Consider the following 72,089-nt stretch of genomic DNA (forward strand, 5'->3'; position numbering starts at 1 on the left):
TCCGTATCTTTCTCTCTGGGCCTTCAGTGGGATAGCTACACTTTATAAGCATTCTTAACCTAATGAAGCCTCAAATGCATGGAAATTCTGGTTGCATGGAAACAGGATTATGAGCAGATGCTCTCAGCCCACTGCCTGAGAAGGAGGGACACCTCATCTTAAAAGTCAGGCCTAGGCTAAGCATCCTGATGCTTCAGAGGGACCTGCTCTCACCTAGTCTTTGTTCACCAAACCTAATTCTAAAAATTCTTCTTCATTATTATTAATTTCCCGGCTTGGCACCCAATTCTGGCTTTAATTATTGATCATATGAGGGATCTACATATAACACGTCAGTCATTCTCACACATCACCTATGGGGCACACAGCACTGACCTGTGTGTATGTACCAGGCCCTTAACAAGCAGCCTCTCATTTAGTCCCTCCTAGCAAGCCCGTACAAGCCCCACTTATGAAAACAGGCTCACTTTGCCCAGGGGGCTCACTTTGCCCAGGGTCATACAGTACCATGGATTTAAACTTAGGTTTATTCATTCATTTAAATATTAGGCCAAGAGAAAAAGGGAAGGGGGAGGGAGGAGATGGTGATGATAAAAGAAGTAAGACGTGTTATGTGCGTGTACCAACTCCCCACGATGAATGTAAACATTATGTACAAGCATGTAATAATAAAAATTAAAATTTTAAAACAGAAAAGTTTTAATAAGCAGTAGAGTATTCCAAGATTCTGAGTTAGATACTGAGAAGGACCAAGGAGACAGAACTCTGCTCTCAGAGATCCTATAGTCTAGTGAGGAATAAATTTTAAACTCGCAAGTACAATAAAGTCAATATCTCTTCTATCCTTCTCTGGGAATTACTGGCCTAGGGTTCAGGGAGAAAGGATGTATAATGACAAGAACATGACCTCTAAACTTAAGGGCTCTAAACAAAACAGGCTTGATTTCAAATCATGGCCCTGCCACTTACTCTGACCTGGGGCAAGCTACCTAGTCTACCTAAGCTCCCATTCCTCAAGATTTGAGAAACTCTTTCCCAGGCTTGTCCCCTCCCTCTCAGTTTTGAGGTCCCAGGTCAAACATTACCTCCTCAGAAGAGCCTTTCTTGACCATTCAATCTAAAGTGTACTCCTTCTAACCCACTGCTCCCTCTTGTTACCTATCACACTCTCTACTATTTTACACACAACTTGAAATCTCATTTATTTATTGAGTTACCTGTTTACTGTTTCCACAGTTAAGGGATTTTGTCTTGTTCGGGGCTATATTCCTAGGACTGGGAAATTGGTGCCATAGTAATCTCACAGTATTTATTAAATAAATGAATGTGTCAAACAGGCCATCTGGAACTGGAATAAATCATTTTGTAAACTTAGCCCAAGGTATATATCCAAACTATAAGGCCTGTTAGTTTGCTCAACTTACCTAATTGATCTGATCTAAGTCCAGCCCATGGGTATTTTCTCCCTCCTGAGGAATTACAGGACTCTGACAAATAGGACTTTTTCCACAGAAAGTTTCTCTGGTATTCACTCAGCCCCTGTAATGCAAAGTGCAGTTTAAGAATAGTGCATGCTCAAGCGCAAGGACCTGAGTTCGATCCCCGGTACCAAAAAAAAGAATAGTGCAATGAACGTAAGTGTTGTTATAAAGCACCCATCAGTAAAAATAACTTCTGAACCTCCAAAGCCCGTTGAAACTGATAATTAAACAGACAAGCTCCTTAATAATAGCTAATATGTAACCAGCCCTGTGCTAAGAGGTTCATGTGTTACATCCTTTAATCCTCATAACCACTTGAGGCAGATGCTAGCAGGCATCTGAAGCTCAGAGAGGCTACCTTTTTGAAAATTCTTGGATTCCAAAGTGTGAGCTCATCTTGTGACAACCGAAGTCTTCACTATAGATTTTTCCTAAGTTCCCACTCAGCACACAATATTGGTATGCCTAGCACCTTTTGATATGTAAGTAGTCAACCAAAGAAGACAAATTCCTCTCCCATTGTAGGCAGAATTAGGATTTGAGGAACGCTGTGGCCACCTGTTATGATGAAGGGTGCGAGTCCTGACAGCTACCGGACACTACTCTTTCTTTTCTGAGAACCCATTTCTCACACAAAGTTTTAAAGGGAAGAGAAAATAAACACTAAACTGTGTGACGGGCCACAGATGTCACTTTTCGTCCGCATTACAAAGTGCCTTCCTCTCGATTTCGCTCCTGAGTCCCCCCAAATAAATCTGTCTCAACACCATGTAACTGTCCAACACAGGGCAACTCGGAAATGTGAGGGAGCAGAGAGGAGCCCAGCCAAGAAGAGCAGCATCCCCGGGGCCGCAGCAGGAGCTCGGGGCCCGCAGCTCTGCCACGCCGAGGTGCGCGGCGCAGAAACCCGCACGGCCCCCGCGCCCCACCCCGGCTCGCGCCGGCAGCCCTCGGGCTCCGAGACCCCAGCCCCACCTTGAAGCGCACTGGCATGTCTCCGGACGCCGGAGCCCCCCGCCACTCCGACAGTTAACTGGACACAAAACCCGGAGGGGGCGGGACGACAACAGGCGGTTCCCTAGCAAGGGCCCGGGCCTGGCGTCCCCGACTACGCGCCGGCGCACTCTGCGTCTCTCGCCTAGAGCCCTGTAGCTCTGCTTTTCCCCTCCCATTTTGAAGCCTGAGGCCCAATAGAGACTCGAATAATATCTTGGCGTCATTACTATTAGACCAATCACTGCCCGTGCCAACTCCTGCAGGCTAAAAGAGATGGCGGGCCGAATGCTGACCAATGAGGCTCCTGGAAGCGGGATGGGCGGGGCCCCGCGGGAGCTTCGTTTTGAGAGGATCGAGGGTTCCTGAGTCGCAGCTCTACGCATCAATAAGTTTGCGTGCTGGTGAGGTTCGGGTGTGTCCTGCCCAGGTTTTTGACATCATAAAGCATGGAAGTGTTTTCTTCATCCCAAAAGGTATGACAGAATCAAATGTTTCTTTTTTCTGAAAGGAAAATGTTCGGGTCTATTCGGCTGAAAATCAGTTCCTGGAACCGACAGCCACGTGACACTATTTATTATCAAATCAAAAGGGATAATGTCGAAAAATAGATATAACTTAGGCAGGTTGGAATAATTAAATTTTATTGAAACGCGAAAGAAACATTGCTGTCTTCCCCCACAAATCTTTGTCTGCCTCCTCCACCCGCCTTGCCCCAAACAAGATATACACGCAGCGCTTAGATTAGAAAACATTTATTACAGGTGCCTGTGAGTCTCAGCTTCCAAACCGTCAGCCTTGTCCCCCACTACCACCACCACCGTTTAAAAAAGAAAAAAATGACACCTGATTTTAATGACGTATAGCCATCATCAACAACTATTCTTGGTAGAACACCTGCTGTCTCACGAATGAGAAAGAAATTGCCCAGACAGCCATCTAATACACTTGAAAAGGATGTGGATATGTTTATTCAATAATAGTACAATGCATTGTGTGCTCGATTTCCAATTGGGAAGTGTAAATGAAAAGGGCTACAGGAGTTTGGAACAGGGAGTCATCCCTGAGGGTGGAGATGACCTGAAAAGGGTCAGGAAGAAATAAAACATCCTCAGACTGAAGTCTAGAAGGGCTGCAAAAAATAGAGGGAATCGAACGATCAGATGGTAAATGCTTGGTTGGAATGCTGCCAGGTGTCTTCCAGGAACAAGGACTATGGTGCCTTCAATGTTTGTCATTTGCTCATGATAAAAGTATACCTCCTTCAAAGGTTCAAATATTAAACCAGCCCTTGATGTTCCCCTTTAAGCATTTTCTGCAAAGGCTTGTCCTCCTGATTTCTGTTCTTCATCATCTCTGAAATACCTAAAAATTCATTTGAAGGAGACACCTGACATGTGAAACAAAGAGAATATTAAATTAGTCCCTATGCAGCCATGCAGCCAGGGGGCTCTTGATTATTGTTAATTAGTGATGACAGCATCTCTGTAGTGTAAATTAAGAATGGCACAAACAAGACACAGTGGAGCATAAAACAAAAACCCTCTGCAGGAAAGCAGCCCAGATCTTACAGGGTAAGAAAAACATTGCTCTGGTTGTACACACAGCTTTGTTTACCACATAATGCTAAGGTGAAAATCAGCAAAAGCAAGCATATAGAATGTAGCCTGTCTGCTAAACAAAGATAATGATAAACACAGTAGAGCTCTGCTGAGCAGGGAATAAATGACAGGAAAACCAAACAGCAGGGGGTAAATATAATGTTGTCACAGCCTAGATTTGCTAGAGAGGTGTTATAAGGATCAAGAAGGAAGAATATTTTACTTTTTTATTGGTAAGAAAAACCTACCCCTAGCTTATGAGACAAAGTTATAGAATGAAAAAAGGCACAACCTCAGTTAATGAGTTTTGTAGCCTGTATTTCACCAGTTCCTTTCTTCTCTCCTACTACATAAACAGACCCAGTGCCCTTCCAAGTTCCACCCAAGAGTTTCTCAGGTGTCCCTAGGAGAGGTTTCACATGTGCTACATGTGTTTGCCCAGCAACATGCAGCATGCAGTGTGCCCAGGAGCACTGCCACTTGTTTCAGTGGCCACACATCTGTAGGTGTCATTGTTGCTGCTGGCCATCAAAACCACGTTAGCTTAGTACTAGTAGCTATGCCTCACACTGCCCAACTGTAGGGTAGGTAATCCATAACAAAGTGCCTGTCTCCCCTTTTATGTGGTCCTCTTTTAAGTGAGTACCAAAGCATCTTAGAGCTTTTTTCCATTTGTGTTTTAGCCTTCCTTATCTCCAAAGGGCTCAAAGTGAAGTCTATGGAGCCTAGGCCAGTGATTCCTCAAATGATAGATACTATGCTATGCTTCTCTCTTCCACTAGAAAGCCTTCTTACTGGGACTGGCTCATCCTCCCCTTGTTGATTTCTTAGATTGCTGTCTATTGCCTGTAGGAGACTAAATTAGCACAACCAACCTCAAGAAGGGCAATTTAGCAATCTTTTTGACCCAGTAATTCCTCTTCTATACATTTATCTTACAAATAGACTCATATTTGTTTAAAATTATTTAATGCACTGTTTTTAGTCACATAAGGTAGAAATAACCTAACTGTCCATCTAGAGGGGACTAGTTAAATAAATTATGGTTCATTTAAGGTCCAGAGCAAGAACAGGCTGTGCAGCAGATGCCAAGCACAGTGTAGGCTGCTCTGCCACTCAGGATCTTCTGACCAGCAGCCCCAGGTGGGCTGGGCCCCCTTAAAGTTCAGGTCTAGCCAGGCAAACAGAAATTACCTAGACCTTCCACAAAGACAACTTATAAGCTATTGGTACCACAGAACTTTAAAAAGCTGAAAAGAGAAAGAGGGGATGGTAACTCCAGGAAGCAACTCACATCAGAAACTGAAAGAATAAAAGGAAAACGTAGAGGTTACTAGAAGGCAGGCTGGTGGAAGAGGCCTTGTGGAATTGGTTGGACCTCTGAGAAAGGGTCCCTGCACAGCTGGAGTGAGGGCCTCTGAGTGAACAAAATGAGGCTGCCTCCTGAAGGCCAAAAATGGTAAAAAAGGAAAAGGAAAGCTAGAGGCCAGGACCAGCTATGGGGTAAGAGGTTACTGTTTAGGTCCTACTGAGAGGAACAAGAGTGAGAGAACATTCCAGTCCCCCTCTTGGCAAACCTGACAGGGAGCTGGCCTTGTGGTTTGCAGTCTGAAGGCTGAGACAGGAACCAATAGACAACAACTTGTTAACTTGCACCAATATAACCCTAGAAGAGAAAGAGGACTCTATGAGCCGATTAAGACACAAAGGAAAAAGCAAGACTAGGGGGTGTATATGGAAGACCATCAGTTGCATAAAAGGATGAATGAAGAAAAGAGAAAAATTGTCAGGACCAATCTAAAGACCACTTTCTTTTGCCTTTGTCCATAGGTATTGATCAATTTTTCCTCATATAAATGAATTTCTCATTGTATAACCAAAGAAATGGCAGTTAAATCATTGTATTCTGTCTCAGAAGGAAAATTGCTGGTATTTCACTTTAATGTCAGTAAGAATCAAATAAATAAGGTCTGGGATTAAGACTTACCAATGAGCCAAGTGCAAATTGTCCTCCACACTTTTAGTCATAGAACAGCTTTGTTGACAAGGGAGTGTCTCTCTGGCTTTTGAATCAGTGGGGCACCTTTGGAAAGGCTTTGGAGGGACTCCAGGTTCTCTTGACAACAAGGACTTTTTTCTTTTGGTGAGCCAGAGGGACTCTGTGCCATACAAGGCCATGCTGAGTAAAGTAATTCTCGGTAAGGCATAAACCACTGCAAGCCTTACATACCATAATAATGCTGCTGAGCCTCGACTGAATAAGACATAAGGACCAAAATTTGGGGGCACAAAATTCTTTTCATTTTAACGCCTTCACTGTCGATGATTCTGCTATCTTAAGAATTGCCTTCCCTTTTCTTTGCTGATTATTCATTGTCTTAAATCACCATCCTTTACAAAGCACCCACAGGAACACAGATTTTTCTGGAATTGCTAAGTGCAGATTTAGAACCATTCATTCTAACCACATAAAATCAGATGCCATATCTTAATGCCAGATCAGAGGGCAATGGCCAACGGCCTTTCTAAAAACCTTGTAAATCTCTACCCTTACACCAAAATAAATTTTGAAATATTCTTTGCCACATGGTTAATATATATGCACCTTAATAACTGCAGATCAAGACCAGATAATGGTTATTATTTCTTCTGAAATCACTGTTCTTTCCATCAGAAATACTCTGTCAAATATAAATGAGGATTCAAGAATTTTTCAGGACATACAGTCAGTTTCTTCTCCTTTGTGCTTTTAATTGTTGGTTACCATAAAAGATCTTATATGAGTTTTGCTAGAGCAATGAGCTCATGAAATCTTAGTATTATGTTGTTTACCCCCCAGTCTCTGAACGTCTAATAATTGAATTAATAATGTTTGATGGTGTAGAGAGTGCTATGCCCAGTTGTAAAATACTGCACATATTAAATTTAAGAAATTGTTTCCATATTATTGAGCACTCTCAGTGGAATAGGTTTTAGGAATCAGGTTCACTTTACCTAATCATAGCTGTGGCAAGCACCAAGACTAACTCAGTCCAAATCCATTCCAATATCCTTCTAATCCTGCAGAAACTGGAAAGCTAAAATATCTCTTTGACTTTAAACCCCTATACAGAAAAAAATGCAGGTAAAACTTACATTCTTCCACTCAGAAGCACTTGTATGAACTAAGCTATGGAGAAGAGCAGAGCACCGGTGTCCATTGTGATGCTGTAAATTACAGCAGCAGCAGCAACAGTACACTCTGTAGTTGAAGGTGCTATCAGCAGCTTCCTGACCATGGTAGAGGTAGAGTCAGGGCTTGTAGCAGTGGCTTCTCAATTAGCAGCAGCTTTTTGATTCTACAACTTCCTGACTGTCGGTTCCTTTCATGAGTCTGTTCTATGATGTGGCCCTCGAGCAGTGGTGGTGAACTTAATGGCATGCATGCCACACTGGGCACAGAGAGCCCTCTCTGTTAGCATGTGAGCCAAGTTGTCCCAGCCAAGTTTTGACAAATTCTCAGCATACATATTACAGCAAAGATCACATTAATTGTGCAAAAGCATGCCAAATGCAAATTTTTACTTTTCAGTAAAAAATTGTATCATTGAAAGCTCTGTTAATTGCATTTTTCTTTTAAGACAGAAGATGTTAATGTATGAGTTTTTTGATCACACAATCACCACAAACTCAATTTATACAACACCAAACTCTTCACTGGTTTCCTTCCCCTTTCATCAATCTTCTTCCCATTTTTCCACCGTGTCTCCAGTGGTCTGATGCACAAATGTGAGAGATTTGTAGTAACTTTTACTTGCCCTCTACTTTAATTCCTTTGTGATATCAGTTGGTAGGCAGGTCTGTCTAATTTTTCTACTAATTTTTTCTTTGCAATGACACTTAAAATGTTTTATTTCATTTTTATTCCTCTGCTATCCCCAGTGTGACTACCAACTCCTCAGACTGGGACAGCCAAAGCAACGTTCCTTAGTCTCTCAGTCTCCGTGAGCACAGCCCTCTGCCCCAACAATGGAAATCTTTAGACCCAAATTATTGTTCTTTTCTTCACTTAAAAACCTTCAGTATTCCTTGTTTCATTGCCATCAAGTGAAGAATCCTCCAGGTAGAAAGGCTTTCTAGAACTTCCATAAAGCAGCTCCACTCTGAGCAATCATCCTTCCCTCCCATTTTGCCAACTCTGTCTCTGCACTGTCCCAGGGCCATCTTGTGCTCTCTGGCCTCTCGTTTTCTTGCATGCTGTTGTCATCTGAATCACCGTCCTCGCTTTTCCCTCTGCCTGTCTCTATCTACCTATTCTTCGGCCAAATCAATCTCAGCTTTCTCCCCAGGTATACAAATCCATCTGACCTCGTTCTTCCTATTACTACAGCACCTTAAACCAACACTTGATCTTGATGACATATCATAGTATATTATTCCAGGTAGTTTCGATATATAAATAATTTTTGTGCACATTAGATTATAAGATCCTAAAAGTCTGTAATATTTCCTAAACTTCAGGGCCTTGCTCAACCTTTCCCTATACTACACCTAGAAAAGCCATGAATTTATGAAGAAGACTTTCAAAACTTTGGTGATAATATAGACCATACTATATGCTGATCACTCTTCTGGGAAATTTTACATATATTAATTTGCTTAATCCTCACAATAATTCTACAACACAGAAATATTTCCCACATTTTCCAGTTCAGGCACAAAAGGAACAAGTAACTTGTCCATAATTGACCCAGAGTAATCACATATGCAGTCATGTGAAATAATGTAAAATATAATCAAGAAAGACTGTGCTGTAAATAAAATGCATCGACTCCTTTTCCAAGGGAAAAAATCCAAGGACTCACCCTCACTTCTATGATATAAAATAACTGTATTTCTGGGTTGTGAGGGGAAAGGATTAGAGTATCACATATTTTAAAAGAAGTTACCTATCATTTCTTTATTTCTCTAATTCTAAATGAATCATAGAAGAAACCTAAAAAAAGGAAAAATCTAGTTCCCCTGCCCTCTCCATTTTATAGGTGAGGTTACTAGGACTGCTTGGAGAGTTCACCCAGCCACAACCATCAGTCTGTTATGAAATAAGCAACCCTATACATTGGCAATCACCAGCCCTTGAAGGAAACACGTGTGACATGGTACGCTCTGAAAATCACATGCTTCTCTTCATTGCCTTGGCTATCCACAAATAATGAAGTAACATATGAATATATACCTGCTTTAAAATCATTTAGATATTCCACACAAATGGCAGCTTGTCCGCACCTACCTGAGCTCTGCGTCCTCACTCTTCTGAAAGGAATGTGAGAGGACTGAGCTGCCTGCACTTTTAACACCCAGAGTAACAGGCCCAAAGCTGGGCTACTGTCCCAGCACTCATCACTGCCTTGTGTGGAGAGACTACAGCCAGGCTCCAGCAAGAGCCTGAGGTAATGAGTCACAGAATTGAACAAATCCGTCATTTTCTCGTGACCTAAGTAGGAATGTGTACCTCCTGGCTTAGAGAAGGAGGCTGCAAAACTGGCTGTTACCTCAGAAAACTCTGCCCAGTAAGAGGCCAGCCCTCCAGGGTGCCTGTCCTCAGTTGCCTTGTGGAGGTTTTGCAAAACTAGTTTAAAAGTTCTTGAAGTGATTATCTTTGCTTACAGTAGTGACGTTTTTGAAAATGAAATGGAAATTATGAAACATTACATAATTAACATTTCCCCAGCTCACTGGTATTCAAATACATTTTTTCTATGCTCAGATGCTATCCATATGGGTGGAAGGCTTCAGATTTGATTATATTAACAACAACATGGCTCTAAAACAGTAGTTATCTGTGTCATTCTACCTCCAGCAAAACGTCTGTGGGATGTTTCGACTGACACACACTTTCTTGCCTGACATTCGACTAGATTATTAGCTGTGCTGCCCCCAGCATCTATTCTGCCTTAATGACTTCGGTTCTCCAGTGGTGCCAAGCAAGACTTGGGGCACTACAGAGTCCAAAGACAGCCTGCCAGATTAAGCAGAGAAGCCACAGGAAGCACACATACATTGTGAGAAGAAAAAAAAAAAAAAAAAAAAAAAAAAAAAAATCGGTCAATTCCCCTGAGACCAGGTGTGCACTAATGTAACCATGGTTTTTAATCTCCTCAGATCCACCCCCACCCCCCACCCCCGCGCCTTGTACATTATGTTCAAAAGAAACATGATAACAGCTAACAGCTGGGCTCTTTCTAGCACTTTCTTATCAAGAACCTTCTAGTTTGCAGCTTCCCAGAACTTGCCTCTGACTCCTAAACCCAGAAGCTTGATTTATAAACTTCATATAATGAACCCTGTCAAAATTGTATTACCAATTGCCCTATACCACAATACATGTACAGCATGACGACTGTATCCAAGGATGACTTATTTTAACACACTATAACTTTCTGTGTGTTCTCTTTCTCTTAGCCTTGGGAATTGTTATTTCACCTTTGTTTTTATTTCAATAGCTACCATTTAGCCATCTGTCATAAGAATACCCATCACCAATCTGATTTCTTTTGGGCTACAAGTCACATAGTAAAGTGGAATCCATATATTTTATTTAAATTTATCTTAGCGAAAGAACCAGGGGAAAAAAACCTATCACTGGCCTAACACCTATGTGTTCCGTCTCATAAAAGCCAATACCCAACTCCTGGTATATGTATAATCATTACAGTCCTTTTTGGAATCCACAAATTTGGTCCAGAAGACATCCTGGAACCAAGGTGTAATCAAGACTTTCACTGGTCCCTTAGGACTGGACTGTGAGTCATCTTTCTTCTTCAACTGGCAGAGGTAAAAAGCAACTGAACAGCATTTTGTCTCTTAAAGAGTATAATTTCTTTAACTTCTTTAAGGCACTAGTTGTATTCATTTACAGATTTTATCAGACCAGGCATATTTCGGGAAGACCAAACAAGTCTCAAAAAGCAACTCATATGTGGAGAAACCCTGTTGCAAAGTTCAAAATCTTTTAAGGAAACAGAGTAGGCAGAATCATCCTCATAGGTCACCTGCCTGGGTAATTTGAGCTGAAAGCACCTAAACAGCACTATGGCTACAAGCAGTGACACTATCTTTTGTTCTCAGGTTCATTTTCCTGTCTAAATCCTTCTGTCTGTCACCTGCTTCTTCCCTAGGGGCTTAGCTAATAAAAGATTGTTACCTCTCTCAGCAAGTCCATCTGGCTCACTGAAATTTATCTCACAAATAGCGAGTCAAAGATGGGAGGAACAACACAAAGTGGTCTAATTTTTATAGTCTACCCCAACTTTGTGTAAAAAAGCAATAGCTTCCCTTTTACTGCAGCAGCAACCCATAAGGTGATGGAGCCTTCCAGAGCATTCAGATATGGTTTAAACAGGGCCGATGTTTATCCAGTGTGTTTAATCAGGTTAAATTCACAAGGCTTCAACCTTCTACCAAAAGTGACTTCCTGTTTTAATCGTCATAAACTAGAGAGAGTGCAGATCATTTGGGCATTCATACAGGGTAATGATGCAGTCAGGGAAATCTTTATTTTCCCTGTAAACCCCTGCTGGATATTTCAAGAAACATTGGAAGTTGTGGCACTTCTTCATTTTTTAACCATGTGTCAGATTTGCACCATCCACTCCCCCTGCCCCGAATCTGTGGCTAGAATAGTGTTTCCCAAACTGTGTGCCACAGTAGCGAAGAAGCACAATCTGGATCCACCTGCCTGGGTTTGAATCCTGGCTCTACTGCACTAGTTGTGTGAGCTTAGACAAGTTATTTAATCTCCATGTGCTTCAATTTCCTCATGTGTAACATGGGAATAAAAATAGTTCAAATCTTATGAGATGGTTTTCACATGATCATTTAGCTAATACAGATGAAACGGTTAAATAGTGGCTGGCTAATTGTATATTCTATATATCATCATTGTTATATTCTATAGAACAATAGTGCTAGAAGATGTTTCTGGAGAAAAAAGTCTGTGGTAAGTAATATTGAAAATACTTTATATTTTATCATATCCAAAGCTATCAATTATATACCATCAAGAACAAAAAAACCATTGGGAATTAAACTAGGATACAGTGTTTTCCCAGGGAATTGGCAATTTTCCTGACTTTAGTTTCATTACCCCCTTAGCATGTGGTAGGCAATCCTTCTGCATCTACTTCAGGAATAAAATATAACCTCAGTTACTGAATGTCCTTTTTTTCTCATATTCTACTGTGCACCTGGCTACTGTTTTGCAAGAAAATATGAAATTGTAGTGCTATGATCTGAATATTGCGTCTCCCTAAGAGTCATATGTTGAAATACTAACCTTTAAGGTGTTGGTATTGGGAGGTGGAGCCTTTGGGAGGTAATTATGTCATAAGGGCATAGCCCTCATAAGTGAAATTAGTTCCCCTAAAAGAGACCTGAGACCCCTCACTCTTTCTTCATGTAAGAACAAAGCAAGAAAGCACTATCTGTGACTCAGAAAATATGCGACATTGCCAGTCATCAAATTCCAGTGCCCTCATCTTGAACTTCCCAGTCCCTAAAATTGTGAGAAATAAATTTCTGTTGTGTATAAGATGTCCTATTTATGGTATTTTCTTATAACAAACAGCCTGAACAGACTAAAACATGTCACTAACCCTACAAAGATGAATTTTTGTGGCTCTAACATCAAACACACATACCCCACCACTCTGTTTCCATACCTTCTGGCATATTTCAGTCATGAACCAAATTGTGGTTTAATCATTATAAATACATTTTAAAGAGCAATTAAACATAATTGTATGTTGTGCTAGGCATGTCCCTAACTCAGTTAATATGATGGCAATAGAAACTTGTATGACCAGGTTCACAGGTGCCAATGCAGTGACCACCACAACACAACAGCTGCCTGACCCAAAGGCTCTGTAAGAGCCCATCAGCTATAAGAACCACCCTAGCTTCAGAAATGATAAAAGATGAGGGGAAAGTGCTGCTTAGAACTGATGAAATATTTATGGCCCCCTTTTGGGGATTCCCAGTGCATATTAGCATATTAAAGATGCAAGAAAGCCTTGCAGTAAAGAAACCACCCTCCCTTATTTAAGTCAATGTTTTGGGCCAGACAGCCTCGGTACAAGTTATACTTACCAGCATGATGGGGTGTGGTGAAACAGAACCTGTGAAATCTGAGCATAACAGAGTCATCCTGAGGAATTTGTCCAGCCACTGTATAATCAAGCAGCAGCAAAGGGGAGGAACATGGGCCTCCTGTGGGATCAAAGACAGAAGTAGTTGCAGTAAGTCAATAACTCCATATTCTTAAAGAAAACACTTCGATCCCGGCTCAGAGTTTCTACCATGGTGAGGTTAACTCTTCAGAACTAGCAAATTCCAGTTTAGTAACTATCATTGAGCCAACAATCATATATATCAAGCCCTCAGCTCAGCACCAGTGCTACAAAATAATTATAGGACTATGTTGAATCATCTGCAAAAAAAAATTCAGTGATAACACAATAATAACAGTATTATTGATTGGATGTACTTGAGTAATGCATGTACAGCACTGAAAGTAGTGCCTGGCTGGGGAATGAGGGGTGCGAGACCCATGTCAGTGAGGGAGGTGGAAGGAAAATGTAGGAACTGCTGAAGGAGCCTGGACCACTGAGGTCTGGGGACTGCAGCCACTCCCCGTCCCTTATTCTAAAGGGAGATTACCACAGAGGCCACCAAGAAAATGGCATACAAATCTCTGGCTTACGTTTAACTTTAGACTCGACACATTCTAGTTCTTTTGTGTCTACAAAACCATAAGAAGTAAACTAGGCTTTGGCTGCTTGGCATTGGTCTTCTGCCACCCACAGATGCTGGAGCAGAGCCAAGCACAGTGACTTGTTCCATTTCCAGCTTGACTACTTGGATGAGACCTAACAGTGAGAAAGAGATCATTTGGCAGGGGTAGAGAGAGGGTGCATACAGACTTGAGCTTACCTAGAGACAGCTGTTAGCTCCAGGCCCTTCACCCCAAGCCCCAGATGAGCCAGTAGGACAAAGATTAGCACCCTAGAATTTGCTGCCAGCCCCCACACGTCCTTGAACTGGGGACCATCTAGACTCTCCCAAGGGATCCAGGCTCACTTGCATTGGGGCTGAAACTCCACTTAGAACCACACAAGATACAGAAATACTAAAGACAAGGATGGTCGTTGCTTGTCCCCAGGACACCCACTTCACAACCAAACTTCCAGTTCCTTTTTCCTGTCAAAGATGCTTACCAGACACTCCTACAGTTCTGTAGTGCTTCTCACACACTGACAGCCACTCCATGGCAGGGAAATGTCAGATCCTTAAGTGCTTAGCTTCCTACTGGGGAAGGGGGGTAAAAGAGTTTCTTTGGAGGATGAGAAAACCATTAAGTCAATATACTTCCCCCCTGTTTTTCACCTTAAGTAACTCAAAAGGAGAGCGGAAAGGGAAAGATAATTCAACACCAAAAATAAATAAAATAAAATATCTGCAGACAAACACTGCCAAAGAATCAGTTTTGAATGTATTCTTCAATGCAAGGCATTATTTTCCATTACAGTAAGGATAGTTCTTACTCTAATAGTTGATAACTGAACACTACTTGGTGACATGGAAAAACCTATTTAAAATATGCATCCGGGAATTAATATGCTTCATTGCTCCAGATTTAGTGTTGTAATCAAGACGTCTTGTGCCAAATATCTCTCGAGAGACAAAGAATATCACATTTTTTAAAAATGTAATTGAATTCATTTGCAAAATGTTTACTGGTAGAGGCAACCTGGTATAATATCCACCTGATACCCTGTAGATGGGAAACTAGTGCCATTGATTTGATGTCACTTGTCTTCAGAAATTATAGTTAAAGCAGTCTACTGTGTTGACTTGAGTGAAGCAAAACACTGCACAGACTTTGAAACTTCAGTAATTAGCAGCAGGGAAGTCAAGAACATTAAGATGGCTTGACTCCTCCATGCAGACATTAATAGGGATAAGGGACAACTTGTTGAAACAAAAAAGATTGTTCCCACATGCAAGGAGGAAAGGAAGAACAAGGTAGGAGAGAACAAAGGGATGGAAAGTTGTGCTGTCCAGAGCCACAGCTGTGGAAACAAGTGGAGGATAATGTAGTGAGAAAGACAGGGACACATTCATAGAAAAGACCAGTAGTGAAAACATATGCAAACTAGTGAAGGAACTTAAAGATGGTAAGAACAGGGAGCTAATCACTTTTGTGACAGCCTTTGGAACTCTCTGGAGGATGGAGGGAAGCCCCAAAGAAAGAGGTGGCACATATCATTGGTTTCCATGGTGATGAGTATAGTGTCATCATCGGAACATTAGGATTTGGTACTAGGAATGAGACTATAATGGTAGTATATATTAATATCTCCCTTTTAAATCCTCCCAGAATTAATTTCCACCCTGCGAAGTATAGAATATTACACATTTTATTTGCGAGATTATGAAACTAAAATGGGGGTAATCTAAATGGACACAATGACCAAAAAGGTGTTTTTCCTTCTACACTATAAATTTGTGGACTATTTGACTCTATAAGTATATTCAATATACCTTACTGTACTATAATACCTTACTATATTATATACTTTATACTGTGCTATAATCAAGTAAAGTATAGACTATTTCATTCACATGAAAAATAATGAGTATTTTGAGCTAATCATATTTGGAAAATATACTAGCATTATACGTTGGACCACTAGAGGAAAAAACTGTTGCTAAAAAAGTCTTATGTTTCTCCTCTGCTTACAAAATAAGAAAAAACAAAATTTCAATCTTTTCAATAATTCAGCATTGCTTTCCAGACTTTTTTCATCAAAGACTGCTGGTCCATCTTCTCCATGGGTTGTTTTTATTGCAAATGGCAAACTTTCAGAATTTTTTCTAGGCTTTGTTTCTTGTCATTTACCCTCCCTTCCTTTATTCATCTGCTCCATAAGACCCCCTTTCAAACACTCCCTCAAAACTAGGGTGAGTCCTGTCACGTGTTACTATAAAATTCTTAATAGTTCACTAGTGCCATGGAGAGGAAGTTTATAGAGAGTTGAGGAGGTATAGGAATCAGATAAACTAGGTTTTAATCCTACCTCTGTCACCTACCAGCAGGGTGACTGTCCTTGGACCAACTACTTCTCTAACCTTGATTTTCTCCATTTGTAATATGAGGCGATATTAGCCTGTACTTACCAGTGTTGGTGTGAGGATACGATTGGATAATGTATACAAAGCACTTAGCAAAAGTTATTCCTGGGGCTGTGAGAACCCAGGACCCCTCTCTAGGCTGCTGTCCTCCCACTTTTCATACACTGTTTCCCAATCTCTGCCTGGACCCCGAAGCCCTCTGACACAGAACAAGCCTCTTCGGGGGGGCTTCTCTGTGTTCCTATTTTAAGGCCAGAGAGAAAAAGAATGTTCAGGAACGCTGAGTTCATGTCTGCCTACCTGTTAGGACTTCAAGCAGTGGCTGTGGTTCTGTAGATCCAAAAACCAACATTTTCATTTGCTGTTTCTCCTCTAGAAACTGTGTAGTTTGGGGCAAGTTATTTAGCAGCTCAGACCTTGACTTTTCTATTCTGTAAAATGGCATCACAAATACATACTCCCTAGGAACCTTGTGAATGTTAAAGTTGGCTGCACCTATGAAAACTGCCTTGTACAGGAGCAGAGCGCACAATAGATACTCAATAAAGTAGAATATGACTCAATTAAAAATATTTCCTGACATTCTTATTTTCATAGAATTTAACAATAACTAAATTACTGGTATTTCTATGCAGTTACTAAAATCATGGAATAAAATAACACTTATTGCATGAGAAAATATTCATGATCTATTACTAAGTGAAAAATGTATCATTTTTGCTTAAAAAGAAAACTATACACAAATTCAACAGGAAAAAGGGCTGTATTTTTACCAAAATGAGATATGTGTGTGTGTGTGTTTTCCTGAATCCTTTTCTGTTTAGAAAAGACAATAAATATAAAAATTTTAAAGGTAACGATAGCAGTAAAAAAAAAAGTATTATCTGCTGACTTTTAGGTACTTAAAGCCAGACAGTGGAAACTGAGCGCTAAACTCAGCAGGGAATGTAGTGAAAGTAAGGATTGGCCAGGAGGGGGGTTGAGTAGAAAGGGGAAAAAGAGGTCAGAGAGAGGACAAGCATTAAGTCAGGGCTAGGACTCAGAAGGAGTCTTGTCTTCTTGCAGGCATTTGTTGCTGAGATTGCTGCCCCCCATGGAGGTAGAGGGCCATGTCTAGGCCAGGCAGGCCACAGACATTCAAAGTTCACCGGGGAGCCAGTGGCCTTCTGAGCCTAGGAGGTGTTGAGCTGTCCTGTCTGGGGCCACAGAAAGGGTGATTTATTTGCTTGCTTACGTAAAAGCTAGCGGATGACCTAGATGGCCTCTCCTGTGACTTTCAAGCCTAAGAGACTTTGATTTACTCGGGTTTGAGTCACTCTTCCAGGGAGCAATAATAAACCAAAAGCTATCACCACTAGGTGGCATGCCCCAAATACAATTTAACTTTGAACGGGCAGAAAAGTTTGGATCTCAGGGAACTTCAGACACCCTATAAGTCAAAAGCACTATTAGAGACAACAAGATGAAGATCACTGAAGGTTTACAGTTTCTCCCTGCTAAATACAAAAAACTAATCAAGCAAAACCACCACCTCCACGATACCACTCCTCTCCAAAATAATAAATTCAGTGTATTTCTCATGGACATATCCTTGAGAGACGTCGCCCCAACCTCTATCAATGCCTGTAATGAACAACCTCTTTTGCCAACCAGATTAAATAAGTGCCCTCTGTAATTCTCCAAAAGAGGAAGTAGGTCTTCAGTGTTAGCAAAGAATAATGACCAGCCATAGACATAAGATTACCATTAGCTGAGATAGGACAAATGTTCCTGGGTAGGATCTGTTATAGTTGAGAAGAACAAGAATGGCACCCAGGCCAAAAAGAATGTACTCCTCCTAACCTAATATTTCTCTTCTAATATTTATCAGTCCTGTAGTCAGGACCTCTATGTTAATCTAGAGTCCTTTATAACTTAATAACATAACTAGTTTTCCCCACTGTCTCGGCTCCTAAAGCTTACATACTATTTGTTACTCATGAAAATAGGACTTTAGTTAAGTGTCTAAAGAAACAGATAATTCTGGAGCACATGAAAGAAGAACTCAGAAAGAATAGGACAGAGTGGGACCTTGAACTTTAAGAGTTTGCATATGGCCATGGAGGATTCCTGAAGTTTTGGCACTTTTAAATGAGGACAGGTAGGGGCCGGGGATTTAGCTCAGTGGTTCCAACGCCTGCCTTGTAAGCACAAGGTCTCAAGTTCGATCCCTGGTACCAAAAAAAAAAGTTGAAACGTAAATGAGGACAGGTAGAGTAGATGGAGAAATAACTAAAGGGAAGTGCTGAAAAAAAAAGATGTGGCAAGACACATTTTGCATAATTCATAGATTTATCTTTGATTATAAAGCCTAGTGATGAAATGTGAAGAAATAGAAGCAATTTCCTATTTCTGACCATATAATGCTAATGGGATATTCTCCAGATACTCCATCATTTAAATTTAAATGTATGTGATGTGACCATATATACAAAAGCATATTTTTTAAAGCAAGTACACACGTATACACACAACAGGGTATTTTCATTTCTGAACTCACGTAGGAAGCTGATTACTGCTTTTGATACTGCAAACCATTTAAGGAACTCCTCTTTTTTAAATTAATTTTATTGGTACATTTTAGGTTTACAGTATAATGACATTCATCATTGGAAATTTGCACCTTTACATAAACTCTCTTGGTTCTTATTTTTCCCCCATCCCCCTGCCCTCCCTTCAATCCCTCCATCCCTCCTTATTTACAAAGACTTTGTTTCCATTTTTTTCATTTTCTCATATTAATTCCATTCCTTCTTTCCTTTCCCCTACCCGTCCCACTTCCCCTTCCCCTTTGCCCCTTTTCTTCCTATTTCACATTATCTATTATACCTTTTGTTCCTTATTTACACTTTCAGTTTCTCAAAATATTCGGTACTTACACCTGTGTGTCCTATTTATTTCACTTAAAGAGTATTGCCTCACTGTGCATCCATTTAGCTATAAATGTCTCGAATTTCTCACTTTTTATGGCTGAGTAGTACTCCATTCTATTAAAAAAACAAACCACATTTTCTTTATCCAGTCTCCAGTTGGTGGGCATTTGGGCTGCTTCCAAGTTTTAGCTGTTACACACTGTGCTGCTATGAACATGGGTGCACATATATCACTGTGGTATGATCCTTTTAATTCTTTGGGGAAGATACCCAGCAGGGGAATAGCTGGGTCAAATGGGACTTCCAGTCCTACTTTTTTGAGGTATCTCCATACTGATTTCCACAGTGGTTGCACCTATCTACACTCCCACCAGCAGTGGAGCAGTGTTCCTCTTTCCCCACACCCCTGCCAGCATTTGTTATTGGCTGATTTCATGATAGCACCCATTTTTTCTGGAGTGAGGTGGAATCTCAGTGTTGTTTTCATTTGCATCTCTCAAATGACCAGTGATGTGGAACATTTTTTCATGTATTTATTTGCTATTTCTACTTCTTTGTCTGAGAACTGTCTGTTCATTTCAGATGCCCATGTTTGGATTGGATCTTTAAATTTGGGAGGTCAGATTTTTTTAAGTTCTTTATAGATTTTAGATAGTAGACCTTTGTCTCAGGAAAAGCAGGTGAAAATTTTTCCCACATTGTGGGTTTTCTCTTCACACTGCTGGTGGTTTCTCTTGCTGTGCAGAAGCCTTTTAATAAGAAGAGATCCCACTTCTTGATTGTGTGTGCTAGTTCATGGGCAACTGAGGTTTTGTTCATAAAATCTTTTCCCACACCAATGTCTTCAAGAGCTCTACCTAACCTCTGTTCCAGCCGGTTCAGCGTTTCTGTTTTAATATTTAGATCTTTAATCCATTTTGATTTTAGTTTAGTGCATGGTGAGAGATATAAGTCTACTTTTAATCTTTGGCAAGTTGAAACCCAATTCTTCCAACACCATTTATTAAAAAGGCTATCTTTCCTCCAGTGAGGGTGTTTGGCTCCCTTGTCAAACATGAGATGGCTAAGTGTGTCTGGCATTGTTTCTGCATCTTCTAATCTGTTCCACTGGTCCTTGGGTCTGTTTCTTTGCCAGTACCATGCTGTTTTTATCACAGTAGCTTTGTAGTATAGTTTCAAGTTGGGAGTTGTGATACCCCCTGCCATGTCTCTGTTACCTAGAATTACTTTTGCTATGCTAGGTCTCTTCTTGCTCCAAATGAATTTTTGGATTGTTTTCTCAAGATCTGTGAAGTATGCCGCTGGGATTTCAATTGGGATTGCATTGAATCTATATAGCAGTTTTGGAAGTATGGCCATTTTCACTATGTTGAATCTTCCTACCCAGGAACAAGGAATGTCTTTCCATTTTCTGATATCATCTTCATTCTCTCTTTGCAGAATGCTATAGTTTTCAGAGAAGAGGTCTTTGATTTATTTTGTTAGGTTGATTCCTAGGTATTTCAGTTTTTTGGATGCTATTGTGAAAGGAATTGTTTGTCCCATTTCTCTCTCAGTGAGTCTGTTGTTTGTATAGAGGAAAGCTATTGATTTTTGTGTGTTGAAGTTTTATCCAGCTACTTTACTGAATTGGGTTATTAAGCCTAGAAGACTTTTGGTGGAGTTCTTGGGGTCTTCTATATAGAGTATCATGTCATCTGCAAATAATGACAATTTGACTTCTTCATTTCCTATCTTTATTCCCTTTATTTCTTTCTCTTGTCTAATTGCTGTGGCTAATGTTTCCAAGACTATATTGAACAGAAGTGGTGATAGTGGACATCCTTGTCTTCTTCCTGATTTTAGTGTGAAGGATTTCAGTTTTTGACCATTTAGTATGATATTGGTTGATTTAGTATGAAGTTGGTTTTTCATCAATGGCTTTTATCAGATTGAGGTAGAGACCTTCTATTCCAATTTTGTGTAGGGTTTTTATCATAAATGCATGTTGGATTTTGTCAAATGCTTTTTGTGCATCTATTGAGATGATGATAGGGTTTTTGTCCTTGGCTCTATTGATATAGTGTACTACATTTCTTGATTTGCATATGTTGAACCATCCCTGCATCCCTGGGATGAATCCTTCTTGGTCAGGGTGTGTGATCTTCTTGCATCTTCTTGATGGCCTTCTGCATTCTATTTGCCTATATCTTATTGAGGATTTTTGCATCTATGTTCATTAGTGAGATTGGCCTATTATAGTTCTCTTTTTCATTTGGGTCTTTCATTTGGGGATCAAGGTGACACTTGCTTCTAGGAATGAATTCAGTAGTATTGCTTCCCTTTCAATTTCATTGAAGAGTTTAAACAGTAGTGACAGTAGTTCCTCTCTAAATGTCTTGTACATTTCAGCAGTGAAGCCATCAAGACCCAGGCTTTTCTTAGTTGGTAAGTTTTTAATTACATTTTCAATTTCATTGATTGATATTGGGTTGTTTACAATTTTTAGGTCTTCTTCGTTCAACTTTGGTAATTTATACTTCTCTCAGAATGTGTTCATTTCTTCTGTGTTTTCCATCTTATTGGCGTATAGGTTCTCGAAGTAGGTATTGATGATCCTCTGGATTTCCGCTGAGTCTGTTGTAATTTCATCCTTTTCATTCCTAATGCATGGATTTGGGCCTTTTCTTTCCTTTTTCTGATAAGATTGGTCAAGGTTTTGTCAATTATATTTATTCTTTTGAAGAACCAACTCTTGGCTTCATTGATCATTTGTGTCACTCTCTTAGTCTCCCTTCCATTGATTTCTCCTCTAATCTTTATAATTTCCTCCCTTGTGTGAGCTTTGGGTTTGTCCTGCTTATCTTTTTCTAGAAGCTTGAGGTTCAGCATCAGGTTGTTTAATTGGGCTCTCTCTGTTTTCCTCATTTGACTATTCACTGCTATGAATTACCCTCATAAGACTGCTTTCATCGTGTCCCATAGATTCCAATATGTTGTATTGTCATTGTCATTTAATTGTAGGAACTGTCTGGATTCTTCTTTAATTTTCTCTGTGACCCATTGGCTATTCAGAAGTGTGTTGTTCAATTCCACACATTTAAGAAATTTTTGTGGATTCTTTTGCTATTGATTTCTAATTTCATTGCACTATGGTCTGATAATATACAGGGGATAACCTCAACTCCTTTGCACTTACTTAAACATTTTCTATGAGTAAGTATGTGGTCTATTTTGGAGAATGACCTGTATGCAGCTGAAAAGAATGTATATTCTGATTTTGTGTGGTGGAACACTCTGTAAACATCTGTTAAGTTCATTTGTTCAAGAGTTTGAGTTCTAGTATTTAGTTGCTTATTTTTTGTCTAGTTCTTCTATCTATTTGTGACAGTGGGTTATTGAGGTCCCCAATATTATTGTATTAGTGCTTATTTGATTTTTCATGTCCATTAGTATTTGTTTTAAATAGTTGGGTGCACTACTGTTTGGTGTATATATGTTTATGATTGTCATCTCTTCCTCTTGGATCGTTCCCTTTACAAGAATGTAGTGTCCTTCTTTGTCTCTCTTAATCAGTGTTGGTTTGAAATCCACTTGATCTGCAAAGAGGATAGCTACTCCTGCTTTTTTGGAGTTCCTGTTGCATGGAGTATTGTTTTCCACCCTTTAACTTTCAGTCTATGAGTTTCTTTTTGAATTAAATGTGTTTATTGTATGCAGCATATTGTTTGATCTTGCTTCTTGACCCATTCTGCCAGTCTATTTCTTTTGATTGGTGAATTGAGACCACTAACATGATGGTTATAACAGATAAGTATTGACTTATCATTGTCATGACTTTTTCTTTTTTTGGATTCTCCCCTTTGCATTTAATTTCTTGTCACACCCGATGGATTCATTCCAGTGGGCTTCCTGGGGTTGTGATCCTCATTGTCTGTTCCTAGGATATTGTCTAAAATTTTTTGGAGTGCTGGTTTGGTATACATGAAGTTCCTAAGGTGCTTTTTCTCATGAAAGTATCTTATTTCTCCATCAATTTTGAAAGATAGTTTTACAGAGTACATCAGTCTGGGTTGGAGGCTGTTTTCCTTTAGGGCTTGAAATATGTCACTCCAAGCTCTTCTTGCTTTGAGGGTTTGGGTTGAGAAATCTGATGTGATTCTGATGGGCTTTCCTTTTTATGTGATTTGTTTCTTTTCTCTCACTGCTTGTAGAATTTTGTTCTTCTGTTGGGTTTCTGGAATCCTAACTATTATATGCCTATGTGTAGATTTTTTTTTTTGATCAAGGCTAGCTGGAGTCCTATATGCCTCCCTTATCTGTATGTCAAGTTCTTTTCCCCTCCTTGGGAAGTTTTCTGCCATTACCTCTGTGAGCAGTTTTTTTATGTCATCTGCACTCTCTCCTGTTCATTGACTCCAATCAGACTGATGTTATTCTTCTTTTCATCATCTAGCAGCTGCTGGATTGATTTCTCGTAGTCCCTTACAATTTTAAAGAAATTTTTCTTTTCCTGGTCACTAATTGCAATGTTATCTTCTATATCTGAGATTCTGTCCTCACATTGGCTCATTCTGCTGTGTAAACTTTCAGTGGAGTTTTTAATCTCCTGGAAATCTGTTTTTATCTGTTTTATGGATTCCATTTGTTTCATATGTTGTGATTCCATCATGTTCCTCAGCTCCTCTATATTTTTTTATCTGTGTCCTCTCTAGACTTATTAATCATGTCTTGCAGTATGGACACAATCTCTGCTGTTATGTGAGAAATTATTTCTGATGGCATTTTTTCCAGATCCTCTTTTGTTGCCAGTTCAGGGAGTTCAGGTGGTTGAGTATCAGACTGTTCCATCTCGTTTCCCTTTCAGGTTGCTTTAGGTGATCTGGGAGTCTAGTTTTGAGACTTGTTATGTGTCTTCTCATTTCAAAGTGGGGGGATATGTGCTGCTGGCAACCTTGTGGCTCACCTCCTCCGCACTGGGGGTGGTGGTAAGGTCCCCAGAAGGTTCACCTCCTCTGCACTGGGGGTTGCTCTGCTCCAGGACTCCTCTTTTTAAATTGATTTTAGTACTTGACATATATCTTTTGAAAAGCCACATCATTATTCTAATAAAACATTATTCTTTTTGAAAGTAAATTTCATCTGTTCTTAGAACAGAAGTCATTCAGAACTAAATTTGTCAAATAGACAGAAAAATGTTCTATTTTTGGTTAAAAATGAGGTGGACTTTGAAGTTTTGGTTAGGAGAATGTGCTCTGGTATCATGCTGGGCCTCAGTCCCCATTGCACCATTTCATTAGCTTTTGAACATAAGCAAATCATGAAAGCATTCTGTGCCTCAGTTTCCTCATCTAGAAGATGCAGGTGATAATACCTATCTGATAATGTTGGTATGTGATTAAATGGGACAGTGTGGGTTTAGGGACGTAGCTCAGTGGTAGCGTGCTGGCCTAGTGCACACAAGGCCTTTGGTTGGCTCTAGTCACATACTTTTAATATAAAACAGGCTACCTTATACATAAAAAAGTTAAAACATTACAGAGATTACACAAAAACAATATATTCTAGTCTCAAAATCAAGCTATTACAAGACATACATCTAAATAAATGTTTTCAAAGAGACAGTTTTTCCTTTTCTACAAAAGATAAAGAGTGCCTGAGACAGTAAATACATGTCTGAGAGATCATCTTTAATCTCTTGTTGCCAGGCCTTCGCAACAATTCCATAAATGCACCCAGAGATCACCTAGCAGTCTCTTACACTGAGACAGTTCCATCAAGCGTCCTCACCCATCAGCAGCCTGTCTCAGAGAAGCACTAACTGATGACCTGCTCTGTAAATGCTGGAGCTCATTTTCCTCTTTGAGGCTCATCACTGTGTGCTTGACTCCAAAAAACAATGTCCTTCAGTTTTAACCTTCCCAAGAAACCCATTAGTCAATTTATCAGCAAACATTTATAAATTATCTCCCACATTCAAGGTACTGTGTGTGATCAATGCTTTTGGAGATGTTGAGAAGTATAAGAAGTGATTTCTAACCTATGAGAGTCTAGTGAGAAATAGAACACTTAACAATTCAAAAGGTAGAATTATACAAGGTAGGATATTAAAATGACAGATTCAGAGGTGAAAGGGGAAGGGAACTAACATAACTAACATTATGCTTATGCACTGTGCCAGTGCTTCTCATATGCTCATCACTTAATCACCCTGCCAGCCTCACTTTTAACTGCATTTTATAGACTCAGAGATTGAGAAAGTTGCCTAGAATCACACAGATAGATAATGGCAGAGCTTGCGTTAAAATTTCTGATTCCAAAGCTCTGCTCTTCTGACTCTGAAGCATTGCCTGTCCCAATGTCTATCACGCATCCCATTGAATATAAGTGCTCTAAAAATTAACTGGAAGGAGTTGTCCCTTCAAGTGGTATCATAAGATATCATGAATAGAATACAAAATTTTAGGAAACCTTTGAAGCAATTTAAAAGCCAGAAATGGGATATTACCTGGTAAAAGGAAGGAAGATAGGTCTATTTCCACTTATAAGAAAGGCCTACACTGTGAGGAAAAGATGGAAAAGCCCATGCTGGTCAGAAGAGGATTTGATGTTATGTCCAACCTTGTTACAGCAAATGTCATTAGGGTAAAGAAGTGCTTCAAAAGGGACCAGCCATTTATTAATCAATGAGTCCTTCTTGGGAAGTGGAACCACTGGGAATGACATGGGCCTGAGTATCTCAAAACCTTGCATCACTTCTCAGAGATTCTTCATGTTTGTCAGACTCATCATACAAGACCAGCAATTTTACTTGATTATAAGCAATGAATACTTTTTAAAACACAGACACTGTAGAGTAGAGCTCAACATTAACATTTTGATATGGCACATAGACATATATAGCATTTAAACATTATATATATATATATATATATATATATATATATATATATATATATGGCATTGATCCAATGAATGCCTTGCTTATAATGGGAGGCACCTTGAGCTCTGGCCCAGACAGCTGGGAATCAAAGACTGCTTTCCTCTACCGCTGGAATTGCTCAGGGTAAGGACTGAGGAGGGCCAGCAGATAGAAGACTCATGCATGGAGTAACAATTAATATTGCATAGGCAGAGTGGAGGGGAAAGCATCCATGACAGTCCTCCAGACCCACGTTCTGTTGCTGCTGTGAAGCCCAGCAAGCCTTTCCAGCCATCTCCTCTATTCTCCTGGCTCTCCCTATTCCCAGACACATTTGCCTCTTTACCTTTTCTGAGGAGGGAACCTCCCTTCTTCTCGCTCTCATAATTTCTACTTCTCCCTGGAATACCTGTCCTCTGAATATCATATGGCATTATCCTTCGCCCTCCAGATCTTGGCTCAAACGTCCCTTTTCCAGTGGGGTTGTTTTTCACCATCCTAAGTCGGCTTGTAAAGCCAACATCTGACATACCTACATTATACTTGTTTATTGCTTACCTCCCTCCACAGTATTAGTTCCCTCAGAGAGAGGACTGTGATTTCCTTCACCCCAGCACCTGGAGCAGTGCCTGAAGCATAGTTGGCATGCAACAAATAATAACAGTGAATAATCTGTCTGGTAAGGCTTGATTCCAAAACTTTCTCCCTTCCTTTCTTTCGTTCTTTCGTTCTTTCGTTCTTTCGTTTTCTTTCTTTTTGTTTTTGTCTCTATAAAACACCTGCCAAGAGAAAAAGAGAAGTTGCATTTATATAAAACTTAAAAGAAGTTAGAGCATTTGTGTAGTATAATCTCGCTTTTAAAAAAAACTATGTATTTGGGGAAGCGCGAGTCCAAGTCTCAGAGCAGCTCGGGGCCGTGCAAAGCGGGAGCGGGAGCGGGAGCCCGCGGCCCCAGTCCCAGCGGTGTGGTGCGGCTGAAGCGGAAGCTCGAGGTCCAGGAGAACTCTGAGCCCAAGCGGGAGGTGCGAGCAAAGAATGGCCGTGTGGATTCTGAGGACCCGAGGAGCTGCCACTGCCCATACCATTAACGAGAGTGTGTTGGATTTTGACTTTGAGAAACTGCTCCATCTCCCTCTCGCATATCAATGCAAATGCCTGTCTGGTGTGTGGCAAGTACTTTCAAAGGCCGGAGTTCCAAGTCTCACGCCTACATTCACAGCGTCCAAGTTAGACACCATGTCTTCCTCAACCTCCACACCCTCGAGTTTTACTGCCTTCCAGACAACTATGAGATCATCGATTCCTCACTGGAGGACTTCACATATGTGTTGAAGCCTTCTTTCACAAAGCAGCAGATTGCAAACGTAGATAAGCCAGCCAAATTTTCCTGGCCTATGATGGTACCACTTACGTACCGGGCATCGTGAGACTGAATAACATAAAGGCCAATGACTATGCCAATGCTGCTTTTCAGGCTCTGTCTAATGTTCTTCCTCTCCAGAACTGCTTCCTGGAAGAAGATAATTATAGGACCATCCAGCGCCCCCCAGGGGATATCGTGTTCTTGCTGGTGCAGCATTTTGGAGAGCTGAGAAAGCTGTGGAACCCTCAGAATTTCAAGGCACACGTCTCTCCCCATGAGGTGCTTCAGGCTGTTGTTATTTGCAGCAAAAAGACTTCAGATCACCAAACAAGGGGATGGAGCTGACGTCCTGTCTTGGTTTCTGAATGCCCTACACTCTGCTCTTGGCGGCACAAAGAAGAAAAAGAAGACTTTTGTGACCGATGTTTTCCAGGAGCCTATGAGGATCTTCACTAAAAAGCTTCCCCATCCTGATCTGCTGGCAGAAGAAAAAGAGTACCAGGAGACAATGGTGGAGTCTACATTTATGTACATGACGCTGGACCTTTCTACTGCCCCGCTCTACAAGGACGAGAAGGAGCAGCTCATTATCTCCCAGGTGCCACTCTTCAACATCCTGGCAAAGTTCAACGGTATCACTGAGAAGGAGTATATGACTTACAAGGAGAACTTTCTGAACCGCTTCCAGCTCACCATGATGCCTCCATATCTAATTTTTTGTATCAAGGGATTCATTAAGAACAACTTCTTTGTGGAGAAGAATCCAATGATTGTCAACTTCCCTATTACAAACGTGGATCAGAGAGTATTTGTCTGAAGAAGTACAAGCAGTCCACAAGAACACCACCACCTATGACCCCATTGCTGACATCACGCATGACAGCAAGCCCTCGGAGGGCTCCTACTGGATCCATGTGCTCCATCATGGGACTAGCAAATGGTATGAATTACAAGACCAGGTGACGTCCACCAGCAGTGGGCTTGCAGGAGGAGGACAGTGAATAAGAATACTGAAGCTGCTAGCTGCCATCTTGAGTCCCTGCGTGTGTGCGCCTAATCTGAGCTGGTCTGCCCGAGACCCCCTGAGCGCCAGCCCTAGTCCCCTGCGCTTCCCCATAACCGCTCCGACAAGATGAAAGAAACTATCATGAACCAGGAAAAACTCACCAAATTGCAGGCACAAGTGTGCATTGGTGGGAAATGTCCATGTTTACCTTAGTCTGCCTACTCAGCTACACAGTTTGTGGTTACAGGAACTGCTTGCAGGAAGAAGGTGGTTCATAGAACAGCTACAGCAGATGATAACAAACTTCAGTTCTCATTAAAGAAGTTAGGGGGTAAACAATATCTCTGGTATTGAAGAGCTGTGGATGGAAAAGCACCACTTGCTACTGGAGAGGATGATGATTATGAAGTTCCAGGAAGTATGCGTGCTTCATTTCTTACCCAGAGTTACCAACTGCCAGTTCTTAATACCATGTTTGTAAGAAAGAAATACCGAGGCAAAGATTTTGGACTTCATATGCTGGAAGATTTTGTTGATTCCTTTACAGAAGATGCACTTGGCTTGCGTTACCCTCTGTTTTCTTTCATGTACACAGCTTGCAAACAGTACTTTGAAAAGTATCCAGGAGACCATGAACTCCTTTGGGAAGTTGAAGGTGTTGGACACTGGTACCAGAGAATACCAGTCACGAGAGCATTACAGAGAGAAACACTTTAAAATTACAGCGATTTCCCACAATGAAGCCAAAAAACCTGTGTCTGGAGAATATGGTCTTGCAACTGTTCCAGAATATGAAGCAAAAACTGAAGATAATCAGTCTAATGAGATGCAGCTAACTATTGATTCTTTGAAAGATGCCTTTGCAAGCACTTCTGAAGGTATTGCAAAAACACCTGTTTCTACTCATACCCGGGACAGCCATTTGAAGCAGCCAAAGATTGGAAAGAGATTTCAGGATTCTGAATTCACTAGTTCTCAAGGTGAAGATGAAAAAACTGCCCAGACTTCACCTGCAGCCTCAATAAATAAATTGGAGTCCACTGTGTGTGCATCAGAGAGCTCAGAAGACTTCCTGGAAGAAAATCCAGAGCAGAGAGCAACTGATTTTGAGGATGAAAGGGATAAAAATGCACGGCCTACACCTGAAACACAGCCACACCTAGAGAAGCAAGATGGTGAAAAACAGCTAAGTTCCCAGGAACTGCAGAAAATTTCAACCTTGGACTGTCCTCCACTACTATACCTTCTTGTGTCTTGTGTCCTAGCCTTTGCTTTTGGTGTGGCATAAATTTTGTGGAATGGATGGAATTCATAGGAATCATTTCATTTAACTGCATGGTCCAAATATCACCCACGTGCTCAGAAGAGCACAACAAATCTTCAGCCTGCTGCTCTGCTTTCAGCAGGGACCAGAGACTCCTGCAGTAAGTCTCTAGTCCCACCTGCCCAGTGTGCCATGCAAGGTTAAAGAAAAACTTAAGACAGAGTTAAAGTCAGAATTGCTTAGTGGCCTATGGAGCAGGTTGCTGACTTCAGACAGATGGAGCAGCAATGGGAATTTGAGCTTTGTTTCATGGTAGTCATGTGGGTGCTTTATTTTTCTTGGGCACTGAACCTGTGTACAACCAAAGAGAAGGCAAGAGCAAAGTGCCAAAAGATGCTAAAGCCAGTTGAACAATCTGTTCTTTCCAAGCTTAGAAATACTGAATACAAAGATACTTCAGACTAGGTCAAAGGGACAGATAGTGGTTCGTGGTTGCTATGGTAACCAACAAATATGCTTGGTCTCCAGAGGCCCTGCCCCTCAAGACCAGGATGGCTTTTGTTATGAAATTTGTGAACTTCATCTATTTCTCCGCTATTTATTTTCAAAGTTGTTAATAGTAACGAATTACTCATTACCTGCAGCTCATGTCCCTCCAAGCTCAGAGATAATCCTGGCCCATCTCTTCTCTGCTGTGGTGTGTGGTTCTGACCTCTCTCAGAAGTTTTATAGGAAGCACAGAAAAGCACGCTGGAGTGTGGTGACGAGGTGACCAGAGCTCTGCTCGGTGACTTTTATCTCAGTTCCCTTACAAGGGGGATAAAAATATCTGCCCTACTACCTTATGGGGTTTTTTGAAGATGCATGAGTCTTTAGATATAAAAGTGATTTGCAACTGTTCAGTGCATTATCTTTATTTAAGAGGGATTATTCCATATTATTTAATAATTTAACTTGGCATTCTTCACATAGATGCTTATTATAGGTAATAAACACATGTCCTCTTAAGTCAACCCGAACTGAAAGACAGTGGCTGTCTTCTGGGTTGAGAAGGATTCCAAGGCTGCATGCACCTGAGCTTGCAATGGTAACAATCATTTAAGGATGTTTGATTTGTGTACAGGAGGCATTATGGCAGCCCACGAGCTGTGCATTTGCTGCCTCAGTTAAGGGATTCTTCCATTACTATGTGCTGCTGCACTGGGAGGTTGGGGGCTCACTATTTCTCTGTAGCTTGTTAGATACTGGTTTTCCAGAGCTGACTCATAAACTTGTCACATTTCAGGCTGAAACCTATAATTTTATTTTTTAAAAACAATATTTTGATTTTTTTACTGGCAATAGAGAAATGTGTTCATTGTTAGAAATTTGACAAATAACAGAGAAACACACAGAAGAACAGAAGAACAGTCCATAATCCTCATCATTTCTGGATATATTTTGATCGTAGGTTTCATGCCTTTTGATCAGATTTTTTAAAATGATAATTAGCTGCAGTGTGGAGAATGGTTTGTCGAGAGGCAGTGTGGATTCAGGGAGACCAACTGGGAAATCTAGGGGAGAGATGAAGGGGACTAGGGCCTCCAAAAATTATTGGTTGGGAAGACAAGCAGGGTGCAGTTTGGGGGACCAAAGGAGCAGCCCAGAAGACTGCAGGGAGAGGGTGTAGGGATTGGAGGCAAGGGAAGAGGGTAGTTTGAGAGAAAGGAAATGGCCTCCCTCTTTTTGCACACTTGCACTCACATACATGTATCACACACAGATTTTTATTTGAGAATGTGTATATTTTTGCATCAGGATAGGGCTTTTCATTTATCATGAGCAATTTTCATGCTCTCAAAACACCTTCTAAAATATTATTTTGAATGCCCCTTCATTTGCATTTAACTCCCTAGACCAGACCCATCCCCTTTATATCTTCTCTATGCTGATGCTCTTCAGATGAAAATCTCCTTTCCCATCCTCTTCCCCAGTATTCTATCCCATAGATGTAAACTTGGAAGGAACATCCTTGTTCTATGCACCTGGTGATTCCCTAGATTAAATTCCTGAAACGGACTTACTGGTAAATAGGCAGATCCTTAAGGCTTTAGACACATGTCAAATTGCCTTTCAGGGAAGTTGTACCAAGGTTGTACCTTCTACCAGCGGTTAACCAAAACCAAGTATTTGGTGATCAATTACCATTTAAAAAATGTGTGTGTGTGTGTGTGTGTGTGTGTGTGTGTGTTTAATGCTATCTAGTTTCTATTGTCATCACTTGATTGACTTTGAACATGATTCAGCATAAGACTGCTTGTGTGCAGTCTGGGTGGTAAGCAAGGTGAATCCTACACCCCAGCCTCCTTTAGTGTGAAGACATGAGTGTAAACATCTCCCACACTGGCCACTCAGTGGGGAGGGCTGGCAGGAAGGAGGAAAGCAGGTTCTAAAAGAGTTTCTTGGTGGAGGAGATCTTTGTCCATCTCAATAGATGGTGTGGTTCCCACAAAGCCTCCTCCCTCCCTGCTGATTTCCTGTGGGCCAGCCTGGGAAAGGGTGTGGTCACTGAGAGGCAGCAGTGTCTCTCCTCAGCGCAGCCGCAGCCGCAAGAGCCAAGATGTGGTGGGTGGTGGAGTCTCTGTAATGCTGTGAAAACAGCCCAATTGCCCAACACATCCAGGGACACCCATGCAGACTGTCCCACATACTGTGACCTTTCCTGACTGGGTGGAGCGTTCTCAGCTGAGAGCCAGGGCTCTGTGTGGAAACTTTCAGAATCTTCTGCAGAGCCTTCCTGGGCATCTGCCCAGCAGCAGCAGAGACCCTGTGTATTAGGAAACTGCAGCACGGTCTAGCGTCTTTCTGTTGGTCGGTGGCTTTCAAAGGACAATTGCATCATGCTGCGAGGCTACAGATGTAGAAATCACAGGTACCTAGGTGAAAGGAATCTTAAGAATGTGTGAGACTCAAGATAGGCCAACAATGGGGATTGAGGCAATTTGGTTATTATTTCATAACCACACCAATTGGAAAAAAACCCTAAAAAAAATGCAACCCACAGGAAAAAAGAAAGCACCATTATCTTTTGCTTTCTGGACAGCATAGACCTCTGTCACATTTTCTATAGTAGCCAAGTAAGAATTTCTGAGATGGTGCAATTAGACTAGGCCCCAGGGCCCAAATCCAAAGGGAACCATTCCGTGAGAAGTTAAAGATGAAATTAGAAAAATTTCAATAGAAATTACAAAGAAGTGATATTGTTATTCAATGTCATTTAGATGTTTCTCTTTTTGTAATTATAAAATAATACATTTCCATTATCAATCATTCAATTTATGGACAACTACATAAAGTAAAAGCTTGTCTTCTCTTACTCCTTCAAACATTACTTCTACTTTCTAAAAGTTTGGTATGTATTTTCCAGAGCTTTGATAATGCAATTATTAATATTTATATAAGACTACAGTACATGACCCATGTATATGTTTATTAAGCTGCTAGCCTATAGGAAGTGTTCGATGATATTTATCCAAATACACAGTTTTTTTGTTTGTTTGTTTGAAAACAGGAGAATGTTTATTCCAAAAACACATAAGGAAATAAAGGAAAACACAGGAAAATCATCTACCTACAACAGACGACTTATGTAACTGACTTCATGATCTTATTCCCAGAATCCCAAGGCTTGATATCTGTAAGACATTATCTGTCCTTCAGAGACTCCATTCTGCTCAGAAATAAATTACATCCATCTGTAAAAACGTTCTGCCTGCTGAAGCAAAAAGAGAGATAGACAGGAAGGAGAAAGGAATATCAGTTTACAATAACCTGATCCAAAAACAGCTGGGGACAGCACAGGGACATTCTGGACTGGAAGGACACATGGGCCCTTCTGGTGCTCTCCTGTAGGCAGAATCCATAAAAAATGGACAGGCCCTGGGAATCTGCAGTCATTCTGCGTTCAGTGACAGCTTCAGTATTTTTTTTTTTTTTTTTTTTGGAGAAGGAAATATAAAGATCAGAGCAGGAATTAATGAAATTGAGACATACAAAAGGAAAAACAATAAAAAGGACCAATGAATCACAGCTGATTCTTTGAAATGATAAACACAATTGGTAAATACTTAGCCTAACTTACCAAAAGTGGAAAGAAAATATTTACATCAATGGAATTAAAAATGAAAAAGATAAAATTACCATAGTCACTGCAGAAATCTAGAGGATTACAAGAAACTTTTTGAAATCAAATATTCCAATATATTGGAGAATCTAGAAGAATTGGATAAATTAATGCACACATAAGAATTACAAAAAATTAACCAAGAAGATAGAAAAATCCTGAACAAACAATTAAAAGGTGATAAAATCGAGGCAGTAATAAAATCCATCCCAATTAACAAAAACCCAGCATTTTATCTCGACTTCCAGGAAGATCTACTGCCAATATTCAAACTCTTCCATGAGATTGAAAGGAAGAGAACATTGCCAATATCATTTCTTAAATCTAACATTTCTATGACATCAAAACAGACAAAATTACAGGCTAATATCCTTAATGAATGTAGTTGTGAAAATCATCACAAAGATACTTGTAGCTACTTTTTTTTTTTTTTTTGGTACCGGGGATCGAACTCAGGACCTTGCACTTGGGAGGCAGGCACAGTGCCACTGAGCTAAATCCTCAGCCTCACAAAGACACTTGCAAACAAAATACAACAAATCATTAAAAAGATCACTCAACATATGTAAATCAACAAATGTAAAATACCACGTAAACAGAAGGGCAAAAGTCACATAATCACTTCAATAGGAGCAGAAAAGGCCTCTGACAAAATCCAAACATCGCTTTGTGATAAAAAAAAAAAAAACCTTGATGAAAATATGTATACAAAGATCTTTACCTCGAACTGATAGAAGCCATTTATGACAAACCTACTGTCAATATTTTAGCACTTTAGTTTTCAGAGCTCTGAATTTTTCATATTTATTTCTTTACATTGCCTTATCATCCCTGTCTTGGAATTCTTGTTTACTGACTGTAACTGCCAAAGTTTTATTCATCTTTTGTCTTCTTGGTTTTTTGAGACAGGGTCACATTTTGTAGTTCAGGCTGTCAATGTACTGACCGTTGTCCAGGCTGGCCTCAAACTCTCAACCATCCTCCTGCCTCGGCCTCCTGAGTCTTGGGGTTACAGGCATGAACCACCATGCCCGGATGTTGTCGAGGTTTTATAGCATTAAATAGTCTTGTGTAATTGTTTTGTCCCTTGGTTAATGTTTAATTTCAAAGTGAAGTTTTTATTTCATTCTACTTTGTTTAATTCAATATGTTTCATAGTAGCTGTGACATTTTTCCTTTTTTATTCACCTTTTGCTTTCTATTCTTATACTACTGTATTTTACTATAGAATCTGTGATTCTCTCTGACTTTATCTGGGTAGGCTAGGCCAGAAATGCACCCTTTCTTTCCATCACTCCACAAAATGTCAATCTCCTACTTGCAGAAACATGGATATGCTACTTTGTATATTAACCAAAGAAGGTGTGAAAGCGAAAGATTATCCTGGGCTCTCTGGGTGACAGACTGGAGATGTGACAGTATAAGCAGAGGTTAGAGTGATGCTCCTTGAAGAAAGGGAAGAATAGATGAGGACTGCATGCAGCTGCTGAAACCTAGAAACCTCTGCCCCTGGAAAATGATAACCACAGAGAGAACTGATAGAGTAAAGGAGGCTGCAGGAGGATAAGCCACTGCCTGGGACTCATGGTAATTACTAGAGAGAAAACAGTTTGACCTTAAAAGATGCCGTATGTTCTACACACAATGGAAGGTAAAATAATGCTGTCTCAGAGTTCAAACTCTACAGGACACAGATGTTCCAAAAGACAGACTGGGGGCTGGCACAGAATCATGGAGAATGAGACAGTCAGCCACAAGAACAGAATTCCTGATGAAGACCAGGTTTGGTGTAGTCAAAACTGAGTCTCTCCCAGCTATCAGGGAAGTGAAGAAGAAGAGCGGCAAAGGAGACAGGTTGGATTGGGAAGACACATGAGAATGTACACAGCAGCAGCAGAAATTTAATAAGTGCTGGAACTGTTTGGATTTATGAGGTGCTCTCAAATATGCACCTCTATTATAATATGTATCTGACATGTATTTCCAAATAACTTCAATAGTAATACTATGATGTAGTATTTACTAATTTCCACAATAGAAGCATGGTTCTAAGCCTAATCCTCTCTGGTCCTGCCATATCCTTGGGGTTGGGAAGATTCAGAAGGACAGTATCCCTAGACACATCAAAGGATTTCCTTTGTTGAATCAATATCATCTCTTACACTTTGGGTATGAAAGTTCAAGTCAGTGACAGATGAATGAAGGCAATAGATTAAGCAATCCTGCAGTGCTGTGAATACTGGTGGGGTCCTGGAACACCATGGATGTCATCAATAGGTCGTAGAACCCTGCGGAGTGATAACTGGTATGATACCAACCAGGGTATCACACTGAGTGTTACGAAGGACAGTGATCTGGTGAACAGATAGTGTCTTATTTGCTTTTTTAGGGGGTGTATACATTTAATTTCTTATCTTTACTAATAATTCTCTGAGAACAGTCTCAGACTCTTACCTGATATCAGCAATTCTGCAAAGAGTTGAACCATGAAACTTAAAGAGAAGAAAAAACACCAGAAGAAGAAACCCTTAAAACGACCTGTGAAAACGTCAAGGATTACAAGAGGTATGTATTAGCATATTCTCGAGGAATAGGGAACCAGGAATTGCCTTCTAAAAACAGGGAAAAGAGTGGACTTCTAATTTGTGGTGGAGGAGCAGAGGAGAGAAAGATGAAGAAAAGAAGTGACCAAAACAGGGAAGGAGGGAGATATGTATGCCTTCACAAAGGCTCATGTAGTCTGAGAGTAAAGAGAAGGTTAGATGATCCAGGTCTTGTCACTGTGCCTTAGGCTTGGGGCTGCCGATTCAATCACTCTGGGTCACTCTCATCCTTCATCCAGACTATTTTTTTTCTTTAAAAAATGCGTTTTCTGCCATTTGACTTCTTCCTAAGGGCACTGGGAGAGTAAATGAAATTTAAGTTTTCGTAGTACTTTTTCCCTTTTGATGAAGAAACTGGTTCATAGAACTGAAGAAAACAGTTTTTAAAATAAGTTGAAATGGTGTGCAAAAATGACTATAAAGTCACAAATAATTATTTACTCAGGAGTAAAAAGCTAGTTTTGTTTCAGACTATGAAGATATGTCTCCAGAACTTTAAAATTAATTTTACTGGTATAGTGTAGGTATACATAATGATCATATTCATCATAGGACATTTGTACCTGTACATAATATATCTTGATTTTTTTCCCCATTCCCCTCCCCTGCCTTCAACCCTTCTTCCCCTCCTTACTTACAAAGCTTTATTACCATTTTATCTTTCTTTTCTCGTATTTTTTCTTTTCCCTTTCTTCCTTTCCTCCTTCCACCTCACTAGTTTCTCTTTTGTGCAATTTCTTCCTATTTCACAATATTTATAATACATTTTGGTCCTTATTTACACTTTCAGTTTCTCACACTAGAGAGACAATGTGATATTTATACCTTTGTGTCCATTTCACTTAAGAGTATGCTCTCAAGGTGCATCCATTTACCTAGAAATGTTTTGAGTTTAACCTGCTTTATGGCTGAGTAGTATCCCATTATATAAAAATGCCACATCTTTTTTATTCATTCATCAGTTGATGGGCATTTTGGTTGTTTCCAAAATTTAGGTATTACAAACTATAGCGCCACAAACATAGGTGCACATATATATGGCTGTGGTATGATACTTTTAGTTCTTTTGCAAAGATACCCAGAAAGGGAATAGCTGGGTCAAATGAGACCTCTAATCCTAGTTTTGTTTTATTTTTCTAATCCTAGTTGTTTGAGGAATCTCCACACCGATTTCCACAGTGGTTGCCAGTCTACATGCCCACTAACAGAGGAAAAGGGTTCCTTTTTCCCCACAGCCCTACCAACATTTGTTGTTGGTTCATTCCTTAATAATAGCCATTCTTCCAGGACTTCTTTGTGAAATGTAAGAAATACACATGCACACACATAAACATGCATGTACCGTTTAACCATGAATTATGAAATACGAGATAATATTTGGCTATTTATGGAAAAATTAGAAACTAACAGTTGTGTTACCTTGGAGATTAACAGTAAACAAATACCTATTATGAGGGAGGACCCTCATTCAGTGGTGGGAGGGGACAGATTGGAGCCACACCTAACATTCCAAAGAGTGGCTCACATTTTTGAGAACAGTCTGATACTTCAATAGATTTTCAGATTTCTTTATTTTCTGTTGGTCCTTTGTACAGAGGGGCCTGAAGAGTGTTCTTGTCTTTATTTCACTTTCAGTTACATGAGTATATATTCAAACATGTCAAGTGTAAGCCATGAAATATGCAAAGCACATACCCATACTTACTCATACACACACAAAATACAAAAATAAACCAAAGCATGATAAATACTATCATCTAACATAATTGTCCACTTACTGTATACCAAGTCTGATTATTTGCCTCTCAAAAACACCTTACAACCTGACTTCACTAGAAGATTCCAAGCTCTAATAACTACTACACATAGAATCAACTGCTAGCATGTTGATGAGCAAGTCAACAGGACAATTGCCCTCAATTGACTAATTCATAGGCTGAGAAAAATACCGTCATCATTAACACATCTTTCACAGAGACCCAGGGCTATCAACATCCTAGTCGACTGGAAAAGCAGAGTACATGGAGAGAGACAGAGGCTTCTATGGCCACAGAAATAGGATTTGTCACTTTTCATTTTCTTTGGTAGGAAATACAATCACAAGATCAAAGCTAACTACAAGGTAGCTCAATAACTAGAATACAGTGGTCTGTCCAACTTGAAAGGTTGAAGCAAGCAGTTTCTGCACCAATGAAACTTTGTGCAAATGTAATGATCTGTAACAAGTACTGACAAAATAAATACTGCTCTACATTTAAAATTTTACCAATAGGAGCCGTATTGTTTACCCTTGAGGATGGAGGTAAAGTGTATTCAGTGAACATGTAAATAGTAGACTCATTATATGTTTTACAATAGATACACATAAACACCAAACTAGAACTGTATCGTTTTTATTTCATTTCTCAGGAAAGTTGGATTCACAAGATGTTCTGCAGGTTAGAGCCAAGGTACTGGCCCATACTCAAGGCCACAAAGTGGTGGATAGTTCTTCCTCAACCTCAGGGGACTTCTCCTATGAAGACAAATTCTTGGATGCAGGTATGGAAGCGGGGAGTACAGAAGGGGAGCTAGGGTCTAGGAATATCTCAGAATTGAGTTGAATAGTTCTGAACATCAGTTGATTCAAGGGTTCTCAGCCAGAAAGAAACTGAAAATAATCAGCAGTGGCAGCAATAAATGTCAAAGGGAAAACACATGAGAGGACTTCAGGAAGGCCAGGATCATTGGAGAACTGGGCTCTGCTCAGGAAATAGTAGGAGAGTGCCCGGGAGGATAAGACCATGATCAGAGTCACATAGGAACAGTATGTCAGTAGGAACTAGGGAAAAGCACGGTAGACTGTCAGGAAAGAAGAAGCCCAGAATAATAGGATCCTCAAAAGATCTTACTTAAAACACATTAAAAAGATAGCCAGTCCAAGAACACAGCACATCCACTTATTGTCCTAGCCAGTATTCACACATGTGTTCCTACACAAACCCATCTGCATTGCTTCTTATTTTTCTCATTTTCTTATAATCTTTCACATGCACATGAATTCAAGACTTTCACTTTTTGACCCTACCATGCAAATAGTAATAATTACTCTGATTTCTAGATGACCTTAGAAGCCAGGAGCCAGTCAGGAGATAAATTTGTGTAAATAGAAATGCAAAATATATACGTTTTGTCTGGATCATTTTTGCTCATCCTTATATTTATGAATGTTATCCATGTGGCATATGATTACAGTGTATATTGTCATTACTCCCTATATTCCATTACATGGAGAAAAAATTTATTCATTGATTATACTTTGTTGGGCCTTATGAACAGGAACAGGAACATAAGAAGATCATGAATATTTAATTTCTTCAAACACAAAAATTTACCAAATCATTTGTTTGAGATTAAGAATCTCTAGGAAGTAAGATGTAGACAAAGTATGAAATATGTAGAAGGTGGCAAGCAATATGAAACAGTACCAAGTTCGAGGGGCATCAGGCACCTTGAGGGCAGGATCCCTGTAGAAACACAGAGGACTGAAGTGCAGCAGTTCCTGCCCAAGTAAGACATCACTGTTCAAGACGCAGTAAGTATTCCTGGGAGAGGATGCTGGACAAGATGGCTTTGGAGAATAGCAGAGGGTAAGCAGAATGGAATCAGCTATTTCAGGTATAATCTCTTGATTACCCTGCTCCCATTTTACAGACAAGTTCATTCTCAAAGGTCTGAGGTGGAACAGAGGTGGAGCAGACCCTGTTTGTTCAACAACTGAATAAATGACCCCTTTTCTCCAAAACTGCCCAGGTTCTGTTTCCAAAACTCACCATGTTCATTTTTCTATCTCCCAAAAATTTATTTGAAAAATGAAGGGTGAAGGGGTAAGGGAAAAACTAGCTCTGTAGAGCAAACTTGAGCCAAAAAAAGAAAAGGTAAAAAGAGCAAAAATTAAAAATACACCCTGGGTTTGGGAAACCCAGGGTGGGCTACTGTGAAGAGTAAAGATAGCGAGCTCCTCCCGGTTTCTGGTCTTCCTCATGATGTCCATATCTTGTGGAGCTCATAGGAAGTTCTACATATGGGGTCCAGGAATCATCTGGCACTGCCCTGGAGTCTTGTGATTTACAGGTCCCTCCCACTTCTCTAGTCAGTTTGCCACATTCTACCTCCTATATCAGAAGGTTAAAGATCCAATAGAAATGTGGAAGCACATTTCTGAAAGACGAATTGGGATCAAGTCTGTAAAGTCTTCATTTGAATGCTTAGCTGTGCCATGCCCAGTTCCTAGAGAACCATCTAACAGTTTGTATCTTTGCATGCAGGTCCATCTTTTATTCATATTCACATCAACCCTTCCATGTATATGACTCTACATTCACCAAAATAAATGAGTCAACATTCACAATTCCTCATGAAACTTATACTCCACAGCTTTCACTGGCACAATTTATTACCAGGAAATTGAGCCAATAAAAATAGCAATAGTAATAATATCTAACCACTAGTGAATGTATATCATATTTTAAACATATTTGAGTTCCCAATATTCTGTATACATCTCTAAAAATATATAGAAGATACCCAATCCCAGTGATACCCACCACATACATAATTTTAATAAGTTCTCTTTAATTTTGTGTGAGGAATTACCATGGGTGGTAACAATGGCAGAAACAAAATATCTACTCCATATATGTTTTAAAATGACACAGACCCAGACTATGCTATGTATCAATAATTTTGTTGCTGCTGTTTTCTTCCACTTCAGAACTGCACAACTCTCCAGAGGATACCACTGAGACACATGAGATGGTCCCAAGTTCAAATCTGGATGCAGGAGAGAATTTCTCAGTCTCAGAACATTTGTCGTGCGTCTCTTCTTCAAGTGAGTGCATTCCTATGGACAAGGATGGTAAGGCAGATGCAAAGGTGACCTGAGCTTGGACAAGAGGTGCAGCTGAGCAGCCTCCCAACCCCATTCATTTCCTTTACATACACGAAAGGTCTTCAGGGAAGAGGGATGAACACTGACTCCTCTGAGGAGGGGCAGATAGGAAATCTGCCTTCTAGAGGAGGACAGAGTTCCTCAGCACACATTTTCATGTGAACACTGCGGCCACTGTGGGTGAGGCAGTGGCCTATGTGATGTGCAGGAGGTGGAAGCAGAGTCTTCCCCCTCAGATCACTGTATAAACTCACCTCACACTCACATGTCACACTCCTTTGTACTAAATACAGACCATTTCTCCTCCTTTTTATCTTTCTCATAAATATCTCCTCTCTCCCTATTTTCCCAGTATCAGTGTTACATAGGTACAGCCTTATGCTCACATTCCAGAAGTCATTCTCAGACTCACCCACCATTTTACACCTTAATCCTGTAAATAACTTCATATCACCTCACACAGATAAACTATTACCTCACATGGATAACCTGTTTTAATTTCATAATGCTACTAGTAGACAAAATACTAGAAAACTCTTGTGCCCTTCTAATATGTATATGTTCTCACACAAAAGTCACTTCTTCACCTCGCCTTCAGCCCTTCACAGAGCTGCATGTGCTGAGGTCATAAACACTTCCTCCAACATGTAAGGCTATTGTCACACCATCTACCAATATTCACAGTGAAATCACATGTGCTATCTCACACAGTATCAGACACACACACACACACACACACACACACACACAGACACATCACTATCTGCTTTTGCCAGTACCAGACAGTCACCAAAGGTATACCAGAATATATGTACGTATACATACATGCACAGATTCCGCCCCAAAAATGTATACACACTTCAGGAAAAGAAAAACTTGTATAAATATTTTAATACTGCATTTATTGAGATATAATGAGATTAATGCAAGTTATCTTTGGGCACTACAATTACAAGAGGTGCTCAAAGTTGAGCCCATTAGCGGTGAACTGCTGCTTGGGTGACCTTGGTCATTGAGATTGCTACATACTTGTTTTCAATTTCTTCCCTAACAGCTGACAATGTAGTGGATTTCCTGAAATCTACAGCATCCTCAATGGTGCCCCATATTTGGGTACTTGAAAAACATACTATTTTTCTTTTCCTGAAGTGTGTATACATTTTTTGGCAGACTCTGTATATGTATACACACATACACATACATGTCTATATACGTGTGTGTATGTACATATATAATTTATAGTAGTTGCCTTACACAACTCATTTTTCACATAGGATTACAAAGTATGTACATTACATGACACAAACCACACACAAAATATGACCCCACCCCAGGACATTTTCATGGCCATCTTATCTCATTATTTTTGATAAGCTTTCTTTTCCAAATACCAACATACTACCTCAATATGTTCCAGGTCCTGAATCCTGCAAGAGGCTTTTAAATCAAGATTTGATGGAGAAGGAGACTTTCTCCTCCATGGCACATTCTCATTTACCTTCCTCCTTGGCCAATAACCCCTTAGAGTCTGCAACATCTACTGAAAAGAAAAGAGTCCTGAATGTCTACTATAAGCCTGTCCCAATGAAAAGGGGTACGGCTTCCTTGGGGGATACAGAAGATGATTTGGAGCCCCCCGCAAAGATGACAAGAATAGCAAGAATGACCTTTCCTGAGAAGATCCCTTCAAAAGCCAGCCTCTCTTCTGTGTGCCTAAGAGACGTCCTAACTGACAGTGAAAATGGCCTGCACGGGGAAGGCCAAGAGGAAAGGGAAGAGGCTGAGAATCTGGCCTGGGATTCAGGGCTGGAGGACCTGTACAGTGGCTTTAGGTGCATGGGCTGCGACCAGGTCTTCCCCAATATGCGGATGCTTAAGAAACACCTGGAGGATGGAGTTGAGGGTGGTGCTTCATGCCTTAGTCTTGCATTTGCCAAACTAAGCAACAAAACAAAGCAAAGCAAGAGAATCACAGAGGGGGAGGATGGGAATATGACAACACCTGGAGGTGATATGGAGACACTTTTGACATTCTTGTTACTTTTGGCTTTTTGTGGCTTTATGTTTTACTATTATAATAAATAAAAATTAAATCATATGTTTCTGGAAGTAATCAATTAGAGACAATAACTCAAGAGGGCACCAGAAAACTTTTCCATCCACAAAATAGCAGAAAAAATAAGCATCTTCACAATCTAAGCCTTTGGTTAGTTTTTTTTCTTTCCATCTCTGTTCTCTCACCCACATCAGCCTGCTCTTTCCAGAATGGGTCTCAAGGTTTGTATTTACCTTTGGTTTATTATTTATTTTCATTAGTACATGTTGGTAATACATAAAGTTTACAGACCTGGGGAGCAATTGGTACGGGTACATAACACATCTTACACTTCCTTTTTATCATCCCCTTTCCCTCTCCTCCCACCCCCACCCTCTCCACCTTTTGATCTTTTCCCTGTTTAGAAAGATTTATCCCTCTTCTTCCTATCATCTATCTTTATTTTGCTCTTTATCTATACTTTGGGTTTCTCATACAAAAAAAACCTCCATGTGATATTTAAGCTTATGTGTCTGATTTATTTCACTGAACATTATGGTCTCAAGATGCTTTAATTTCTTTTTACAAATGACTCAAGTTTATCATTCCTTATGGTAGAGTAGTACTCAATTGTGTTTAAAAACCACACTTAATTTATCTATTCTTCTGTTGATGGACATATGGGCTGCTTCCAATGTTTAGCTATTATGAATTGTGTTGCTATATACATGGGTCTGCATGGATCACTGTAATGTCTTTAACTCTTTTGTGAAGATATTTGGAAGGGGAATAGCTGGATCAAGTAGAATTTCTAGTTTCAGTTTTGTGAGGAATCTCCATACTAGTTTTCAGCCCACTTGTCTCTGCCAGGTATAGGCCACAGGCCAGGGGTTCATGTGGGCTGTTAGATTTAATGTCCTTTGTCAGAGAATCTGGTGGTTCCCTTCTCTCTCTGGTATTGTGCTGTCCAGGATCAGGTTGGTTGGTTGTTCCTTGCCTCCTGATTCCTTGTGACATGCTCCCCCAGGGAGGGGTGCTGCTTGACCAATACAGGACTTCTTGCTCCCCTGCTGGTGAGAGCCACTCCTCTGGAGCAGGTGTGCTTGCTCATGTAGGGTCAGACACTGCTCCTCTGGCACAGGTCTGCTCTCAGGTGAGGCAGGGATGGTGCTCTTCTGGCACATGTCTCCTTGCTCACCTAAAGGTGAGTGCTGCTCCTCTAGGGTGGGTCTGCTACATAGTAAATATTTTAAATTTAAAATTCACATTGTTTTTTGATCACACCATATATAGGGGAAAGGGTATTAAGACAGTTAAATTTGCAAATGACAAGTGACGTTCACCATAAATTGCATCTTCTAACATTTTACCATTATTAATGGTTGAAACTCCAGAAGGTATTTGGGATTCCTCTTTATATCCACATTTAGTTATCTTACAAAACACTCAGTTATTAGTCTGTCCTTCTCCATAGATGTATTTGTGTGAGAAGTGCCTATGCTCCTTTGTGTGCACATGCAAACAGGAATCAAAATATCACTTCTCTTATCCCTGGAAAGAGTTTTTTTCTCACTGTCTCAGCTTCCTAACCTCCCACGAATTCCTTATATCATAAAATCTGATTGCTTCCTTGTCTCATACCACATGCCCTTTTCAGTGTCCTTGCTTTAACCCCCCACCCTTTCCTTCCAGTCCTACTTAGTATTCTGTGCTCTGAATTTCACATCTCATTTCTTTCAGCCTGTATACTCTGACCTTGTCCACCCAGGTAGCTCATCTACCATGTATGAGAATCCCTCAACTCCTAAGTCCAGCCATGATATTCTTTCCACAGGAACAGACCTTCTTCCTACTACACTGTGAGTGTTCACCTGCACATTGCAAGCACTTCAAGCTCAACATGTCCAAGGACCAACAAGCTCAACATGTTGGTCCAACATGTTCAAGGCCTGTATCTTCATGTTTTTACAGCCCTGCTTCTGGCTCGTGGCAGCAGCATTCCCAGGAATTTTGATCACACCTCGTAAAGACAGTCTTGAGAGAGGAGTTACAGAACTCCTTCAGAAAGTGACACGAATGATGGGATAAGTGTGTTCAAAGTGAAAATATTTTGAGGGCGAATAATGGTAATGTGTCTTTTAGTGCAATAAATTTTTAAAATTTAAACATTCACTGTATTTTCAGTCACCCCTTGCACATGAACTTTTTCGTTGTTTTGTTTTTGAAGTGCTGAGAATCAAACCCAAGCCTCCCACACACTAGGCAAGTGCTCCACCACTGAGCTACATCCCCAGAGCCAAACATTTTAAGTAAAAATGTTTAAATAACTTGAATTTTGGGGTAAAATAGTATTCTATCATAATTTGCTTGTTTCTATTGTTGGCCATTCAAGTAATTTTCATTCGTTATAACCAAAGTTGTGTGGTTCAATATTAGAGTAGTAAAAAAAAAATGATGATTTTTATCATCATGAAATTCTTTTATCTTTAAAAAATACAGTGATAAGTCATGGGAGTGTACCTCAGCAGTCGGGCGCTTGCCCAGTGTGTGTGAGGGCTGGGTCCTATCCCCAGCATCGCAAAAACAAAACAAAAAAAATGGATGAAGAGTTATATTTTCTACTGGGAATGTGGACTGGTGGTTGGAAAGAAGTAAAACTGAAGCCCAAACTGGAATCTACTGAAAAAGAAGCATACAAGAAAAATTTCACGACTGGTGATAAAGTATAATGCAATAAATTTGAAAGAAAAAGTGGCATTATTTAGTGAAGTTAAATATTTGCACACCTTATATACTAGGGAATCCTAAAATTACTGAAAAGAATATTGAATATAGGGTTTACGAACTTTGTTTTATAATTCCGGGGAATATGGCTGTGTTTGTGTTCATGTGGAGAAGACGGCTTTGGTATTGTTTGCCACGTGATGTGCAGTTTGCTTAGGGAAGCAAAATTGTGCCCAACGCTTTTGTTTGCCAACCGAACTGTGTGCAAACAAAAGCGGTCCTGAACCGAGGTATTACTCTACAGTAAAAAGAATAACAAACATGCGTCAGGAGTCACACAATACTAGTTCAAAGATGTGAAAGAAACAGACCTGATCGTCCCAGAGCTCCGCCTCCTCCCAGCCTGGTAGCTCAGGTGAACCCGTGCTGTGCCCTGCACCACCCTAGCTGAGGCGCCACCAAACCAGTACCACAAGGTCACCGAGCTGGGAGAAGAAAACCCCTGCGCCCAACCGCTCAGCTGAGCAGTGACTTTGTACCCCACGCCTCAAGCTCTGGCTGCTAGGAAGGGGAAAAGAACTGTACTACTTACTTCTCTCTGCTGAAGCCCAGTAGGCAGCGGTTCAAAGGAGCCACCCCGGAATCATCTCTGTCTTCCGGGCCTCAGCCACGCACTGGTGTAACTCCCCGGCGGCCCCGCGGCCCGGCCCCTCAGCCACGCGGGACTGCAACTCCAGGCGGCGCCGCAGCCGCGCCTCTGACCAGAGCAGGGGCGTCAGCGTCTGTCGCTGACTGACTGGGAGGGGGAGCTCCCTCCCGCTGTCCATCGTGACCCCTGTCCCTGGAAAACCAATGCCTGGAAGTTTTATGGCAGGAAATAAGTGAAGAAAATCTGTATTCCCCAAGGAATAGGTGTGGCACTCTAAACTAGAAGACTCAAAAGAAAATTACTCTTTGTAACATAATGGACCACAGGGCGGCCTCAGCAGAGAAGCTCGTCTTCTCTTCAGTCTCCTCTTCCTCTCCCTTCTCCTTCGCCCGGATTAATAGGTCTGTTTCCCATTCTCCAAAGGCATTCCTCACCTCTCCACTGCACACCCAAGGGTTAAGCCTTTATATTCTGTTTCCACCGTTATGCCTTTTCACTCCAATTTTTGGAGAAAATGCTGTGCCTCCTTGAGCAATATGCAAGTGAGAGGGACCATACTTTGACCAGGGGATTTCTTCTGATTTTACAATAAGATTGACTTCAATTCAGACTTGTTCTCCACATTTTAGGTCCAGGAGTGAAGTGGAGGTAAGGGATGTATAGAGCGCCTGGATTGTGCTGTCAGCCCTGCCTGTTTTAAACTAATCTACTAAGACCTTAAGACCTCCAGGCTTTAGAGCTCTGCTTCACTTTTCTACAAGAATGTCCTTACCTTTCCCATAGTCAGTCTCCCCTGCTGTTGCCAAATGAGATCCTAAGACGTTCCGTGTGTTGAGTGGGAATGATTATGCAATACCATATGTTATTGCTACAAGAATAATGTGCTCAAATCAGAACACCAGGATCGGAACACAGTACTGACCCTTCTAGTTGTTAATTATGTGTACAGTCTCTGAATATTTTCCTCTTCAGGATAACAATTGCTACAGAGTGCTATGTACACACATGTTATTAACATAGCACTGTCAGGGAATACCATCGATGCCAATTATAGATGCTGTAGAAATCAAATGAGATGAGAAAAATGAAGTGTGGTTGGCTGAATAAAAGAAATAATACATCAGAAAATTGCTTGCAGGGTACACCTAATTGTGAACCTTGTAACAATTGAGTATTGTATTAAATATGTGCTAGGTTAAGTCTGTTGTTACTTTAACACAATTAAAACGTTGGATCTATACAGGGCCATTTATTCACAATCAAAATAAAACAAAAAAATATACCCCAGTACCCTTCTCCCCAGGAAGAGGGGAAATAGTATTTCTACTATACTTCATGTTAGAGTCTCCTGAGTTGGCCATCTTCCCATTTGGACTTTCTGTTTTCCTCTGAGCTACTCACACACCTTCCAGCTCTATAGATTCATGAATTTTACCTGATTGCTTGGGGACCAGGCCTGGGTGAAGGGAAGATGGGCCTGTCTGAGATGGAGAGTGATCTGACTGAACTGGAGGGGAGCTGACAGATACCACCTCCGATTGGCAGGTAGTCATTCACTCATGGGGGAGAGGCGTGCACAGCCAATTGGGGGATGGGCAAGGAGATGAGCAAGAAGGGAGATCGTGCACCCAAAATGATCAGCGACAGGAAGAGGCACTTGTGGAATGAGAGGAAGCTGTGGGGTTGCTGATGAAGGGGCACCAAAACTCCAAAGGTCAGAGGCCATGAAAAAGGGATCCTCCAAAAAAGCCACAAAGAAACGGCTGGCTTAGCGGGCATTTCCATCAACCCGGGTCTCTGGAGATTGCCCTTCAGAGAGCTCCCACCACTCTTACAGGCTGAATCTTTATAGCAAGAGTCTCCTTGGGACCCTTAGAGCTGAGAAAAGGAAACCAGGTTGGATGGAACTCTCTGCCAGGCCCAAGGGCAAAGTTCAAGGAGAAGCCATGACTGTACTTTTGAAGTCAAAATCACAAATTATACAAGATATCTCCCAAATTACCAAGTCTGAGTCAAATCCATTATGGTCCTAACAATGTCAGTGTTAGACGTGTGGGTTGATCAGAGAGGCTGGATACGAAGACCTGAGGCAGTGTCTTGAGGGGAGTGTAATTACATGCTTGCTGGCTATCAATTTTAGGGCTCTAGAACAATAGGCTTAGGAGAAATATGGTCCCCCATATCCAACAGGAGAATAGAGGTCGCAGGGTAAAGACAAAGCTAGCGTGAGAGCTCACCTCATCGATTCCCTACTCCACCCCACTTCCCCACACACTAATATGCCCTGCCACTGCAGGGATGCAGTGCACCCCTGTGTTCTGTCAAAGCACAGTGTCAGCAGTTTCCTATTGCCCTTTGGCAAAATCCAAACCCTTTCCATGGCCTACAAGGACAAGAAACCCTCATTTTGTCCTGCTACTCCTTGCTCGACCTGGACCCCACCACTCTGAGCTGCATTCTGCTCACTTTTCTGCCTCTGCACCTCTGGAAGTCTGTTTCCTCTCACTGGACCTTGGAGCAGCCTCTTGTCTGGACAGGCTCCTTCTCCTCCCCAGCAAGTTTCATACACCTCCCAAGGCTTTGCATTTCACAGTCAGCCAGCAAGTGCCTCTGGAGAGATGCTGCTATGGAAGCTGCAGAGAGCCCAGCACAGCTGTGAACACCCCAGCCCTGCACTGCGGAGCTTCTTTTGAGTTGGGGGAGACTGACAGTGAGCAAAGAGACCAGGAAACAGTACACATGCTCTGTCAAACACTGCTAAGAACTGTGGAGGGAAAAGCACAGTGAGCGGTAAAGGGAGTAAGAGAGGGTAAGAGGGGGTGAGATCTTTCCCAGTGTTTCTCTCTCTGCCTGCATCTACTTCTTCCATAATGCTTGATGTTTTAACTTATGGGTGTGCTTATTGGTTTCCATCTGTATCCCCCACCGAGATGTAAGGTTCATGGAGGCAAGAACTGACCTTTTTTGTTGTTGTTCCAGGGATTGAGCTTGGGAGCTTGCGCTTTCGAGGCAGGCAGTGGAACCACTGAGCTAAATCCCCGGCCCAAGAACTGCCTTATTAACCATGCTTATTAGCTATTAGGTGCTGTCTAACACCATTGAATAAATGGATGAATGGAGGAAGGATAGAAAGGACAAAGGAAGAAAATGAAGTATAAGAGAAATGGAAGGAAATAAGGGAAGGAGCGAAGGAGGGAGGGGAAGAAAGGAAAACTGTGAAGTATAAGGAAAAGCAAAGGCACCAAAGAGCCAGGCAAAAGAGCAGGTGAGCGAGAAGACAGTCTTGGGTGGACAGTGCCCTCACAGGGTGTGGCTGAGCACGTACACACAGGCGTGCCTACCTGGTCAGTCCAGCTGCAGGAAAAGGGAGAGCGGCTTGTCCTGCTCCACTTAAAGGATCTGAGATAGAATCAACACAACAACTGTAGCATGATGTCTCTCCCCTATGAGGAGGAAACAGATGCTCAGAGTGATTAAACACCCTGTGCAAGGTTGAACAGTCTTCTGGGGTGAGAACTGGGGAAATTTGCTCTTGGCCTTGGAAGGGAGTGTGGACAGGGACAAGTGCTGGCCTTGGGTGCGTGGTGCTGCCACCTCTGGGAGGTCCCTGTTCTTTGCAGGGTTTTAGCAACCGAGACAAAAGTGTCCTTGATGAGGGGGAGTGAAATGAAAGCTCACATGTATTGCTGGTGGCAATAGATAAATAACACTTTAGGAAGGCAATTAGGCACCATGGATCATGAAATGTCTTGAAATTTTATTTTGAATATTTTAAGGAGATAGACACCTGGAGACATTAATCAGAAAATAAATTGGAAGAAACAAAACCATCAAGAACCTCCAAATCTCCAAAAAAGGAAAGCTAAGTAAACTAGAGTGCATCCAGTTGGTGGAATAGTATGCAGTCATTACAAATAAAGTCTATAAAGATGAGGTAAAGTGGCAAATGCTTCATATAATGTTAAATAAAAGCTTAAGTAAGATTAAATTTTTATCTATGATCTATGACATATGAGCTATACAAGATTAATTATATCTACATAAAATGGAAAATAGTATGATTAAAGCAAAGTTTAAGAGGAAATGTAAAATGTAAATAATGATTCAATCTAATTGACTTTGTCAAATATCTATTGAGCTGCAAGACATGAACCAGACTTGGCTGAGGACTCAGGACAGAGATGCACTGTCAGAGAATCACTGACATGCTGTATGATGAGTCATAGGATGTGAGAAATCCACGGGTTTTCCAAGTGCACGGGAGGACAGCCAAACTCAGATTTGGTGGAGAAAGGGACAGGCAGAGAAGGCTTTAGAGTGGAAGTAGTATCTAACTGCTGAAGCAGAGAGGAAGAAAATGGAAAAATAGATAACACAGACCAGGAAACAGAGTTAAAAACAGAGAAAGACTAAACCAAGAAAGGTGGAGAGAGTTCCAAGTGGGTGAACTTGAGAAGGTGCTGCTTGGGTGAAGAAGTGAAGGAAATTCCATTTGGCACCTTCACTGGGACAAGGGCTCAGAAGGAGAGGAAGCTGAAGAGACAGCACGGCCAACCCTGGCAAGTACAGCAGAGTGGGCAGTGATGGCAACAGGAAGCCTTGAAAGAGGTTTAAGATCTGCCTTCCAGAACTATCTCTCCAGCCCTGTGACCACGTTAGCAGCAGCATGGGGGCAGGTTTACAAGCTGTTTGATAATTCGGGGGAAAGAGAAGGATGGATTTGTTTCTGGGGAAAGAGATTTTGGGTAATTTTCCTGTCTTCATATGTCTCCAGTGTTTGCAATCTTTATGTAACAAGCATCTGTTATTTTCATAATCAGAAAAAATAACCTACTTTATGGAAGATGAGCTTCGTAGAGTTCTGCCTGAGAGTCCCTCTGAGCCTCTGGGACTAAGTGCTAAGCCAGGCCCTCTGTGTCTGTGCAAAAATACACACCCACACGCTGACCTACAGTGCCAGAGAGCCACCCACAGGCCCCGAACCAAGAAGATGCATTTCCCATGGGCCAGGAACTTAAGGCAGACTTGGCAGAAGTAACAGTGATGGGGAAGGGAGAGAGATGGTTGATGTCTCCTACATTCATTCATCAATATCAAATACCTGCTATGGGCTGAGCACTGTCCTAGTCACTTAGGATACAGAAGTAGCCAAAATGACAAAGCCCCAGTACACATTTTGGAGCACAACACAGGTCATCTGCAAATAATAATCCAGGTGCGTTCCCCATTCAATGTGGAGGAGCCGCATGCCACACTGCTGTTTACTGAAGAGAGTAACTGGGAAACTATTTGCTGACTAACATCCATGTTAACTATGGCACCCGTTCACAGAGACCTGGGGATGCCACAGTGCTTGAGTCTGGGCTGGGTGGCACTGTTTCCTATAACAGGGCCATCAATATCCATTTCATATGTATGCATGTGTGCTTGTTTACAAATGTAACTCAAGCTTCCTAAAATTCCTATTTTATTAATGTGTTCTCCCAACCAGATAAGGAGGGACCTCAGAAATGTTTTTTCCCCGCCCGTCCGCACATCCAGGTGCATCGCATGCATTCACAACAGATTTCTTATGTTCTTGCCTCCCAGCCTCATCAGGGATGTTGCCACACTACGTAACTGTTCCATGAGAATTCCACTTCCCTGCCTGGGGAGCAGTTTATAGAGATCCCAGAACTGCGGGAATTGAGGTAGCAAACTCTTCCATGGGGAAAATAGAGCCAATTCAGATAAAGTAGTCAGGATTCTAGAAGCACTGCTGTAGAAGTGATTGACATTGTCAGGGTTCATGCCAAGTAGCATTTCTTCACCTGAGCCCTGAAGCAGCATTGGTTGTGGGTCTTTGTCTTAGAGAGTTCCTTGTGAAAACAAAAACAGACCCTTGGGCTTTGGTCTGGACAGTGTTCTCACTGAGCCTAGAAAGATTCCACAGCCTCTTGACACCTCCTCCACATCTTTCTATTAGCTCCAGGGCCCTACTACAAATCTTCCCTGGGGCTAAGCAACTCCACCATGGCCCTTTGAGATCACCAGTGGCCCAGACACACCTTATTTCAACTTGGGGCAGGTCGGGTGGAGGAAAAGGACTTCAAAAAGGTGGATTAGAAGAGTATTAAGATGGCAAAGCCCACTCCACATCTTTAGGTAAGAAGGAATTAACAGAAAAGATAGCAGGCCAGACATAGTAGCATGCTCCGCAGAACACCATGAGTCAGGATGCATGACCAGGAGGTACATCCCTTCATTCCCACCCCCTTGCTTCAGAGCCTACTACCTCTCTTGCATGCCCTTTATTCTAGAATCCCTGCTATGGAGGACAGGCCTCAGAAAATTGAGAAGGAGAGGCAGAAGAGAGATTGCCCAGATACTTTCAGACAGCACCTGCTCAGTTCCAGGACAGTTCAGCAACCTACTGGCAGCTTCCATGCCTATGATTGAAGTTAGTTATTTGCACAAATACACCCAAATTATCCCTACCCCCAAAATCTCCCCTGAAGCTACCACTCCGAGACAGAACATTCATCTCCAAGGCCAACTCAGATTTTGCTTCCTCCATGAAGCCCTTCCAGAGCACCTATCCCCAAATCCAAACTCCTTATCATCTTTTTCTCCTTCCTAGAGTCTACAAGACTCAATTTTTGCCACCCTTCTTTACCCTGTGGTGTGGTGATTTGTGTACCAGTGTCCTGTGCCAGAGGCTAAACTCTCTGATGACAGGTGCCAGACTTCATCTCAGGAGCTGCTCTTAGCAGGCAATTGCTAAACTGAGTAATTTCTCAGGAAACCCCTTATAAAGGTAAACACAGCAAAAATGGTTGAGGATTTTCTGGTTCTATCTTTTCTCAGAGTGGCTGCTGGCATGAAACATGGTCATTGTCAGGATGTTTCCCAAAAAAGGGTAATGGCACTCAGGGTTGATACCTAGCCAGTGCAAATTTCTCACATAAAGGTCACAACCACATATTCTGAAGATCCAGATTCTCTGGCCTCCCCTTACATTCTCAACTGCCTTTGAAAATCCTGCTCCCTTTCCTCCATCAGGCAGATCCAGAGTCTGCCTTTGAAGGCCAGATTAGTCACCTCCTGTGTGGCATCCCTCTGGCCCCTCCTCACAGCAGAACAAACCCCCCAGCACTCTGCATGTTCTCTCACACTGCACTGACTCGACTCTATGCTGAAATTGGTTTTTGTTTCCATCCCCCCAACCTATGCAAGCTTACATTTCACTCATCTTGGCAGATCTGGCAAAGCACATTGCCTGGCAGAAGCAGGAGCTCAGCAAATATTTCTTGAATGAATGAACAGGCACCACCCTTGCAAATGGGATCTAAGAAAAGGAAGGAAATCCCCTGAGGCGCTAGAAATTAAAGTTTTTATTACTTTGTTATACACAGGTTCATGTCTTGCTTTTTAATTTAAAAATAAAAAGGGCTAAAATTGAGCACTTGCTGGGATGCTGAGTGTTTTACATGCATTATTGTGCTAAAATCCAAAACCTCCATCTGAGGAAGAGATTACTACCTTGTTTTACAGTTGAATAAACAGAAACTGAGAAAGGTTAAGAAATGTGCCCAGATTCACGTATGTGGTAAGTAGGAGTCTGTTTGGTTTGAAAATCTGCTCTCTCCACTACCTCAGTTTCCATATGTGAAGTATAGTCTCAGCAGTTTGCTATATTATTAACCTGTTTTTAATGATTTTCTTGCATAAGGGAGAACCTTCTACACATGATATAGGAACTGTTATTTTGTAGATGCACAGACAGGCACACTCACATTGCTGGGAGTATGTTCAAAATCCCTGACTCCTCCCCAAATGCCGTGAACCAGACTCTACCTCTCAACAAGACCTTTAGTGGAGTGTGTTCCTCAAGGTTTAAGAAGCACTGAGTTAGACTAGGACTCACGAACCATAGCTCACAAGCTAAACCCAGGCCACTACATCTTTTTATGGATCAAAAGCTAAGAATGGTTTTTATATTTTTAAGCTGTTATAATTTTTTTTAAAAAAGAGAATACTATTTGGTGACATATGAAATTCACATTTTTGTCCATAAATAAAGTTTTATTGAAACGTGTTCATTTGTTTATATACTATCTGTGATGGTAGACTTGAGTAGTTATGATAGATTGTATGGCCCACAGAAATATTTACTATCTGCTCCTCTATACAAAAATGTTGCCATCGCCTTCCTAACTCTGTCTGTGGTAATAATGGAATCGCGGCCCAGAAGGCCAAGGAGATGAGCCTCTCCAGCCGCAGTACCACCACCCAAGAGCACTGTGGAGATGAGCTGCATAGGCACCAGCACCACCACCCCCAGCTGTTCCGAGCCATTACCTGGATCCACACTGCAGAGTTGCAGGGGTCATAAAAGACATTGTTCTGAGCTTGAGAAGATAGAGTAGAAGTAAACCACAGAAAGAGGGCCTCTCTGAGGCCCCTTGATGAAAATTAAAGCCTACCAGAAAAGTGAAAAAAATCTCTGCAATAAAGGCACACCAGACCACCTTAGTTGGGGGAGCAGCGGTGTGGACCAGAGCAGTACGGCTGCAAGCAGATCCCAGCCAGGGTTTCACCCTGACCCCAGAGGCTGGGGCACACCAGCCCAAGCCAAGGGCCTGCCTGGAAAAGAGCTGCACAGGCACACAAGCAATAGCCAGAGGTTCGCCCCAATACCATCAGTTAGTGCATGAGACCTTAGCCAGGAACTTGCTCACACAACAGGAAGTAGGGTGCACGACTCCCAGCCAAAGGCCCTCCCAGACAAAAGCTACATAGGTGCCCCAGCCAGTGGCACACATAGATATCATCCCAAGTGTGCACAGACCACAGCCAGAAGCCCATGCAGACAACAGGTCAGCTCAGGGATCCAGAACCACCTTTCTGAACCCAGGAATTAGTGTACTGGTGAGTAGCAGAGAAAAGGCAGCTCTGTGACTTGCTGAGAATTGAAGACCACTCAGTGAGCAAAAAGTTGCCTCAACAAAGGCACAGCAGGCTGCATCTGTTGAAATGAGAAGGTGAACAAGTCTCAAAACTGACTTCCAGATCACCTAAGGCAACCCCAAAGGGAAATGAGATGAAACAATCTGATATTCAACCATCTGGACTCCCTGAACTAGCAACAAAAGAGGATCTGGAAAAAATGCAATCAGAAATAATTTCCCAGATAACAGCAGAGATTGTGCCCATAATGCAAGGCATGATTAATAAATCTAGACCAGACACAGATTTAAAAAAATAGAGGAGCTGAGGAACATGATGGAATCCCAACATATGAAACAAAGTGAATCCATAAAACAGATGCAAACAGATTTCTAGGAGATTAAAAACTCCATTGAAAGTTTATGCAGCAGAATGAGCCAATGTGAGGAGAGAATCTCAGATATAGATGATAACATTGCAATTAGTGACCAGGAAAAGAAAAATTTCTTTAAAATTGTAAGGGACCATGAAAAATCAATCCAGCAGCTACTAGATGATGCAAAGAAGAATAACATAAGACTTATCAGAGTCAATGAAGTAACAGTAGAGAGTGCAGAGGACATAAAAGAACTGTTCACAGAAGTGATGGCAGAAAAGTTGACCAAGCAGGGGAAAAGAACTTGACATACAGATAAGTGAGGCACATAGGACTCCAACTAGCCTTGATCAAAAAAATCTACACATAGACATATAATAGTTAAGATTCCAGAAACTCATCAGAAGAACAAAATTCTACAAGCAGTTAGAGAAAAGAAACAAACCACATACAAAGGAAAGCCCATCAGAATCACAGCAGACTTCTCAACACAAACCCTCAAGGCAAGAAGAGCTTGGAGTGCTGTATTTCAAGCCCTAAAGGAAAACAGCCTCCAACCCAGATTGATGTATCCTGCAAAACTATCTTTCAAAATTGATGGAGAAATAAGATACTTTCATGACAAAGAGCACCTTAGGAACTTCATGAATACCAAAGCAGCACTCCAAAAAGTTTTAGACAATATCCTAGGAAAAGACAATGCAGATCACAACCCCAGGAAGCCCAGCAGAATGAATCCATTGGGCACAACAAGAAATTTTAATGCAAAGGGAGAGAATCCAACAAAAAGGAAAAGTCATGACAATGATAAGTCAATATGCATCAGTTATAACCATCAAGGTTAATGGTCTCAATTCACCAATCAAAAGAAATAGACTGGGAGAATGGGTTGAGAAACAAGATCCAACAATATGTTGCATACAAGAAACACACTTCATTTAAAAAGAAACTCATAGACTGAAAGTTAAGGGTGGAAAACAATGCTCCATGGGTCAGGAACCCCAAAAAAAGCAGGAGTAGCTAGCCTCTTTGCAGATCAAGTGGATTTCAAACAAAAATCTGAAGCACTTCTGGTCCCAAGAATTTCAGATAAGGGATAGTCAACTTGTATGTACAAATCTATTGTGAACATGTTTTCATTTCTCTTAAGTAAAGACTTAAGAACGGAACTGTTGGTTCTTAACAGTAACACAAGAAATTTCTATATTGTTTTCCAAAATGGATTTATCATTTTACATTCACATTAGCAATATTAGAAAGTTTTAACTGGTTCACACCTAAGCTGACATTTGTTCTTTTAAAACTTTTAACTTAATCTCCCTAATGAATATATAATACAATTTGCTATTGTACTGATCAGTATTTTTCTGATTCTAGTGTTGCACACCTTTCCTTGTGCTGTACTGGCTATTTATCGTCTTCTTGTGTCTGCTTTTTAATTGAGTTGTCTATTAATGAGCTGTAAGAGTGCTTTATATATTCTGATCATAGGTTACATGTATTTTATTTTATTTTTGGTACCGGGGATCGAACTCAGGTCCTTGCACTTGCAAGGCAGGGGGCAGAAACACTGATCTAAATCCCTGGCCCTGTTATATGTATTTTAAATATGTTCTGCTTAAGGACTACTTTTCATTTTCTTGACAATGTCTTTTAAAGTTCTAAATTTTGATGGAATCTCATTTATCAATTTTTTTCTTTTGTGCATCATGTTTTTTGTATCCTAGAAAATTCTTGCCTACCCTAAATTCATGAACATTTTCCCTTATAATTTCTTCTTAAAGTTTTATAGTTTTAGTCTTTCATATTTAGTTTCATAGATCCTTTCAAGTTATTTTTACATATGGAAATAAAGAATTGAGGTTAATTTTTTATATACAGATACCAAGTGTTTGAGTACCATTTGTTGAAAACATTATCTTTTCCTCTGCTCTTGAGTTGAGTTTATGTTCTATAAAATGTTAATGTTAAATAATCTTTCAAAAATCAGTGGACCACAGGTACAAGCACCCAATGATAAATGTAAACATATTGTATACCTAAAATGTACCGATAAAAGAATTTAACCCCCCCAAAAAATCAGTGGACCATATATGTGTGGTTCTATTTCTAGATTCTCTGTTTTATTCCATTGATCTATATGTCTTTCCTTATTCCAACATTGCCTTGACTACTGAAGCTTTAGAAGTCTTAAAATTAGATACTAAATGTCTTCCAACACTGTTATTTTTTTTCTTTTTACTTTTCTAGGTCCTTTGTATTCCTACATAACTTTTAAATTTCAATATCCAATTTTTCATTTATAGCAAGTACACATAGACCTGAAGTTTTATATATACCTTTTGTTTTCTAATCCTGCTAAATTCAAGTACAAGTTCTAGGGGCTCCCAGAGATTTCTTAGTATTTTCTCTGTAGTTGATCATTTCATCTACATTTAAAGATTCTACTTCTACCTTGCCAATCCTATGCTATTTGTTTATTTATTTATTTGGTACTGGGGATCAAACTCAGGACCTTGCGCTTGCAAGGCAGGCACTGGAAGCACTGAGCTAAATCCCCAGCCCCTATTCATTTATTTTTATTGCCAGACTATTTTGGTTTGGGCCTATATTTCAAAGTTTAATGCACAGATGAAGAGTAAGCATATCGCCCCTGTTCCCCACCTTAGGGAGAAAGCATTGTATGTTTTCCATTCATATAAAGTGTTTTTGTTGGAAGAATGGAGTACATGTCTTTTGTCTGTTGAGAAGGTTCTGTTCTACTTCTTGTCTCCTGATAGCTTTTACCACGAGCAGTTGTAGAATTTAGTCCAATACTTTTCCTGCAACTACTCTCAGGATCATATGACTTTTTCCTTTCATTTGTTAAAATGATGACTTACAGAGGTGGACCTTCCAATACTGAACCAACACTGCCATCCCTTTAATAAAACCACTTTCTACACACTGCCAGATCTGATTTCTAATAGTTTGTTTTGTTAAACAAATTTTTATCTATGTTCATACTTTTCTATTATCTTTATCCGGTTTTATTATTAGCACAATGTTGATTTCCTAAAATGAGGGAAGAAGTGTCCCTTCTTTTTTCTGCTTTAAATTTTTGATATAATTTATCAGTTAAAATATATATGAGCCTGTTGTTGTCATATAGGTAGGTTTTCAAGCTAGGAATATACTTTCTTTAATAGGTGCTATTCAAATTTTATATTTCTTCTAGAGTCAGTTTCATTGTCTTCAAAGGTAATTCATAGAAGTTGTCAAATTTATTTCAAAATGGATTTTTGTAATATGCTTTCTATATCCTTTTAAATTCTGCAAAATCTGTGCTAATGTCCTCTAAATCTTGATACTGTAATTTTTAAAAAATGTATAATTGATATTGTGTAATAGGAAGAAAAGGTCTAAGGAAGTAGGGGAAGTGGGAGAGGTAGGGGAAAGGAAAGAAGGGAATAGAAAAAATATGAGAAAAGGAAAAAAATGGAAACAAAGTCTTTGTAAATAGGGAAGGGTGGAGGGGGTGAAGGGAGGGCAGGGGAATGGGGAAAAATAAGAATCAAGATGCATCATGTAAAGGTACAAGATCCCAATGATGAATGTAACTGTATTGTATACCTAAAGTGTACCAATAAACTTAATGAAAAAAAAGAAAGTATTAAAAAAATAATGGAATTGTGGAAAGAAGCAACAGCATTGGGAGGAACTGAGGGAGAAGAGCAACCCCAGGAGACCCTGCACACAGCCATAGGGGATCCATCGAGCAGAAGTCCAAATGGCAGGGGGAATGTGGGCGAGTAGGTGGTGCAGCAAGGGGTAGAAGAGAAAGCACCATCCAGAGAAAACACGCACATACCGCTTGAGCATGCAGCAGGTGAGTGCGGAAGGCTGCCCAGGCCAAGTGGCCCAGGGTTCTTCTCACCTGGAGCACCGCTGGATTTGTTTTAAGACTACTACAAGTTGAAGGGTCAAGTAGTGTTCCTGTAGTTGGATTGGCAGACCTTCTCAAAGGTTTCCACACAGTGAAGGTAGAAAGGTGTTCCAGTCCCAAAGACGAAATCCTAACCTTGATGTGCGGAGGGATGAAGTTAATCAGCTTTCTACCCCGTGACCTTGAGAAGGAAGCAGTAGCTGCCTGGGCTGAACTTGTTCCACAGGCAGTCGCCCAGCCCCACCCTGACAGTCTGATTCCCTGGGGATCTGTGTTTTAACAAGTATCCCAGGTGATTCCCCTGCTTTGTGAAACACTGCCCCCTTGAATGTAAGAATTCAGGCTTCTGCCAGGAGCTAGCACAGCTTGAGTAGGTCAGGCTTCCAAGTACTCATGTATCCAGGTGGAGGGTTTCTGGTTTCTGGTGGTGTGCAGGATTTCAGGAAGAGGTACCAGCATTAGAGAAGAGTTGATGGCCTCTATCTGCTAATACCAAGGGAGGAGGAGGTACAGAAATGCAGAAGCAGAAAGGCATTAGTGAAGAGCCTGGGACTGAAGCTAAGGGTCTGAACTCAAAGGATATCCCTCTGGAGCATATGACAGCCAAAGAAGAAAAATACCTTCTTCTCCCTAATGATGTGAGGATCTCGAGTGACACTTGATACATTAGGGTCCTCAAGACTCAGGGTCAATATAGACAGAGCTCATATGTATTTGCTGCTTTCAGAACCTTGTTAAATTTTATCCCACTCCCACCAACCCACAGTAAAAGTATCAAGAAGCATGAATACAAGGCATTGTCTCATGCATCAATAATTCAGTTTCCTTAAAAATGGTTAGATAGAAGGACAGGATAGGACAGTAGTGCTTGTTTTAATCTGCTTTAGAGCTGCTATGAAAAACCAGTTGTTTTGCTGTATTTCCTATTCATTTAAGGAAATCATGCTGGAGGCAACCTCATTTGAACCTCAGCAAGTGACATCTGCCCTGCTTTGGCTTCTCAATGAGAGGTTGATTCTGCTTTTGCATGCAGCACCTTACTGCATTGAGACAAAAAAAAAAACAAAAAACAAAACTTCCCAGGCTCTGTAAGCTATTATGCAAAGTTGCTATTAGAAATTAGTACACTTAAATAGATTCCCAGCCCGCCCAGAAATACAGGCCTGACCCTTAAGGTTAGTAAATCAGGGAGGCAGATCCAAGGAAGGGTGACACTCCCTGCCCAGTTATTTTCAAACCCCAGAGGCTGCTTCGGCATATAATATCACTCATGTGACTTCTCCGCACAAGGACCTTTTGTGCCCTAACCCAGCCTCCACATTCATCCCTCCCCGTCTCACCAGCACTCGCGCTGCTCCACCCACTGTAAACTTGCCAACTCTTTAAGGATGTGGACACTGAGTAAATAAGCACTCAAAAATGCAATTTGCTTTTGTGGAACCAGGGTTCAGGAGTTGCAATTCTGTTCTTTCAGGTTTAAAATTTCACTGCAATGGGAGAAGAAACTGTATTGCAAAGCTGCTTAGGAATTTCCATCACTAGAAAGAGTATTATGTTACTTTGGAATAAAAGATGCCTAATTTATATTATAGTTTTCATGTAAGAATATCAATATTAATCTAGAACAACCTTGCTGGGATTCTAAATGCTAGATTTATAAATAAATTTATGACTGAAACCTTATATTAAAACCTTTAAATAAATTCCAGCAATAATGAGTGACCATCAACTCTTCTACAAAATAGGAACTAACTAATGGTATTTTGCTTCAAAGAATCTGGCCTATAAAACATATCATTAAATATTCATCTATTTTAAAAGCTGCAAATGTCAGTGAAAGAACAAAGCTGCCAAATGCTAGGAGCATTTCATTAAATAAACAGCCTCAAACACTGAAGAGAGTTTGATGAAGTTGGGGTGTCACAAATTTTACCTACTGGTGATAGCTACCAATAGTATCCTTGCGGTTAGCAAAATAACAAATGAGCAGAAAAATATGGTGACCTGAATTTCCATTCCTCATTTTCTACATTTCTATTAGCTGGGTTGTATTATAAATAAAACCTTTATATGACTAAATAGAAATCAACTTCAGCAGGAAATTGTGATGTCAGTACTATGGTGAATTTTATTAGCACAACCAGGCTAGGAGTATACTCTGCACATACATTTCATATGGGCTATTTTAGCAATACCTTTTTATCTTCTCTGCTAAGTGTTCCGGATCTGGATGCTTTTGGCTGCAAGTAACAAAGCATCCAATTAACAGTGGCAAATTATAGTGTTCAGGTTTTCTATTGTCATATAACAAACCACGCCAAAACTTAGCAGCTTGAAATAGTTTATTTTTCTCATGAACCTACAATTTTGTAATAGCTTGGTTGGGGCAGCTTATTGGGTGCACTTGGCATCAGCAAGGGCAATTTGAAGGCTGAGGGCTGGAGTCATCCGAAGACTGGCTCACTCACATGCTTGGCAGTCTGGCTGGGAAGGTGCACAGAGCTACAGGCTGGTACAGCTAGGGCTCCTCAGCCATCTCCACCTGTGTGTGGTCTCCTACTGGTTTCCTCCAGCTTGGCAACTTCCATGTAACTTTTAGAATATTGGCTCAAGGCTCCCACGGCATATGTCAGAGAAAAGAACAAGGCAGAAACAATATCACCTTTTGTCCTGGGTGGGGTGTCAGGCCCTACCACTTCTACTGAATTCTATTTGTTGAATCAAGTCACTAATGCTGGGCTACGATCAAAGGGAGGTGAATTGGACTACATTCTTTGATGGGAGGAATGTCAAAGAATTTGTAGCCATGAATTAAAGAACCCTGTAAGGATTTGTTTTTCATATATAACATGTAGGGGGAAAGAGTCTTATACAATGTGGGGACTCGTGATACAATATAAACCAAGCCTTCTTCTATAATTCTGTTCTATCATTTGTAAATGGTTACTTGTCTCAAAGCTGCAAGATGATTGCTGTAGATCCAGACATTGTAATCATGCTCAAGACCAGAAGGACCAAAAGGAATAGTGCCAGCAGCTTCTGGTCCCTTTGATCAGGAATTTAAAAACACATCCCAGGCCCTCCTCAGCAGAATTCAGCTTAAGCCTATTGGCCACAGCTCTGCCAGAAGCCATCATTTGCTTCAGGGGAGGCTACAGAAATGAATACTTAGCTTCCTTCTTCTCCATTGTAGAGGTTGGCAAGGATGGAGAGAGGCAGAAGGGGACATTGGTTCAGTCAAGGCCCGCTTCTGCCCTACTAAGGCTCCACATCAGACCCATATGATCACAAGTAAGAGGAGCTTCAAGGCTGGGGATTTAGCTCAGTGGTTCTGCCACCTGCCTCGAAAGCACAAGGTCCGGAGTTCAATCCCGGGTACCAAAAAAGAGGAGCTTCAAAGAGCTGCCTCTTTCCTTCAGCCAAAGTTCACAATAAAATGACCCAGATATGGTTAGAAGGTGAAAAGTGTCAGCTAACAAATGGAATTATTTACAACTCTCTATTTGCAAATAGGATCAAGAGGTAGACATTGGATTGACTGACTCATTCACACAGTTTAAACAGGAAGCAGGATTGGCTTACCACACAGACATTTGCCAACAAGATAGGGAGGACACAGAAGAAAGAAGGCCCCTGACTTCTGAGAAAATATTTAAATTGCCCTGCAAATGACCTCGGATTCAGACCCCCCAGGGCCTAAAAATAATCTTGGGTAAGCAAAAAGGAAGCAGTAACTTGTATCCCTAACCCCAATTTTATATATAATTTTTAGAGAACATTCCCTCTTTTTGGCTTCTGTTGTTTACTAGTGAATGGCAACAGGAAAAACATTGTGAGTTGATGGATTTGGTGTAACCCATCTGCAATGGACATTCAAATTTAAGATTTAAAGTTATCTAGTACTAGGCTAAAGAAAAAGCAAAACTTCTTTTTTTTTCCCTCCTGGTAAGCAGGGAGCTCCCCAGTCTACTGGCTCACATCTCACACAAGAATAAAGAAGTCACGCTGCAGCAGGAATTTTTATAAATACTTTATTCAAACATTAGCATTAGCATATTGCCCTACAAGGGCTGAAGTGACAACTGGACTTACTGACTCCGGAGTGTCCACATCTGTTTCCCAGGTATACTGACACATGTTCATGAAAACACAGGGTCAAACGTGAAGAAAGAATGTGACCAGAGGAAGAACCCTAGACATCCCAGGCTACAACTTATAAGGAATATAAGGAAATAAAATAAGTGAAGAATAGAAATTTTTTCCTTTAAAATGAAAGAACTCTGACATAAGTAAATTAGATAATTAACTCAAAGCAATGTAACTCATATTAAACAGGAAAAAAGCACCAAGGCAACTGCAAGCATTCTCATTTACGGAGTTTAATTTAGAAGAGAAAGTAATGCAGGTTTTATTCTAAACAGTGGCTAACTTAATCTAATACAAAACATTCTTTTTAAATGAAAACCATAAAACATATATTATGGGAGTTACCAACCATTTTTATCATTTATAAGTTAATGCTCTGTTTTCAATGTTTCCTATCATCTGAAAATTTTAATTAAGAAGCAAATACTAGGTTTACAGAGATCACGACCTTGAATATGTCTTATTCATGTTTCAAATAATAATCATGTCATGATGACTTTTGATCTGCATGGAATGTAACAAACTAAAATATTTAAATTTTTTATTTTAAAAAAATGCCAGTTTACATCTGGGAATGTAGCTCAGTGGTAGAGCACTTGCTTAGCATGTGCAGGGCCCTGGGTTCAATCCTAAGCACCTCAAAATATAAAAAGTAAAATTAAAATACCAATTTAGAAACATACTAGAAGATAATTCAGATGCTCCCAAGCCACCTAGCAAAATCCTGAAGTGCAAAAAAATGGAAACAAAGTTTTTATCAATAAGGAGGGGAAGAGGGGTTGAAGGGAGGGGAGGGGAATGGGGGAAAAAAGAAGCAAGACATATCATGTACAGGTACAAATTCCCTATGATGAATTTATCATTATGTATATCTAAAATGCACCAATAAAAAAAATTTAAAATCCTGAAAGGCAGAAACCATCATAAGCTTATTCTATAATTCTCAAAAGCAAGTCTCAGTTCTAGGCCCAGTACAAGCAGTCAACATGCTAGATTTCACTACACTCTTAACATTGCTCACAAAGTCATGTATATTCTTCACATATGAAAATATTTTTGAAATGGAATATTCCTGGTACCAAAAAAAAAGAAGTAGAATATTCCTCACACTCATTTTCAACTAGAAATTCCCACTGGGTTTTGAACGAAATGATTTATTAGATGCTTCTCAATTAGGTGACAAGACTAATAGTCCCCATTAAACACTAATTTGTTTTTTACTCTGCAAAGACTAACACAGATGTAAAACAGAGGTTGTCCACTCCTGGAACATATGTCTAAGACAATAAGGCACTGACAGTGATTTGGTACACAGGCCAATTGCCTTTTCAGTGCCTCCCTTGCCACTACCAGTTTCACCAGACACGAGATTTAACTACGAATGCTTCTCTTTGCCAGCTCATGTTTAGCTTCCTGAGTTCTGGTAGTTCTTGGATGTACGGGAGACACACACACATTAAGCATTTATTGAGTTCCATTACCCGTACCATGTTGATGGTAGAAGTGTGGCTGCAGCCTCCATCTGAATTCACACCCTAAACCCTCACTCAGTAGCCATACCATCCCAGGCAGGTGCCTCAGCCTCTCTCAGCCCTGCCTCCTTCATCTGCAATAAACTTAGTCATCGCCACCACCGCCACCCTCACCACAACCACCACCATCATCACCATCAACGTCACCACCGTAACATGGTCTCTCAATCTTTTTCCCCAGGGAAACTAAGATGAAAAGACACAGATACACAGATTGTTCATATTTCGGTGCTGTGGTAAGTGGAGCACAGAAGAGAGTATTTAGCTCAAGGAATTCAGGAAGGAACTTGAGGCAAGATTTGAAAACTGAGTCCAGGTAGCCAGAGGAAGATAGTGCTCCAGAGAAAAGTGGTTGCATGAAACCACCAGGGGGTGCATGTTGTGGTTTGCTAATGATAAGACACGATGGGGAGAGGTCTAAGAGGAGGCTTATGAGGAAGGTGAAGATGAGGTCATGGGAGATGTTTTAGGTCACACTGAAGTGACTGAGTTTCTTTCTGTAGATGAAATTTCATAAGCCAGGTTTATATAAAAAAAAAACTAGTGTTTATAAGAGGTATTCATGAGATGTTCTTTAGTATTCCTCAAAATAATAACTTCACTGTGACTTATGTTTAGAACTATCCTAAATTTCACTCCTCAGTGGCTCACAATGCACACATTCACATATTGAAGGCTCTAGAGTCTTACATAAAGGGAACTGTTTCACTGGGCGTGGTGGTGCACACCTGTAATCCCAGACTCTGGGAGGGTGAGGCAGGCAAGTTAGAGCCCAACCTGGGCACATTAGCAATTTAGCAAGACCCTGTCTCAAAATAAAAACTTTAAAAAGGACTGGGCATGTAGCTCAGTATGAAGGTCGGGGCTTAATCCCCAGTACCACAAGAAAGAGACTTTTTAAAAATCTCAGTTTAGCCTAAGATTATTGAAACAGACTAGACTGGAGGACACCATTTTTGCAGAGAAATTTGGTCAGGTTTTTATCACAATATTGCAGTTTACCTTAGTAAAGTTACTTGCTGTAGCTACAGAGGTGAATTTGTTTAAGGGGCTTGCCTAGCAAGGAGGAATGAAATGGTGATGATCCAGGACAGAGGAGGTAGAAAAGATCAAGAAATGCTCAGGAGGTAAAAAATGTCTAAATTTTCCCAGCAAGAGTGGAGTGAAGGAGACAGAAGACACTAGGGTGATACTTTGAGTTTTTAAATAAATCAAAAGACAAGTAGGAGAGAAGCATGAAGCAAGGGAAAGGATTAGGAGTGGGCAAAATAAAGCACTTGGTTTGGAATATAATGAGTTTGAGGCATCCTTGAGACTTCCGAGTGAAATTACAGGCAGCCATGGAGTTCATCAATCATTATTTGGCCCTAATCTAAACCAGAGTCATCTGACAAGTAATTCCTAGCTCTTCCTACTCAAAATCTCAAACTTAAGATTCCATAGTGCATTGTGTTAACAGCAAATTTACTAATAATAAGGATATCAATTTTTTTTAATTTGGACTTTAAAAAAGTATTGCCAAATTAAAATATGCAAATATACATATGTAGACAAGTGAGCCTCACATTACTCACAGTGAATTACTTAAGCTGCCATTTAGAAAGTGAGTCTGCAGTGGAACCACTGCCATAACTCAGATGTACTGCAACAAACCTATTTGAATGAATTAATTTTTAATACATGCTGTACTAAATCATTTAAAAACTAATTTGTGTTCTTTCTGTTCTATCTCTAAACTTCTTGAAAGAAAGAGATACATTATTTTTGTGTCCTGAGCATCCGAAACAGTTTCTGACACATGGAAAGTAGGCATTAAAGTGTCATTGAGTTGAGGAAATTAATTAAGGCAAGTCTCAGTGATAAACACAAAATCGACAAATTTCCAACTGTACTCTCTCCCTAATTGATCTTATGTTCCCATCTGCAAACTGTTGTTATCAGCTCTGCTCTCCCTCTGAACCTGAGGCTGGTTTTCCAGCCGTACTCGACTTTTCCATCTGAATATTCACCACTGAATTTAACGTGTCCCTGGTGACACGGCCAGTTGCTTGCCTCCATGATGTCCATTCATCCCCCAACCCTTATAAAAAATGCCCCAGTTTTTTTTTCAGAGAGCCACTGTGCCCACTTAAAAAGCTTATGCTCCCTTGTAGCTTTAACTGGGACCATGATATAATTTTGGTCGACAAGATAAAAGTGGGGGTCTGATGGGAATTCCTGAAGAAGGTTTTGCTTTCCCTACATAGACATTACCCCTACTTCCTTCCAGCTTTCTCTTCTATCTTGAAGGCAGACTCTGCCTAGAGCTGCAGCACTCCTATCACACGAAGAGAATGAGCGATGTGGGAAGGATGGCCAAGGAGAAGAGAGCATGTGCTGTTCTCTCCATTTCAAACACTCCTCCACCCGGTTCTTCTTATTTTGGTTCTTTCTCATCATTCAGATACCAGCTCCAATGTCAAAGAGGCCTTTTCGGACACCTCAACCCACCTGTGATTCATTATCTCACACACTGTGTTATTCTTTCACATGCTAATCTATCCAAAATGATATTGTTTATTTTCTTGTTTGCTTGGGATATTTAGTTTTTTAGGTTTTCTTTCTTCCCTCTGTAGATGATAAGCTTCCTGAGTGCAGAGACTGTGTTGATTTTACTCACTGCTCCATCCCCAGATCTAGAAAAATATAAATATTATTTTTAACAAACAGATGAATTTTTGAAGAAAAAAACCAACATATAGTCTTGGATTCTTAGAAGCCTGCCAAACTTTATGGTTCTGAAATATATAATTTTTTGTCTAATATCTGTATGGGCAAAACAAGATTTCTGATTTAAATAAAAGTTTATTCTACCATATTTAACTCAGAACTCACTGAGCATGCTTAATCCTATTAATTATCCCCTATCACAGGTAAGTATCTTTCCTTACCACATATACTCCTTAACACAGAGTAACATAATAAGGGATTAGACCCTTAATACAGGCTGCCAAGTGGCATGTTTTTATAGAAAACAAGCCCTCAGGAATTTGGAAGGGAGCCCAATAGATTCACAGTTAAAAGCCTTCAGATCCCTTTACATACCATACTGGTGCTAAGGAAAGACTCTCTGAAGGCTGTTCTTATAGCCAAGCTAGAAAGCCAGGAACTTTCCCCAGATTCTTCAGTTACAATCCAGGGAAAATAAACTGTGTAGGAAAATTTTTCAAGGTAATAAATACAGCTGCTTTCGGGGAAATATGCTTTCAAACCACAAGGAAAAGGGTATGTACTTCTGGTCAGTTCTATTTCTCGAGGGTTTATTCGGCAATTTTAAGATTTTATAGAGTTAAATCAGTATTTTCATGACTAAATTCTCAGCCACAAGAAAAGGAAACATAACACCATCCGCCTTTCCTAGCACTGCTAGAGAGGCTAGTAGCAGAGCAAGTCAAACAGCTCAGTGCTCAGGGCTCCCAAAGACTCTGTTGTGTTGCATCATGGACAGCCTGGGGCAGGAGAGGGGGGAGCTGGCAGGCGCCAGGATAGGTCAGGGCACATGCAGGACACGAGATCCTAGGCAACAACATGTTCAGAAGTGAGGAAATCTCTCTGCCCTAGAGCCTTCCACTTCCCCTGGCTTCACCTTCTCAAAGGTGGCCTGCAATGTCCTGGGTACCCTTTCAGGGGACCTGCAAGAGCAAAATTACTTTCATAATAATACTAAAAACATAATTTGTCTTTTTCACTACTGATAGTACTGATAGTACAAAATAATACTGGGTCAAACTGTCAACCCTTTAATACAACTCAAAGCAGTGGCACCAAACTACACCTAGTCATCACCATCTTCTTTACTGCTGCACTAACATTCAAAAGAAAGAAAAGAGGGAAGGGAAAGATGGAAGGGAGGCAGTGAGGGAGGAAGGAAGGAAAGAAAAAGAAAGTTGGCTTTACTTAAGAATGTCCTTAATGAAGCATTAAAAATCATAAGTTTCATTAAATCACAGCACTGTAACATTTCGTGTGACTAGGAAGTCCACATAAAGCACTTTTCCTTCATGTCAAAGTAACACAGTTGTCTCTAGAAAAAAAATATTTGTGTTACTGTGTGAGTTGCAAGCTGAACTAGCTACTTTTTTCATGCAAGGTCATTTTTACATGAAAGAACAACTGATTCGGATTTAGCAGACAAATTTTCTTGAAAAGGATCAATGTGAGCCTGGCACTTCAAAGAAAACATGTAACAATATTTGTTGCTCAATAGCCATTAAGAAATTACTCCTACCTGAGATTTGGGTAGTAGCTACAACTATCCAGAAAAGCCATTAAAATGTGTTTCCAAACACAAATCCTTGTGACACCAGATTTTCTTCGTATACTTTGACGAAAACAACATATCACACTAGATTGAAAACAGAAGCTGATATAAAACTCCAGCTATCTTCTATTAAATCAGACATTAATAAGATTTGAAAAAAACAAGGTAATCTCTAATTTTTTTGTTTTGAAAAATAAATATATTTGAATAAAAATATATATAATGGGTTTATTTTTTCAAATGAATTGGTAATTATTTTTAAATGATTCTAATGTGACTAATATCCATAGATACAATCCAAATAAAAGATTTTTGAGGTTCTTAATATTTTTTGAAAGTATAAGGGATCCTAAAATCAAAACCTGGTACATAATGGAAATGTACAATAGGAATAGAAAAAAATGTATAATAGAAGTACATACTGAAAGTATAAACCTACATTTCTAATAACATAGATAATTTTCATTCTACCACAAAATATAATTTCTTTATGCAGTTAAAGAAAACTCAGTCAGGAGAGTCCAGTTGCTGACTAGCATGTCACCACAACGACTTTCAGGAGTTACCAAGTTTCTGTCAAGGGACAGAGGCGGGTGCCACAGTCCCTGGGATAAGAAAAGGTCCAGTGGGGAGAAAACGCTCAAGTGCTGTACATTGTGCACCTATGCTGGTGCAGCACTCTGAGCAATGAGAAGTGAAGTGAACTCTAACACAAGATCATTTTAAAAACTTAACTTCATACTTCCCTCTGTTTTCCCCCTTGAAATCTGTGCCCTTTGCCTCAGGGAAAGTTTGAGGTTAGAATTCTTGATTTTTGTTTTTAAAAACCTGAGGGCACTAAAAAGGATCCAGTTAAATCTGGGGGAGAAATGTTCCTTGGCTAAAATAAAATTTTCTCCAGTTTGATGGAGGAGTCAAAGTCTAAGTGCTCCTCAGTCTCCAGTACAGAGAGAAGGGAGGAGAGAGAGAGAGAGAATATTATTTGGCATTGAAAAGGAATGAATACATACTGATACATGCTACAACATGGATGAACCTTAAAATCACTATACCAAATGCAGGAAATCAGTTACAAACGTTTATATAATGCATGATTCCATTTATAGGAAATATTCTGGGATAAGAAAATCTACAGATAGAAAATAGATTAGTGGGTGCATAGGGATAGGGGAAATAAGGAGCAACTGCTAAAGAGTAGAGGTTTGGAGGCAGAGTATAAAAATGTCCTAGAGTTAGCCTTGGTGGCTCACAACTCTCCTAAACATACAAAAAATATTGAATTTTACACTTCACGTAGGTGGATTGTATGACATGTGAATTACATCACAATAAAGCTAAAAGATATAAAGAAACGCATCTCTTGCCCACCCGAGGTGTACTGACATTCACATTCACTCTACATATCTAATGCTTTATAAAGTTACTTTATGAGGTTATAGCAAGGTGGTAACTACTAAAACATACATTGTGCCAACTCAGAACCCAGTAAACAAGGCCAGTCCATGACCAATGGAAAAGGCGCAGAAGAGGGCAGATACGGGCTTCATGGAACATGAAGCCATGTGACAGCTGGCCAAGGTGGCACAGAGCACCCACACCACTGGCAGAGCACCATCTTGGGCAGTAGTGGAGCAAGCAGCATTCAGAGTTGTGGGAAGGGGCCAACATCAAGCAGGCCCTTAGCAGACTGCAAGGCCCCACTTCGGGGAAGAGTTTCAATGGCAGGGTTCATGTCAAGTGCACGATTGCAATGAAGGCTGCAGCCTCAGAGAAACTGAGCAACCAACCCTCTAAAAAGGACCTGAGGCAACCACACAGGGACCTAATTAGTGTTAATCACAAATATATGTCACTTAGAAATGATAATACAGCATACAACTCAGGTAAGTTCTACAATAAAAATAACAGATACTACTGGTCAGGCACTGTTACTCTGTACTTTATATTTTTAATTTATTGTACCTATAGGCCAACCCTCAGAAATAGCTATTCTTATTCTCTTACAGATGCGGAAACTGAGTCACAGAAAGGCAAATAACTTGTCCAAGTCACTAGTAAGGACAAAGCTAAGAGTAAATCCCAGGCCT

General features: G+C 40.6%; 2 protein-coding genes, 1 long non-coding RNA gene and 1 pseudogene across 17 annotated transcripts in view; 1 reads left to right on the plus strand and 3 right to left on the minus strand.

Annotated features, from left to right (window-relative positions):
- Positions 1-275: 275 nt before the first annotated feature.
- On the minus strand, positions 276-3,104 carry LOC147823680 (stabilizer of axonemal microtubules 6-like). Its single transcript, XM_087192396.1, has 2 exons — positions 2,457-3,104; positions 276-1,539 (listed from the first exon to the last, which is right to left on the minus strand). Exons 1-2 carry the CDS (start codon positions 2,472-2,474, stop codon positions 1,372-1,374), a joined length of 186 nt encoding a protein of 61 aa, XP_087048522.1. The 5' UTR covers positions 2,475-3,104; the 3' UTR covers positions 276-1,371.
- A 109-nt stretch (positions 3,105-3,213) lies between these two features.
- LOC147823681 (uncharacterized) lies at positions 3,214-46,933 on the minus strand. Of its 13 annotated transcripts, none has more exons than XR_015443433.1 (6): positions 46,739-46,933; positions 26,618-26,838; positions 14,329-14,419; positions 13,202-13,321; positions 7,766-7,830; positions 3,214-3,864 (listed from the first exon to the last, which is right to left on the minus strand). XR_015443433.1 is itself a non-coding variant. In XM_087192392.1 (6 exons), the coding sequence occupies exons 3-6, from the start codon at positions 14,378-14,380 to the stop codon at positions 3,754-3,756; spliced, it is 372 nt and encodes a 123-aa protein (XP_087048518.1). In that variant the 5' UTR covers positions 14,381-14,416; positions 26,618-26,838; positions 46,739-46,925; the 3' UTR covers positions 3,214-3,753. The 13 variants fall into 13 exon arrangements, 4 of the variants coding, with proteins under 4 accessions (XP_087048518.1, XP_087048517.1, XP_087048519.1 ...); XR_015443434.1 differs by having other exon boundaries at positions 7,761-7,830; XM_087192392.1 differs by lacking the exon at positions 7,766-7,830 and adding an exon at positions 5,653-5,741 and having other exon boundaries at positions 14,329-14,416; positions 46,739-46,925.
- LOC147823682 (ubiquitin carboxyl-terminal hydrolase 39 pseudogene) lies at positions 26,834-43,485 on the plus strand (annotated as a pseudogene). The gene is made up of 4 exons (XR_015443430.1): positions 26,834-36,419; positions 38,867-38,998; positions 41,211-41,327; positions 42,805-43,485. The product of XR_015443430.1 is annotated as a ubiquitin carboxyl-terminal hydrolase 39 pseudogene (transcript).
- A 17,105-nt stretch (positions 46,934-64,038) lies between the features above and the next one.
- The window catches only part of LOC147823683 (uncharacterized), a 15,972-nt gene continuing 7,921 nt past the window's right edge, over positions 64,039-72,089 (minus strand). The window contains exons 3-4 of one of the 2 annotated variants that reach the window (XR_015443442.1): positions 69,970-70,086; positions 64,039-68,377 (exon numbers count right to left, since the gene is read on the minus strand). This is a non-coding gene — a long non-coding RNA (uncharacterized LOC147823683). The remainder of the gene's footprint in view (positions 68,378-69,969; positions 70,087-72,089) is intronic. The other variant, XR_015443441.1, reaches the window with a different exon arrangement.

This window comes from Heterocephalus glaber, unplaced genomic scaffold (assembly GCF_053883595.1).
Source record: "Heterocephalus glaber isolate CG9 unplaced genomic scaffold, H.glaber_assembly_v1.0 deba00001570, whole genome shotgun sequence".
Taxonomy (NCBI): Eukaryota; Metazoa; Chordata; class Mammalia; order Rodentia; family Bathyergidae; genus Heterocephalus; species Heterocephalus glaber.

What these genes read in the sequence shown, in the direction of transcription:
- LOC147823681 (XM_087192394.1), bottom strand. Translation starts at nt 14,380, where the DNA reads ATGGAGTGGCTGTCAGTGTGTGAGAAGCACTACAGAACTGTAGGAGTG. An exon ending in CAGAACTGTAGGAGTGTCTG is followed by an intron (nt 13,322 to 14,328) that starts GTAAGCATCTTT and finishes TTGATCCCACAG; the next exon opens with GAGGCCCATGTTCCTCCCCT. An exon ending in CAAGGCCAGCTCCCTGTCAG is followed by an intron (nt 3,865 to 5,652) that starts GTTTGCCAAGAG and finishes TTCACATGTCAG; the next exon opens with GTGTCTCCTTCAAATGAATT.